General features: G+C 44.1%; 9 protein-coding genes across 16 annotated transcripts in view; 4 read left to right on the forward strand and 5 right to left on the reverse strand.

The window, feature by feature from the left end:
• LOC132446849 (cdc42-interacting protein 4 homolog) overlaps positions 1 to 6,946 on the reverse strand; it is a 16,476-nt gene extending 9,530 nt beyond the window's left edge. For both annotated transcript variants that reach the window (XM_060037399.1, XM_060037390.1), the window contains exons 1-5: positions 6,571 to 6,946; positions 3,267 to 3,382; positions 2,426 to 2,482; positions 1,928 to 2,075; positions 1,420 to 1,482 (exon numbers count right to left, since the gene is read on the reverse strand). In XM_060037399.1, the coding sequence (XP_059893382.1) occupies positions 1,420 to 1,482; positions 1,928 to 2,075; positions 2,426 to 2,482; positions 3,267 to 3,382; positions 6,571 to 6,594 (408 nt within the window). In that variant the 5' untranslated portion in view covers positions 6,595 to 6,946. The remainder of the gene's footprint in view (positions 1 to 1,419; positions 1,483 to 1,927; positions 2,076 to 2,425; positions 2,483 to 3,266; positions 3,383 to 6,570) is intronic.
• Positions 6,947 to 7,099: 153 nt separating this feature from the next.
• On the reverse strand, positions 7,100 to 14,632 carry LOC132446835 (vascular cell adhesion protein 1-like). 4 transcript variants are annotated; one of them, XM_060037360.1, is made up of 8 exons: positions 14,473 to 14,632; positions 11,661 to 11,945; positions 11,230 to 11,493; positions 10,452 to 10,781; positions 9,734 to 10,024; positions 9,268 to 9,540; positions 8,438 to 8,767; positions 7,100 to 8,070 (listed from the first exon to the last, which is right to left on the reverse strand). In XM_060037360.1, the coding sequence occupies exons 1-8, from the start codon at positions 14,525 to 14,527 to the stop codon at positions 7,775 to 7,777; spliced, it is 2,124 nt and encodes a 707-aa protein (XP_059893343.1). In that variant the 5' UTR covers positions 14,528 to 14,632; the 3' UTR covers positions 7,100 to 7,774. The 4 variants fall into 4 exon arrangements, with proteins under 4 accessions (XP_059893343.1, XP_059893334.1, XP_059893359.1 ...); XM_060037351.1 differs by having other exon boundaries at positions 9,268 to 9,531; positions 9,704 to 10,024; XM_060037367.1 differs by lacking the exon at positions 7,100 to 8,070 and having other exon boundaries at positions 8,661 to 8,767; positions 9,206 to 9,531; positions 9,704 to 10,024.
• A 4,358-nt stretch (positions 14,633 to 18,990) lies between these two features.
• angptl6 (angiopoietin-like 6) lies at positions 18,991 to 24,132 on the reverse strand. The gene is made up of 7 exons (XM_060037413.1): positions 23,874 to 24,132; positions 22,578 to 23,081; positions 22,310 to 22,447; positions 21,997 to 22,207; positions 20,649 to 20,842; positions 20,040 to 20,310; positions 18,991 to 19,842 (listed from the first exon to the last, which is right to left on the reverse strand). The coding sequence occupies exons 2-7, from the start codon at positions 23,049 to 23,051 to the stop codon at positions 19,658 to 19,660; spliced, it is 1,473 nt and encodes a 490-aa protein (XP_059893396.1). The 5' UTR covers positions 23,052 to 23,081; positions 23,874 to 24,132; the 3' UTR covers positions 18,991 to 19,657.
• Positions 24,133 to 24,479: 347 nt separating this feature from the next.
• Positions 24,480 to 28,680, forward strand: ppan (peter pan homolog). The gene is made up of 11 exons (XM_060037463.1): positions 24,480 to 24,686; positions 24,945 to 25,115; positions 25,364 to 25,465; positions 25,570 to 25,620; positions 26,106 to 26,276; positions 26,492 to 26,568; positions 26,757 to 26,864; positions 27,087 to 27,289; positions 27,490 to 27,619; positions 27,708 to 27,862; positions 27,960 to 28,680. Exons 1-11 carry the CDS (start codon positions 24,672 to 24,674, stop codon positions 28,418 to 28,420), a joined length of 1,644 nt encoding a protein of 547 aa, XP_059893446.1. The 5' UTR covers positions 24,480 to 24,671; the 3' UTR covers positions 28,421 to 28,680.
• Positions 28,681 to 35,525: 6,845 nt separating this feature from the next.
• On the forward strand, positions 35,526 to 37,619 carry p2ry11 (purinergic receptor P2Y11). The gene is made up of 2 exons (XM_060037488.1): positions 35,526 to 35,856; positions 36,424 to 37,619. The coding sequence occupies exons 1-2, from the start codon at positions 35,818 to 35,820 to the stop codon at positions 37,363 to 37,365; spliced, it is 981 nt and encodes a 326-aa protein (XP_059893471.1). The 5' UTR covers positions 35,526 to 35,817; the 3' UTR covers positions 37,366 to 37,619.
• A 335-nt stretch (positions 37,620 to 37,954) lies between these two features.
• Positions 37,955 to 40,675, forward strand: eif3g (eukaryotic translation initiation factor 3, subunit G). Its single transcript, XM_060037502.1, has 10 exons — positions 37,955 to 38,067; positions 38,152 to 38,198; positions 38,649 to 38,737; positions 38,983 to 39,042; positions 39,145 to 39,249; positions 39,398 to 39,593; positions 39,772 to 39,885; positions 40,137 to 40,273; positions 40,378 to 40,484; positions 40,570 to 40,675. Exons 1-10 carry the CDS (start codon positions 38,045 to 38,047, stop codon positions 40,583 to 40,585), a joined length of 894 nt encoding a protein of 297 aa, XP_059893485.1. The 5' UTR covers positions 37,955 to 38,044; the 3' UTR covers positions 40,586 to 40,675.
• A 627-nt stretch (positions 40,676 to 41,302) lies between these two features.
• On the reverse strand, positions 41,303 to 54,336 carry dnmt1 (DNA (cytosine-5-)-methyltransferase 1). 4 transcript variants are annotated; one of them, XM_060037436.1, is made up of 35 exons: positions 54,085 to 54,282; positions 53,544 to 53,586; positions 53,250 to 53,357; positions 52,918 to 53,158; positions 52,744 to 52,816; positions 52,452 to 52,596; positions 52,333 to 52,373; positions 52,171 to 52,225; positions 51,992 to 52,075; positions 50,360 to 50,469; positions 50,112 to 50,230; positions 49,902 to 49,994; positions 49,658 to 49,809; positions 48,962 to 49,149; positions 48,640 to 48,654; positions 47,870 to 48,050; positions 47,676 to 47,773; positions 47,427 to 47,583; positions 47,186 to 47,301; positions 46,886 to 47,087; positions 46,563 to 46,696; positions 46,268 to 46,447; positions 45,945 to 46,169; positions 45,401 to 45,593; positions 44,900 to 44,990; positions 44,678 to 44,809; positions 43,993 to 44,275; positions 43,542 to 43,683; positions 43,283 to 43,449; positions 42,993 to 43,170; positions 42,542 to 42,737; positions 42,250 to 42,413; positions 41,965 to 42,081; positions 41,687 to 41,780; positions 41,303 to 41,590 (listed from the first exon to the last, which is right to left on the reverse strand). In XM_060037436.1, exons 1-35 carry the CDS (start codon positions 54,129 to 54,131, stop codon positions 41,553 to 41,555), a joined length of 4,602 nt encoding a protein of 1,533 aa, XP_059893419.1. In that variant the 5' UTR covers positions 54,132 to 54,282; the 3' UTR covers positions 41,303 to 41,552. The 4 variants fall into 4 exon arrangements, with proteins under 4 accessions (XP_059893419.1, XP_059893409.1, XP_059893426.1 ...); XM_060037426.1 differs by having other exon boundaries at positions 41,303 to 41,593; XM_060037443.1 differs by lacking the exon at positions 48,640 to 48,654 and having other exon boundaries at positions 41,303 to 41,593; positions 54,085 to 54,336.
• Positions 54,337 to 58,219: 3,883 nt separating this feature from the next.
• s1pr2 (sphingosine-1-phosphate receptor 2) lies at positions 58,220 to 59,892 on the reverse strand. Its single transcript, XM_060037475.1, has one exon. The coding sequence runs from the start codon at positions 59,682 to 59,684 to the stop codon at positions 58,566 to 58,568; it is 1,119 nt and encodes a 372-aa protein (XP_059893458.1). The 5' UTR covers positions 59,685 to 59,892; the 3' UTR covers positions 58,220 to 58,565.
• Positions 59,893 to 64,804: 4,912 nt separating this feature from the next.
• The window catches only part of LOC132474415 (hemicentin-1-like), a 9,470-nt gene continuing 9,073 nt past the window's right edge, over positions 64,805 to 65,201 (forward strand). The window contains exon 1 of the mRNA XM_060075116.1: positions 64,805 to 64,837. Coding sequence (XP_059931099.1) covers positions 64,805 to 64,837 — 33 coding nt within the window. The remainder of the gene's footprint in view (positions 64,838 to 65,201) is intronic.

Below are 65,201 nucleotides of genomic sequence, written 5' to 3' on the forward strand. Positions count from 1 at the left end.
AGACACAAGAACTCCTTCTCATTCAAGAGCAGCTTTTCCATTAATGACATAGAAAAGAAAGATTAGAAAGAAAATAAAACTGAAACCAATTTTGTGAATGCTTCCATATTGTGTTATAATGCAAGCTGCATTGATTATTGCATTGTTCATAGAAAGTCATATTTGTGACAAAAGCTTTCTCTTATGAAATATTAGATAAGTAAATTAATCTGTTGATACCTTTAATGATCATCACAAAAGTGTACTAGAAAGTGATTAGCAAACTGAGTAGCAAACCCAGATGTATATATATATTTTTGAAAATCAGGCATGGAAATGTACCTAAAAAAATTGTTGCATCGAGATGCTTCGATAATGGCTACAGAATCGAATCGTTTGCCCTCATAATCAGAATCGAACCGTGAGGTGCCAAGAGATTCCCACCCCTAATACACGCATGCACGTATGTCACGGGGGGAGACCGGTGATCGTTCAGTTCATGTTCATGTTCAGATGCAGGTCTCAAGTGAATGAATTGTTACCATAGACACTGACGCATGTGGGTACACGTGTACATGCATGCGCGCATTCACGCATGCACGCAACGTGACGGAGGAATCCCATTAAACTGGATGAGAAAGTTAGGGTGGGTTTGATCATATCATTATAGCAATTTTTCGTAGAAAAGGCCCTGAGCTAATATCGTTTTTTGCTCATGCAGGTCCCAAGGGTTGATGGGAGTCAATGCAACAAGACAACTTGGCACTGAACCGGACAGTCAAAATATAATTGTTAGAAATGTTTACCAGTGTTGTTATTTTAAAGAATGTTTCATTTTCAAAAACAGGGTTAGGCTGATGTTATCGATGATGCAAGGATAATCATTTCATTTGCATAAAGATGGAGTGATACTGCAGAGCTAGGCCTACTAGGTTAGTTGATCTTTCCTGCTTTCCCTCTCACGTCTTGTTAGATACATCCAGCAAAATAATAAAAAAAGCTGCTTGTTTAATAGCCTATGTTTTATTGAAATTGCCTATATTCATTGCATAAACTCAAATGGTGGGATAAGCCTATACAGGCTATTTAATTGCTGAAGTAACTAAATAGCCTATTATAGAAAAAATGTTATGCAACCCTAAACAGCTATCAACACCCCATTTCTAACCAAAATTGGCCATTTACAAAAGGTTGCCGACCCCTGCCATAGACACTGACACACGCGACAGAAAAGACCAGTGGCATTCGAAGACCGGCGCATAATCATTCATGTTCATGTTCATGAATCTCACGTGAAGAAACCAAAATAGCATGGCAACATAAGGCCTTCAAATAAATATAGCCATGGTTCACTCTAAGGCGGGGGAGACGAGAGAGGTTTACGAGACGGAGAGAGAGAGAGAGAGGGGGAGGTTTTCTGTCCAATAGGACTCCACTCACACTGTCGAGTTGCTTGTAGGAGACCTCCAAAGTCTGCTGGGCTTTTTTGGCCTCCAACAGATACTGTAGACGGGGTAAAAATAGATGGCAGAGAAAGTAATGACAGGGAGGGGGGAGAAAGGGAAGGAGGGAGGTGGGAGGAAAGAGGAAAACTGGTTAGAGGACCCACCGAGCCTCACTGCAGGAGTGCCGAGGCAGACCCAGCTAAAGTTGGCAGTTTTGAGATAGAGTCAGATAGGCATAAACAATAACAACAAGGCAAGCAGCACAAACAAAAGCAGTGCGTCGCTCAGAGACATTACGTCGGCTCCACGTCAACACGGCGGCATTTGAAAATCTCCCCCGGGACAGGAAAACAGCCCCCACCCTTATAAGGAACTGATTGCAGCTTCCTTCCTGCCTGCCTAAGTCCTTCCTTGGACTTCTAAACAATATGCACCCCCTTTGTCGCTCAATCGTGCTCCTCTCTCTCTCTCTTCCCCCCCCCCCCCCCGGTCCCCAAGCTCACCGTCTTTCGCTCCTGCTTCAGCTCCTGGAGGTATTTGGTGAGCTCGATGCATATGTTCATCATCATGTCCTCCGCCACCAGCTCTCGCTGGCCAGCGTAGTCGTTCATCTCGTTCAGGATCTCCGTAAAGGACTGGAAGCTGGAGACCCTGCAAGGGGGAGGAAGGGCTGATAAGACACACAATGGGGCCAGGACCTTGGAATACCACAACATTGGAAAAGAAGAAGGAAAAGTGAAAAGGCATTGTGTGGGCCATGTGACGTAACGTGTGCATGAGCACATGAGTATTTTACGCTGTGAGGAGAGACTATAGCATCTACATAACATTTGGATCGAAACCAGGGAGATACTGATTCGAGGAAGTGAATCGAAAGTATTATTAAATATACCAGAAAAAGAATCAAATGTGTCCCAATATAATGTTTTCTGACAAGGGGAGACGATCAGAATTCTGGTCAAATGTTTGAGAAAAAAAAACGGAATCCTCATGGGGCTCACCGGCATTCTGTCTCATCTTTACTGCCTCGTTTGGGGTAATATTTCTTTGACAAGTTCCTGCAGAGGAAGAAAAAGAAAAAAGAGGAAATCAATGGATCACTGAACACATTAATTCTTTATTTACACTGAAAGAGGAGAAGGAAGGCACAAACAAGCAGGGGAAGCAGGACAAAATGGATGACGGTTAACCAATCTGGTGCCATGTTGTCATGTTCTATTTGGTGCAAACTCGGCCTGGCCAACAGACAACCGGCCCGGCATGGCTCCGTTAAAACAGCAATTACTCTTCTAGTCTTCCCTGTTTCACTCTCCTTTCCACCACATCCTGTGCTGTCATGTGCCAGTCTGCTCCCACTTCCTCTCCAGCAGAGCTAAACTAAACAGATGTGGGCCGACACGCTGGACTGCTGCTCGGAGAGCAGAAGAGAGAGAGGGAGAGAGGGAGGGGGAAAGATAGGGAGGGAGAGAGAGCTCACAGTGCACAGAGACAGCTCTGCTGCTGGAGAATGAGGCCAGTGTTTCAAGTTTGATTCTGCCCAGAAGTAGTCATATGACCTCACATACATTTCATAAATAGCCCTTTAGTGCATACACATGACAATGTTAAATACACACAAATCGCTGAGCAATAACACAGCCAAAGATAACAATGTATACATTAACGATGAACCGATCAGTAAAATGCATGAATCCAAACACAGCATAGCATTGAAAAGGTACACAAACAAACACACAGTCACACACACACACACACACACACACACAGTCACACACACACACACACACAAGAATGCCTTTGACTCAGCCATTATAGCAGAAGCATGGCAAGAATGAGACTTACCTCAGTTGCTTTGCATAGTTTTGTTCTATCTCAGTCCTCTCCTTCACAAACTTGACATACTTCTCCACCAGGTCCAGTCCAGACAGTGTGTGTTTTTCGATGATGTCATACTGGTCCTAAGAAAAACAACGCAACAATGATAGACTTATCATGAGATGAACATTATCAAAAAGTTGATAGAACCCCACTGGTATTCGGTATAGGACCCTGAACTTAAACATCCTATCACATATTCAACCGATTGCACACATGTAGTGGGTTTTAAGAACTGGGGTTGCATCTTGTGTTGAACAGAACATTTCACAAATACTTTTCTGATCTGAGAGCGAGTAAGCGACAGAGAGCCAGTCTGGGAGGAAGCAGGATCTGCTCCTCTCATAAATGCTGTATTCTCCCCCTGCAGTTATCCAATCTCACATCAACACACAGTCTCCTCATCTCCTTTCGACTTTGTTCCTGGCTAGGATCTCCATGACACCTTCAAGCTCAGACAAGTCCACTGGAGATGATATCTCAAGGCTAGACCAAACCCCAACCGTCCCCTCCCACAACACAGCCTCGGGGACCTCGCTTCCCATCTTGGGGTGTGTGTGTGTGTGTGTGTGTGTGTGTGTGTGTGTGTGTGTGTGTGTGTGTGTGTGTGTGTGTGTGTGTGTGTGTGTGTGTGTGTGTGTGTGTGTGTGTGTGTGTGTGTGTGTGTGTGTGTGTGTGTGTGTGTGTGTTTAAATAATCCTGGTACGTTAGGGCATGTTTTTCTTTTCTTCCAATTTATTTTCAGATCAATACAGATCCATCAGAGCATGATAGAGTGCTCATAATACCAAGTTATTTAACACATTGTACTGAATTAATTTCAATAATGTTTAAGGCTCTTACTTCAGTATGGTTTGTTTGATTAAATCCTTTCCTTAGACCTAGACTACCTGCATAAATTCCATCGATTCATGGGTATTAATGGAATAATTCTGCAATGATTATTCAGTGGTGTATAAAGTACTAGAAAGCCACACTTAAAAAAATATGGTAAAAATACAGAGGTCTTAGTTGAGAGAGGCTCTGATAAGGGTTAAGGGAAAATTTGTAAAAATCATTCTGCGGCTAAAATAAATGAGCCGTTACCATCATGGTTTGATAGTCCTCGGTAGTCATCAACAAACGGCATTTGCTCCTTGGGATGAGCTTTCAAGCTAATATTCACAGTTGTGATTTTCCAGCTTATATTCTATGGGTCTTGATGTGTCTTAACTTGTCTGTCAGATCTGCAGTTGCACACATCAGCAATACGCTAAAAAGTACAAAGGCCTTTTTGAATAATCCAAAAATCCCTTTAGCACAATTTTTTTATTATGTAACCAGTAACAAAGAGTCATATGCAAATGCATTAAAAGTAAAAGTTAAAATAAAATATATGCAGTGAAGTCAAGGGGAAAGTTGCTTCAAATATTAAAACCCCAGTAAAGCACAGAACCAACTTAAGTACCGTTACATTACACCAATGTTATTATGGGGTGTATTTCTTCGCCCTGGCAAAACTGTTATTCTAAGAGGAACAAAACGAAAGGATGGTCACAAAAAAATCCACGTGTTGCATTTTTTATGCAGGCAGTCACTTTGCAAATAAATGCAATATGCCAGAGGTATTTATTTTGATTGAGTCATACATTAACAATTTTGGGCATTGTGGAACTTCATCTTCATAGAGGTGACAAACCGGTCGCACCGGAATGTTTTTGTACTCCCAAATACCTTCTGAAGCTCAGGTATTCACGTCTACATTTCATCTCACCTTCTGCCATACAAGTTCTAGTGACGAAATGATGGCATCCAAACAAGGAAGGGTGGCTGACTCATAATGCCACTATGAGACGCCTTCGAAGAAAAAGATCAGGCATAATGATAATCTAAGAAATAAGAAGTCATTTAATGTACTTTTGAATGTGGTCATTACCATTACACGACTACAAATACAACTAGAATATGATTTCCACAAGCCCTATTGTCGATATCAAACTCAACCCCAGTAGCTCCTGCCTATGTTTTCAAATCAGCCAGAGCTCTAGCATAGCAGTTGGTGTTTGGAGAAGCACTTTTGAAAACATGCAGACACCAACATACTAAACCTCTCAAACTTTCAGTACCGAGTCCCATTTCAGTGTCCCATAGGCAAGACCCACCCAGGCAATACTTAGGCCCAGGTATAGGTTTAGCCCCCTAGCTTTTACTAGCAGGGCTAATGCACATGCGGTTCTTAAAATAGCCTTGGATTAATGTCAAGGCGGGCAGTGGACAGATGCCATAAATCATTCTGTTGAAGGAAGATTCTTCTTAGCTGAACTTTACCACACATTCCACCATCTTAATCTGGTACCTTGAACCATTGAAGCGACAAGAGGACACATTTTGGTGTAACACAAAAGTATAACGCAAAAGTGTGCAGGAGTAACCATATTCTAAAAGGAAACACAAATAGTTGTTCTCCCTTAACCAATTCTTAATGTATACAGACTTAGGGGTTTGCATTTTCTTTTTTTGGTGCATTTAATGAGGGCCAACTAATAAGGATGTGTCCCCTATGCACTGAGCATGGAAAGGGGACAGGGGAAGAGGCCTAGGGGGAGAGCAGTGATCCATTTAAGCTACACAATATGGATTGCGTGCGCGTGCGCGTGTGTGTGTGTGTGTCCAAATCGGACCGTAATGGAAGTAAATATCAATAGACACTAGAGACGTTATTATATGTTGCCTATTAATCACTGGAGTGGATTACACTTAACCCCCATTTTCTGAAAAGATCAATGCATTATCTGAATTGGAATGCATAAATGCTGTGCGGTGACCAGGTATGGCAATTATTCTGCAATGATTTAGGCTCCAACTACAGTGTCAGAAAAACAATGAGAACGAGGTCCACATATGGTTCGTGTTCCTGCAGTTAAAACAAACATTTCAACCTAAACACGTATGGTTCAACAGATGGTTGAGCAATGTTTTCTCCAACCACGCAAAGACGATAAATGGTCACGGACAGACAACAACATTGACTGTTCTGATCATCTAAATCACTGCACCATATCAATGCTAGGGTTTTGCGAGGTAGGGGCACATTTCACATGAACTGAGAATGCTTATTTAAAGGTTTATTAGAAAGTATCATCAAAGCTGCACACTCTGGACTGTTTACGAAAAATAATTGGGGACGTCAAAACATGCCTTCGAATGCCGCGTTAACTTTTACACAAATATTTTTCTCCCAAACAACACTAATTAGTAGGAATGCATAACTATGCCGATGAAGTAAACTCACCCAAAGATCCGTACCCCAGTCCATATTCGTGTACGTCCCAATCCGCCTATCCCTGAATACAAAGAACTTCTCCCAAGTTAACGTTATCCCCACCACTCGGAGGATGGTCTAATCCCGGGATGTTAAACTCCACCAAACACACCCGTTTGTTGTGTCTTTTTATCCAACACTGGTCCGCAACTTGTTATGTAGTTGACCGCGGACTTTCTCTCTGTCTACCGTTGGTCTTGTAAACCGAAATATTTTTTTCAAAGCCAAGAGAAGAAGGATAAACTAGCTTTCATATCCGCGTCACTCCCAAATCCTAATTCTTAAAGGGACAGTTCACGTCCAGCGCATGGAGCACAGTGTCAAGGGGTGTTCTCTGCTGTCTGACTACCGTCGTACGCCTCGGTCACACGCATTTTAACTGCTACGTTTCTCCCTACTTTTTTCATTTGTACATTAGCCATATAAACCCTCCAAATCGACCTGAATGTGGAACATTTCCAAAATACATGTGTGAAATTAATTTAAATTAGGCGTTAACTTCCACAAAAAACGGATATTTTAATCAAATAACAAAATAAAAGCATAGCATAGCTTTCTAGCATATATATATACACAAAAAAATATTATTAACAGTGATTAATTCATCAAATACAAATAAACAAATCAAAAGCAATGAAAGAAATCACATTTTTGCTCGTTCTTTATACAACTGATCATAACTTATCGTTAGTGGCCACTACAACTCGTGCAGAGGGACATCATTATTTCTGGCGCTTATTAAACTATATCTACCATGTTTTTTTGTGCAATAGTAGTAACACAAGATCATGATAATGATAATGACCAGAATAACAACCAGTATCAGATAGTAGGTAACGCCAGTATGATCTGAATGCAAACAAAAGAAAGGAAACAAAGTATGAAATATATATTATTTATATTAATTTAAAATAAAAATGTTGTTCATACATAGGCTACACACACACACGCGCGCGCGCACACACGCACACACACACACACACACACAAACACACACACACACAAACACACACACACACACACACACACACACACACACACACACACACACAAACACACAAACACTCAGATACATGGACGCACACGCACGCACAAACACACACACACACACACACACACACACACACACAGATGCATGGAAGCACACGCAACCGCACATTCCCACACATTTTAATTAATAATGATAGAGGGGTTCAATACCTCGAGGGGTTATCGTCAGTGTAGTTTGCCATGTAGCAGTACCAACTTCATTCGTGGCAACGCAGTTGTAAATTCCACCGTTGGCCGACGTGGCCCTTGTGATGCTAACGGTATGCTGGTGACCCCGTGTGGTTGCCCTCGCATTGATAGCAACTGGGTAATTGCACTTGACTTCAGGAGGCGGGTTACCCTCAGCACTGCAGCCCAAGGACACATTTCCGCCTGTGACCACTTCCACGGAATCTTGCTCATCAGTGAACTTAGGGGCATCTGAAATCGTGTAGAAAGTGAAAGACATCATAAAACGCAACTGACTAACATTATACATTATACTTAATTATATTTTCAATTTGTATTGTCATTATTATTATTATTATTATTATTATTATTATTATTATTATTATTAATATAACATAGCCAACTTATGTTATAACAATATAAGTTATTATATTATTATGTTATAATAATAATAATAAATAAATACATTTTATTAATAAGGCACTTTCGATCAACTTAATGAGCTCAAAGTACTACAATGCACATTTAAAGAAATACAACATAAAAGACGAACTAGATTAATACTATAATTATTATTATTATTATTATTATTATTATTATCATACCATAGCCAACTTACAATGCACAATGACTTGGAAGGCTGTCGATGTGTTAACTTGCTGTGAGGGTCCATCTTGTTTGAGATCCAAGATCGTCAGACATGTGATCACGTCATCACTATAATTTCTAAAAGCGGTGATTTCCCACGGGAACGACACATTTTCAGGCGTCTTTGTGAGATGGTCATCATATGTGTGTGTTTGAATTATTTCCCCCTTCCAGAGCCAGGACACAGTGAGGGCGGCTACAGGAGCCACGTTGAAGACGTCACACTGCAGTGTGTACCTTCTGCCCTCCTGCAGTGGACCACTGTGGTTCTGCACAGAGATGGACACCGTGTCTGGAGTCTCTGTCAAAACAACAATATGGAATTACAAACACGATAACGTTTATCAGAATATCATCATTATTGGAGGTAGAGGACATACGCTCACTGTGCTTTGTATATGTGTGTGTGTGTGTGTGTGTGTGTGTGTGTGTGTGTGTGTGTGTGTGTGTGTGTGTGTGTGTGTGTGTGTGTGTGTGTGTGTGTGTGTGTGTGTGTGTGTGCGTGTGTGCGTGTGTGTGTGTGTGTGTGTGTGTGTGTGTGTGTGTGTGTGTGTGTGATGTGTGTGTCTGTGTTTGTGTTATATCACTGGACATTGGACAATGAATGTCCGGACATCAGATCTAGTATTCAAAGCTTTGAAGGTCAAGCAAAGTTATTCATAAATACACTATTATTATTGTTATTATTATTATTAGTAGCAGTATTAGTATTAGTATTATCATAACATAGCCAACTTACAATGCACAATGACTGGGAAGGCAGAATATTATCATTATTAGAGGTAGAGGACTTAAGCTCACTGTAAAGTGTGATGGGCAGGATTACGGAACACTGTTGATCAGAAAAAGTCCCAAAGCAGAAGGGCTCAAATGTCCAGTGTTCAAATTTTTCCACATTCCAAGTAGCAGACTTATTGTCAGGCATATTCAAATTCCATTTGCCAATCGGAGTCTCCCAGCTAATGATGTCAGGCTCCGCAGACGTTGTGGAAGGCCTACAGATGACTGACAACGAGGCTCCGTATCTCTCCACCACCCTTTTGGGAATAAACTCCAGTGGACATGCTATTGGATGTCAAACATAAACACATGTCATGTGCCCAATTTTACCATTTTAATGTACATTTATTTTCAGAAAATGAAGGTAATAAACTTTTAAATGATATTAAATGCAACAACATTGATAAAGTAATGGAATAAATTGGTATTGTCCAGTGGTGTGAGAGATGTGGCCTACCTGTTGGCTGGTTCATGAATGTTGCGGTAGTTGTTATTGTTGTTGCGGTGGTGGTGGTACTGGTGGAGGTCTTTTTAACCTTCACATTAAAAGTCTGTAAAATTGTCCCATGTCGGTTGGTGGCTGTGCATGAATAGTTTTTGCTTTGGGAAACTCCTATAATAAGGAGAGTGGTCTGATTCTCAGTGGTGCTCAACGTGTCATTGTGTGTGTGCCAGCTGATTGCAGGAGCAGGGTTCCCGCGCGCTGGACATTCAAGTGTCACATTGTCGCCCTCTGTCACATTTCGGATCAAAGGGGTGAACAGGAACTCGGGAGCATCTGTAAGACAGTAAGTGGCTGCTTAGATACCATGTTAACATTGTTAAACATAAATGTTACAGAAAAAATATTCTAACTATACAATTATATAGCGTCACAAATTAAAAAAAAAAATGTAACATTGGATCTGTGTGTGTGCGTGGGCGCGTGTGCGTGCGTGTGCGTGTGTGTGTGTGTGTGTGTGTATGTGTGTCTATGTATGTGTGTGTACGTATATGTGTGTCTGTGTGTGTGTTATATCACTGGACATTGGACAATAATTCTCCAGATTTCTGATCTAGTAATCAAAGGTGAACAACTTTGAAGGTCAAGCGAAGTTATTCATTAATACACTATTATAATTGTTATAATTATGATAATAATAATAATTATTATTATTATTATTACTATTATTATTATTATCATCATCATCAAATAACAAACTTACAATGCACAATGACTTGGAAGGCTGTCGATGTGTTAACTTGCTGTGAGGGTCCATCTTGTTTGAGATCCAAGATCGTCAGACATGTGATCACGACATCACTATAATTTCTAAAAGCGGTGATTTCCCACGGGAACGACACATTTTCAGGCGTCTTTGTGAGATGGTCATCATATGTGTGTGTTCGAATTATTTCCCCCTTCCAGAGCCAGGACACAGTGAGGGCGGCTACAGGAGCCACGTTGAAGACGTCACACTGCAGTGTGTACCTTCTGCCCTCCTGCAGTGGACCACTGTGGTTCTGCACAGAGATGGACACCGTGTCTGGAGTCTCTGTCAAAACAACAATATGGAATTACAAACACGATAACGTTTATCAGAATATCATCATTATTGGAGGTAGAGGACTTACGCTCACTGTGCTTTGTATATGTGTGTGTGTGTGTGTGTGTGTGTGTGTGTGTGTGTGTGTGTGTGTGTGTGTGTGTGTGTGTGTGTGTGTGTGTGTGTGTGTGTGTGTGTGTGTGTGTGTGTCTGATATGTGTGTCTGTGTTTGTGTTATATCACTGGACATTGGACAATGAATGTCCGGACATCAGATCTAGTATTCAAAGCTTTGAAGGTCAAGCAAAGTTATTCATAAATACACTATTATTATTGTTATTATTATTATTAGTAGCAGTATTAGTATTAGTATTATCATAACATAGCCAACTTACAATGCACAATGACTGGGAAGGCAGAATATTATCATTATTAGAGGTAGAGGACTTAAGCTCACTGTAAAGTGTGATGGGCAGGGTCACGGAACACTGATTATCAGAAAAAGTCCCAAAGCAGAAGGGCTCAAATGTCCAGTCTTCAAAATTTTCCACATTCCAAGTAGCAGACTTATTGTCAGGCATATTCAAATTCCATTTGCCAATCGGAGCCTCCCAGCCAATGATGTCAAGCTCCGCAGACGTTGTGGTAGGCCTACAGATGACTGACAACGAGGCTCCGTATCTCTCCACCACCCTTTTGGGAATAAACTCCAGTGGACATGCTATTGGATGTCAAACATAAACACATGTCATGTACCCAATCTTATCAACACCTATTTTTATTTATTTTCACAAAATGAAGCTAATACACTTTTAAATGATACAATGAACATTCATAAAGCAACGAAATGCATTGGTATTGTCCAGTGGTGTGAGAGATGTAGCCTACCTGTTTTTGACTGGTTTGTGAATGTTGCGGATTTATTTTTAACCTTCACATTAAAAGTCTGTAAAATTGTCCCATTTCGGTTGGTGGCTGTGCATGAATAGTTTTTGCTTTGGGAAACTCCTATAATAAGGAGAGTGGTCTGATTCTCAGTGGTGCTCAACGTGTCATTGTTTGTGTGCCAGCTGATTGCAGGAGCAGGGTTCCCGCGTGCTGGACATTCAAGTGTCACATTGTCGCCCTCTGTCACATTTCGGATCAAAGGGGTGAACAGGAACTCAGGAGCATCTGTAAGACAGTAAGTGGCTGCTTAGATACCATGTTAACATCGTTAAAGGTCCCATGGCATGCCACCAGGTGTGGTGTGATCAGCCGGTACAAGCCGTTTTGGAAATCTGCCTTTTATGACATCACAGGTGGGCGTGTCCACCTAGATGTGTGCTGGAAAGATCAGTCTACCAGCCTACCCAGTGGACTGTAGCAAACGTTGCTCATCTATTCGTCACACATCTGTGATGTCATAAGGGGCAGATATTTTTGTGTGCGTGCGTGTGTTTGTCTGTGTGTGTTATATCACTGTCCAGACTTCTGATCGAGTAATCAAAGGTGATCAATTTTGAAGGTCAAGCAAAGTTATTCATTAATACACTATTATTCTTATTCTTATTCATATTCTTATTCTTCTATTATTATTATTATTATTATTATTATTATTATTAATTAAAAAACAATAACTGTAAAAACGAAAAATTGTGACAGGGCTGGTCATCTTTTATCTTTGAAAATGATTTTGCAGATTTCAACAAGACTCGTATTTTTTTTGCCTTTTGCCCTATTGCCCTTTGCCAAATTACCCTGTTGCGTATAATAATATTGCCTTTCGCTTAGATAAGCAATTCTTTGAATATTGCATGTTAGTGGGTAATAAATAGGTTCCCTTCAATATATAATTAAATGTTTAATTAGAAACAATAGGCCCCTTTATGGATTCAGCCAAGATGTGTAGCCTTGGCCATCACGAATCAAAATGGGAACTCGCAAGATCAGGATAGTCTCAAATGGCGAACGAATTCTACAGTAATGCAGGTCTATAAATAAATAAGATACATGATACATTATGAGATCTAATTTAGGTGTTGTGCTACTCTCGTAACAAAAACATCCCTACATAATTGTACGATCTAGGTACATTTTAATAAGAGCCAATTCATTCAATTAGAAAAAGGATAGATACACTATACCAATTTAAAGAGGAACTGAACTGAAATTTGAAGTTTAGTTGATATATCAGATGTATTGTCTGCCTTCTCATTGGTACAATAACTAAAAAGGCTGAACTTGCTAAAAGGGATTAAATTGTATGGTGAGGCAGCTGGGGTAGTCATACATTTCCACAGGCTAGCTTTGAATAGGAAACCAGCCCTTAATACATGGCAGCCTTAAAACTGACTAACCCTCCGATGTCAATCAGCCCCTGTCATGTCATTCTCCACAAGCTTGCACTCCGACCATAAAGTGTATAAACTATTACTCCGACGATATCACAGATCTATGTTTCCATTCCAACCCTGCGCATAGGCTGGATGCGCGCAGGGTTGATGCGCTCCACTTATTTTCGTGGAGAACCAGCGCCTTGAAAAACATCGTTTGTACAGCTCGTTGCGTTTCCGCAATGAGTCCGTCTTTACGGACGCCTCGTTTCCACATACACATGTTTTTCGTATCCGTGCTTCCGTAAATTTACTGAAGGAGTCGCTAGTGTTTTACGTACGGACATGAATTTATTTACGGACAAAAGATGGGGGAGCGTATTATAATGGCCGTTTTTAGGAGACCGGTACTTTGGAACATGGGGATCGACATATACAGAGATAAAAACAAAACCAACCAGGCTTGGAAAGAGATCGGCGAGGAGTTTTGCCTGCCAGGTACTTACATGTTTTGTGAAAAACATAAAAACTTTCATACGGTATCTCCGTAAAACGACGGCGAAAGTTAAATTTTTTGAACGTATATTACGGACATACCGGACAGACATTTTACGGAGGGGAGGAAAAACGGAGGAAAAACGGACATTACGGAGCATCACATAGGAATGAATGGACTTTCGGTCGGAGACGGTTGGATCGCATACGAGAATGTACGTATGTGGAAACGAGGCGTAAACGCATCAAAGGGAATCGGAGGGGGAATGATCGTTTTCGCCTTGTTACTTGGTTGCTATTTATGGAGCGCTCCAGTGTCTCCGCTCGGACGTCCCTTAGAGAGAGCATGGCCACTTCCAAAACTTCTCTCTCGCCGCACAGCATCCGAAATGCCCTATGCATGGTTATGCAAACTAATCCCACCATTAGATGGTCAAGGTTGACCGGGACCTCTCGTCAGCAGACCGATTCAATGGCAATGTCCATGCTCCGGCTGCACCCACACGCACACCAGTCACACCCACACGATCCGAACGTGGAGCTGGAGCCTGAAATTGATCCCTCTCCACCGGGTGGCAGTCGGGCAGTACAGGCATGTCCTTCACATGCTCAAACGCGTAACCAGCCATATTAAAATCACTATTTTCCGCCGTGGAGTGTAGAAGACGTCCACGTGTCTGCAGCAACGACCTATTCCTACCATGCCAATGACGTCATCGGCGCTCTGATACTAAAAGACGCATTTTCTTTTGTTGCTAAAAAAAAGCTATATATTGATTTTTTAAATAATTCTTTCATGACTAACACGTTATCGATGTTGATTATTTCAGTTCAGTTCATCTTTAAAGTGAAACATTAAATTGAATATATTTAATATAGATAACACTCACCACTCTGTGCAGTCATAAGCACCAGAAAGCACCATATCAAGACGTATTGCAACATGTTGCTAATCTTTGTGCCTGTGCGGACAGAATGATAGAGCAACTGTGATATGGCATCTTGGGGTGGAGACTTCCTCAAACTAAAAGAGAGCGGAAATGGTGGTTAACAACATCGGGTGTATGCTCATGCTCAGACGTTTTGCAATAATACTCTATGAAATGAACACTAACATTTTGCTCTTAAGGGATGCGGCTTCGGGTGCACAACTCTTATCGTATGTTTCCAGGGCCGGCGCTCGGCATAGGCGACCAAGGCGGGCGCCTAGGGCGGCAAATGTGTTGGGGGCGCGCCTTAATTAATTAAATAAAATATAAGAAACAAGCGAAATGAGACCAAACATGTTCCCACATGGATGTGAGAAGGGAGGGGCGTTATGTTGGGTGCGCAGTAATAACCAACAAGATCGCGTTACTTTCCAGCCAACTCTTTATAATAATAATAATAATACATTTCATTTAGAGGCGCCTTTCAAGACACCCAAGGTCACCTATCACTTTATCTCCGTTCTTGTAGGCCTATCAACATACATTCTTCTTATCCTCCTCTCGCATCCATCTGCATTACTACGCCACTAGAGGCTGTACAATTCAACTGACATAACTGTATGAGTAACTCAATGCAGTAGTGAACACAACATCTCCCCCTTCCAATAAAGGCGAATTCCTTCATAACAAAACTTAAAATTACTTTTGTAATTGAATTCAAGTTACACCACGCCTAGTAACATTTTCAAATAATAAAATGACAACCGATCAACCATTACAACAGCATTTATCAGTATGCATACCAAACATTTTCATGCATGCATTATTTTCTTTAACAACCAACAAAAGGCATATTTATGCAGCTTCTTTAGTACATGACATAATCTTTAGCCCAGGTAGGCGGTTGCCTAAACCTCTCAGGTCTACTGTCCACATTTGTCACTCGTTGAGGCTTGGTTTGTTCAGTGTCATTGTCCATAGTGTTCATTTCTGGTAGTACAGAAAGATGTGATGTGTTACAGATTCTACCATCATCCAACAGATAGGTGTATGGGCTTTTCTTCCGCACCACAGTTCTTGGCTTTGTGAACTTTAAAAAAATAAATAACGCCGTTAAAATTGGTTTGCGTTAACGCCGTTAATAACGCGTTTAACTGACAGCACTAATTTTAAGGAATGCCTCAAAACCTTTATATTGATTGTATTTATGAAGAATTTCCACTTTTAAATAATTCAACTCCCACATAAACCCCCAATGGGATTTTTCTCTGTGTTGTAGAAGTTAATAAGAATTTAGTAAATAATAAAATATCAAAATCCATAACTTTCACTACTGCCACAATAGTACTACCACAAAGTTGAGCCTTTCGCAGTGGTTGCTCATCGAAATGTTTAACCCTACCCTCTAACCCTACCTTGCTATCAAAACCTGTATGAAATGACTCACAACACCAAACGATGTCCCTGAAACACCCTAGCAAAGCAACCACCCACTACACCCTATCAAACACCTAGATTCCAGTAAGAACAGCATAGAATACCACATACCACAAACGAACAGTGTTTTTCAACCAGTGGTATGCTACCACAGATTTTATTCTTGTTTTCCATTGATGTTTGGTGAATTATTTTAGGGGGGGCATTGCTGACTTTTTTAATCCAGTTTTCCCCATTGGCCATGGCATTCTTGCAGTAATAACTTGTATAAAGGATGTATAAAGGGGTCACTGGCACTCTTTGCTCATTCACTGCATGTGTATTTATCAATCGTCGAAAGATCTTGATGATAGTGGTAAACCTTAAGTCAGAGGATGGAACCCACTGACCTAGAACACCTACAACATGATAGCAACTGAATATAACACCATAGCAACCATAGAAACTGCAGAACACAATTTGAACCGTCCAAAACATAATGTTTAATTACATGTTTAATGTTTCAATACGTTTGATGTTAATAATAAACGGAATCAACTCTTTCTAAATATCTTTAGCCTCATGGGGGTCCGAGTCATATCTTTAGGCCTATGGTTTATCTTGTGTTTAGTTTAAGATATACTTGAGTCAAATAGATAGATGAGGCTGATAGTGATTATGGAATGTGACAAGCACGCTGATTGGCTTCGGATATAGCCAATAAGGCACAGGGAATCAGCAGCGTTAGGAGAGTTGAGTTAGGTTAGATTCAATCAAACTTCCGCCAAAATATGACTCAAGGCTTAGCTAAAGGAGACATATCATGGTGTTTTCCCAACAGGTGAACATAGTATTTGAGTTCCAGAAAACATGTTTTTGAAGCTGTTTGCTGGAAATAGCTTTTAGGAAAAAAAATATCGTCTACCGCTATTCCCCTCTGTTTCAGTCCCTTCAGAATGCGCTGTTTCTGGTGTCTGTAGCGTTGATGCAAATGAGCTGCTGCCCATTGACCAATGAGCTGTCAGACCACAGCAGGAGAAGGGATTGTTGCAGTTTGCTGACTCCTGGAGCTCTATATCTATATAATATAATGTAACATCATAACAATATTATACACGGGTATTTATATAATCAATCTAATATCACGGCCAAAAGCTATGTGCGCCTCGGATTATATTATGAATAATAAATACTGTCTGATGTCTCTGGTACTTCCACAAGTAAAGACTCATAGTTGGGGATATCTCGGCCATGGTTGAGAAGAATTGGGGGGAAGGAGCTTTGGCATTGTCTCTCTGAAGTCCATGAACCGCGACATGGAGAAGAAAAGGATTGTACTCCAGGAGCTGAGCTGCCGGACTGCCTCCGAGCTCCCCGCGCCGGAGCTGCTGGCCTCCGTCGAAGCGGTCCGGTGTAAGTGCCATATTGGCTCGGCTACCAGATCGGCTCGGGGTCCGTCGTCTGCTGATTACGTTACACAATATCATTGGCTGTACGCTTGAATGGGCGTAGGCTACATTGTGATTGGCTGCTAAGGGACAGTTGTGATTGGCTGTTTTGTGTTGTAGCTCTGGCTGTCGTCATAGCAACCACAGCGAGCACATGTGTGAGCGCGAGTAGGTCTGTCTAGTTTCGGTTTGTGTTGCCAGATTGGGCATATTCCCGTTTCAGCCTAACGTGATTCAAAGTAGCCAAATCAGGCTGAAAATGTGCCCAATCTGGCAACACGGACGGCTTATCTCAACAGCCAAGATGATTCCGAGGGATGTTTTGTTTTTAGAAGAAAACTATCCATACAGATAGGTTGGGAATGGTCTATGTTCAAAATGAAAGATCATTACAGGCTCTTTAATTTAAGCCATAAAATACCTTATTGCTGTAGATAGCGTATTGTGTGACGTAATCAGCAGACGACGGACCCCGAGCCGATCTGGTAGCCGAGCCAATCTGGTACTTACACCGGCACAGTCCGGCAGCTCCGGCGGTGTACTCCGGGAGCTGAACTGGCGCCGAAGCTAGGTGGCAGCTCCAGCGGACGAGCAGCTCCGGCGGACGAGCAGCTCCGGCTGGGGTAGCTCGGCGGCAGTCCGGCAGCTCAGCTCCGGGAGTACTATCCCTTTCTACTCCATGTCTCCTCCTCCCGACTTCTCTTCGGCGACCGCTCCGGCGGGTTGAGCTCGGCGCCAGAGAAAGGGATTGCACTCCCAGAGCTTAGCTGCAGGGCTAGCGCCGAGTTCCCCCCCGCCGGAGCTGCTCGTCCGCTGGTCCACAAAATCTTAACGATGCTCTGATTGGAGGGGAGTTGGGAAGTGGGAGGTAATACTCAAATGTGCCCCCTTCCTACGTAGCAGGGGGCGCCGAAGCTGACTCGTTCGTTTGGTAGCTGGAGGCGGTCTGCTTCCAGAAATGCGTATCTCACTCAACAAATCATGTTCAGACTTATTTCAAAGTTTGTATGCGTGTGGGAGCACCATATACCCACAACAACACCCCAAATCCCAGGAAAAGTGCTGTTTTCATAATATTGGATCTCATTAACTTTGCATGGGGCGCTCGCGAAATGCATTGTGGGTCCGTCCGTCCATTTGGCTCCGTGGCCTGCGTCAAAAAGATGAGAACTGTTCAACTTTTCAGGCAGCACCAGATCCGTCGGCCAGTCAGATCACGATTATGCAAATAAACTCCACTTGTTTCCTGGATCCATTTTGCAAAAAAAGCAGGAAGAAGCAGGAAAAATCCGGCCGTTATACACTTTTTAAGAAATGTTGAATAATAGGATTGTTTTCAGTCACCTGTTGTTTGTGTCCTCTTTTGTATTAATATCCACACATCAGCTTTGTAGAGGGAGGCGACTTGATTGGCTGCAGTATGCGTCTACAAAGACTAGTCCCCTAAAAGTCAGACATGGCAAGACCCATTACGTCGTTGCGGACCCTCCTTGCGTCGAACGCAAGGGGGCGACGTGCGTCTCCTAAAAATGTTAACCATGCTTCGAGGAGACTCAGCAGCAGCAAGGACTTTGAATGGTAATTATTCTTCTACTCTATTATATCTTTCTTTAAGTCATTTAAAATCTTATCAGATCTTTATTTACAAAGACATAGTCATGTAACAATTTGGAAACATGAATAACGAAAATTTAACGAGGTATTAGCCATCGTTCCGGGACAATTATATAGTGTACACATATTCCAAATCTATATCATATCAAACATTCTTCATCAATAATTAAACAAATGTATTGTGACACTTTCCACTGAGGGTACAATAAGTACAAATTAACATCAGTTAATGTTGGAGTAAACGTCAACTAATATTAACAAGTAATAATCACATAACTAATGGTCTAGTAAACAATCAATTATTGTTTACTAAGGTAACTTTGTTCATGTTAACCACATATTAATTATATATTTTTTGAATAGGGCTAGGGTTAGGTTTAACTATAACCCTATTAATTAATGTAGCCTATAAATTAATACCTCAACTTGAACACCATTAGTGAAGGATTACTAGTACATTTGTTAACTGTTTAATTAACTGTAAGTCAATTGTTAGCTCATGATTATTACTACATTAACTAATATAAGTAATTAATTATTGTAATTTGTACCCTTATTGAAAAGTGTTCAGAACGTAGCTTAAAAAACAAAAACAAAGCACAAATGAAATAGAAAAAATAACAACCACGTTTAAACACATCTGATTCCAAATAGGACGGTCCTTTCCGTCACGCAGGTTTGATCATCATGGCCACTCGCTTGAGAGAATAGGAGCCTCCATGGAACTCTGCCCAGTAGACCCCGTCCTGGTAGCGGCTGCGATAGTGCCCGCCTCTATACCACACGCCGTTCAAATTGGAGTGGGCACACATATGGTACCACCATCCCCCTTTCTGGAAGTGAGCACAGTTACCTGAGGAGGAAACACAAGAAGGCTATTTAACACTGCCTCTATTTTATATTTTTTATATATATTCTCTATTATTGTGAGGTTATTACTGTTATATGTAATACTGTCTTGGACCCTGGTGGTCAAGGCGTCAGCCAATACGGATCCTTATAATATACAAACAAACAAATGATATCAATGAGTGAAGCCGGTCACTAGACCTGAGAAGCCGTCCTTGTCTCGATCCAGGGTGGTGAAGGCCTTGTTGTTGTGCCAGGAGAGAGAGTCCCCAGCGTTCCCCTGGTATTCTCCTAGACGTAAGCGGTACCAGTCGCTCTCCGGCTCTATATAGAAGCTGTCGTACTCTGCATAGACCTGCCGGCCTTGCCAGTCTTCCAGGGCTACCCGGAGCTTGTAGTGAGTCTGCTTGGTCAGCCAGTAGAGGTGCTCGAGGCCCAGCCAGTACTCTCCATCGAGGTTACCGAAACCTTGCTGCCGACGTGCCCGAACAACAGTTAGGTCTGAGGGATGGTCAGGGCAGCCATTTTCTTTTGTTCATGCAAACTTTGGCTTGCTTTACATTGCATTCAAAGCCATCTATAGTGTTATTAGAATAGAAATGCAAAAATGCATGCAGAATGACAAATGGGTGTTACAATGTCCTTGCATTTATGCAGCATATTGTTGTAATATCACCATATATAGATAACACAATATAGACATGATATCCATATCGGAAAATAATTGGTATCAAATTTTGCTGCGACAGAACAGCACAGTGAATCAAAGCACCAGGCGCAGGCAGCTTAAATCCGAGCTGAGAGACTTACCTTGTACTGCTCCCAGGTCCTGAAGAAGTTCACCGATCCATCCTGTCTCCGCTGGATGACGGTCCAGCCGCCCTGAGCGCTCGTCTGGTCACACCATGCCTGCAGGAGTCGGTTGGCGCCCTGTGGGCGAAGCAGGTAGATGCCGCTGATGGTCTCGCCTGAATCCATGGCGTGCTGGCAGTCCCGCCATGGCCCTACAGGTATGAACACAAAGAGTGGTTTGACCTCTATCGAGGAATGCCCGGACCCGCATATTTGGGGTTTCCAGTTGACAAATGCAAAGCATGTGCTCTGGAAAGCTGTGCTTATTGGAGCCAAATTTCCCCTCCAAAGGAATCAGACAGTGTCTAAACATGTCCTTGATGGCAAGCTGATGGATGCTGCTACTGGGAAAGGAACTGTCTCAGCGATATATAATCAATCATAATCCTCCTGGACAGCACTGACCCCACCAAGTTACAATGGGAATGACACATTGGTTCCCCTCACACTGCGGATCAATGGGACTCAATATTAAAGCATTCAACATCTTGTCCAACTGTGGGAGATATGAAGTTATCCAATTGAAGGTTATAGGGCTTATAATTAACAAAACATGTTGCAAAAAACGACTATACTGTTGCATGCCTTTTTATTTTTCTGCAAAGAAGACAATACTTGGACCGGACTAGTATAACAAACAAACTTAACTGGCTGAAGGATTTCCTGGACATATTATCGATTGAGACTGGGTCCATGGGGCGCCTAGCCCCATGGAACCACCACTAGTTTGAATGACCCTCTATTTGGGAGAGGCCTGTCTAAAGCCCTCTACTCTGTCATTTCCCAAATTCCGAACCCTCAAAGGCTGTCGTTTGTTTGTCTTTGTGTGTGTGTGTGTGTGTGTGTGTGTGTGTGTGTGTGTGTGTGTGTGTGTGTGTGTGTCTGTGTCTGTGTCTGTGTCTGTGTGTGTGTGTGTGTGTGTGTGTGTGTGTGTGTGTGTGTGTGTGTACTGTGTATACATGAGGTTGCTTATACAACTGATAAGACACTGATTGTCTAATGAGGAGAAGCATTCTTTTCATACACTGTGTTTAGGCATTCCCAGGGAGATAACACAGCCAGCCATGGGTCACTGACTCCATTACCTCCATTACCTCCTTATCTACCCTGCTACAACGTGAAGGATGACTTGTTTACATGCTCCTAGTTCAACAAGTTATACTGCAATTTGGGTTAAATGCAAGTGCATAGCAATGGGAAGAAATTGATCATTAGTAATTTTTTACAGGCCTTTGGCTATCATGGGTTGCATTTGAACTTCCAATGGATTCGTAGTGAGAGAGACATGTATTTCACGATGGTTTACCGGGGGTCTTGGTGATTGGGAAACTGATGAAGGGATGGTCTGTGGGAGTGCTGGCTGTGGTCATTGTGGGGACAGTGGCTTTCCCAATCAGCTTGTCTTCCTGCGATGGAGGGCCACTCTGATCTCTTTGAACATCGTTGGACGTTGCACTGGCCTCGGAGCTGATATTGTGGTGTTCTTGGGACCCGAGTCTTTCTGGTTCAGGAGTCACCTACACAAAAATCCAGTTCACCAAATACTTTCTGCAATTCAAAATAAATGTAAAGCCTGTTATGAAACAGGCTTTTGAAAACGGTAAGAAACGTATCCTTACCGGTGAGGCCAGTGTGGTGTTCCTGCACTGGCACTGCTTCTCGAGACGGGCAATGAACTGATTCTGAGAGGTAATCATCGAGGTCAGGGCTCCATACTTCTTCTCCAGCTCTCTGAAATTACTAGAAGCCTGCAGCGCCTTGGTTGCGCCGCCAGCCACAACCCACCAACAACAGAAGCAGCTGGATTACACATACAGAGGAGTCATGTTTCCGATGCTTGACCGCCAACAATCATACCATATATACGTATGTACTGTACATGTGTACCTGTGTAGTAGCATTCAGCAGAAGGCTCTCAACCCGTTTCTGCTCCAACACCTGGTCCTTCTTGTCGATGACTTCATGCAGCAGCTGAGCATAGAGCTGGGTGATCCGGGTGTTCAAACTGTTGCTCTCCGTTCTCAGGGCCCTGACCTCCATGGCCTGGCTCCCTTCCCGCTCCAGCTGGGCCCTGAGCGTCTCGAGGTGCTCCTGCTGCCGGGCCAGCTCCACCCGCAGGGAAGCCACCTCGGAGCGGTTGGTCTCCTGGGCGGTGCTCACGCAGAGCGCTCCCTTCAGCTTCTGCTGCGGGACGATGAAGGTGTACGAGCAGCGGCCACTTTTGGCTTCCGAGGCGTGCGGAGGTCGTTTCTTCACGTTGACGTCGGCGTGAGGGTCCTCCGTCCGTCCAAGGACTTCCGGTAAACCCAGATGAAGCGTGAGGAAAAGCATCACCAGACTCAACGTTAATGTCTTCTCCATGTATGCGTTGGGGTTTGTATGGCCCCCCTCCTGGAGGTAGAGAAGAGAGAAGCTTTTTGTATTGAAGGCACATGAACTGTGAATGAAAACAGAAGGCTTCTGCAACACTTTATAGACTTTCTTAGGGCCGTGCATTGCTATCTGTGTCTTGACTGTACACCAGATGTGCCATTAGAAGGGGGAAAGAGCCAGACATGTGTCTATCCTTCGGGATGGTATTTATTTGCAGTTAAACACTGGTGACAACAGTCAACACCAGCCAGTCAGTGTAAATACTCTGTTCTATGGTCAACAAAAGCTTTCTACGGTCAGCTCCGAATTCCACCTAAACCGACCATAGTCAATACCATAAACTCTTAATATTAAAACACAAATATTTACTTTGTTTACTATAGAAATGCCTGGATTATTTGATACACAAAAATAACCAGTCCTGTCCATTTTGGAGTAAATATTAAAGGTTTTCTGAAGGAAAAAGTGATTCTGTGATATAAAGCAAACTGACTCGTGAGGGCTAGATCCCAGTTAAGCTCCTAGAAAATGCTAAGAAATGTGGGACACAAAAAGATTTTAAAAGACAAAAGACTAAGAGAGAGAGAAAGAAAGTGAGATGATTATGTCTATGCATGTACAAATGTATAGGCATAATAATAATTTGTTTGTACATAATAATACGTGTACAAACCACATGTTTGCTCTGTACAATTTGATAGACAAATCAAATTGTTTATATATAGCCTATACATCCATTCTATTAGCCGAACAATAAAATCCATTTAAAATGTTCAGGAATCTTTTATGAAATAGACAAAGCCAAATTACCTTGCTGAAAACGTCTGCCTTGTGTCCCCTTTGGCTTCGAAACTGTGAAATCCTAGTCTCAATTATGCAGTGAATTAACTAATCCATTTTGAAATGACAGAATCAAAATAAATATGCTAAATATGACGAAGCACAAAGAAATCGATGGGACTAAACAGCTACACCAGAATGGTCACCCCGGCCCTCACTAGAATCTTTACCACAGGGAGTTTTAGGAGAGGACAGCCCTAATTGCAAACTGGACTGATGAGGAAAACCCTTAAAGTGTGTTGGTTTGACCCTCAGTGCAGTCTACTCCCACTACCATTAACCTTCAAACCCCCATCCTCCCCCCCCCACCTCCCCCACAGACACACACCATGCATGCTGACACACAAACAATCACACACACACACAGAAACACACACACAATCACAGACACAAATTAAAGATTGACACAGAATGTGTATATATATATTAGATTGGGTATTATTTATTTTGCTCACTGTTGTTTTATGTATCTATCTATTTTGTAGACAGTGTGTACATGGTTAACCCGGTAACCCCAGACCGCACGGTGGTGCTATATGCACTACTAAACGTTGTTCAAAAACTAGAGTTAAAAAAAAGGAAGAAGAAGAAAGCAGTGACACGCTGGGTAAAGACCATGTGGCGGAGCTGTTCTTCACGTGAATTTGTGGTGGCATCAAATCAAGTAAAATAGTCTTAAAATGATTGCTATTTAGTATAGCAATACAGTATATATTATAGTAGCGTTCGGTTTTTCATCTAGCGTCTGGAGATACATCTCATCCAACAATGTCGAAATCAAAGGTAAGAAAACATGCAGATTAGCAGAGTTTAGCAAAGATACATCAGAGCTAGCTCTATTTAACTCGAGTAGTTTCTCTACGATATCAACGCGATTCTTTATAAAGTAAAAAGGCAATAATTATATCATAACCGGTCGGATTCACCCAACAATATGTTATGGGCTTGTGTTCAGTGCTTGAGTGACGGTTTTCTGAGTAACTGCAAGCACGTGTCGCAGTCAGCCGACTTTGTTATAACATCTGAATCTTGTGCTTTCAGTCCAAAAACCAGAAGAAAAACCGGCTACAGGCCAACCATTTGCAAGAAGAGTCCTTTTCGACTGTTCCCCATTCGTTCGTGTTTCATCGTGGCCTGATCGGCAAAAATGTCAGCCAGCTCGTGCTCGACATGCGGCGAATCATGCAACCCTTCACTGCAGAGGCCATGAAGGTATGAGATGTTATAGGACCATCGATGGCTAGCGAACCATTACAATTTTATCATGTCTATGTATTATGGGAAATGGGTTACGTTTTAAGTTGTTAATACAACCGTGGTTGATTGGCCCGGGCTATGTTGTTGGCCCGAATGGAGTACTTTGTGTTGACGCACCTGAAGAATTTTCGGTTTAGTTTCATTTGGGTATGCACGTTGCCTGTGTTGTATTCATGCTTTATTTATCTGACTTTTACTCCTAGGTCAAGAAAAAGAACGTGCTAAAAGACTTTGTCTCCATAGCTGGACCATTGGGAGTGACCCATTTCATGATTTTCAGCAAGACACCCCACACTCTTAGCATGGTGAGTTTAATAGGGGACTTCTGACTTCATATGTGGCAACTGTTATGCAGATGTTAACCACGATCAGGCCCTATATTAAAACTTTTCTTTCTTTCTTTCTCCAGAGGCTTGCTCGAGTCCCTAGAGGTCCTATGCTTCACTTTAAAGTTATAAAGGTTTGTGGACTGCTAAATATCAAACATTGGACTATGATAGGATGATGCCATTTCCCCAACATGCATCCAGCACTGGCACAGTGACCGTGCGCAATCCACCATGAATTAGAAATTTTGTTTGGCGCCCCAAATGCTATTAATTATATTTAGAAACGTGTATATCATAGGTGGCACCTACTGCGCTCGCATGCTATTTATTATGTTATAGTTTTAACATTGTTTGAGACTTTCTGTTGGGATGCAACAGACCCCTACTAGATTAAGTGTTGACAAATTGCACACATTAACACCGTCGCATCCAATTACACATCGGCACCATGTACGCACATCAGTATAGTTCAGCTCACGCACAACTCGGCAGAGGGGCTTGAAACAAATTTGTGTTTTGACTGAGTGGTGTATTTCAAGGTAAATGCGCTGATATACTCATCCCTATCATTTATCCCTGCTCTCCAATTTGAATTGTTTTTCTTTTTTCCCCCCAGTATGCTCTTGTAAAAGACGTGATCTCGTCTCTGAAGAGACACAGAATGCACGAGCAGCAGTTTACACACCACCCCCTGCTCATCCTAAATAACTTCGGCGTGGAAGGCATGCATGTCAAGCTCATGGCCACCATGTTCCAAAACATGTTCCCCTCCATCAATGTGCACAAGGTATGTCCTGTTTACAAAGCTGGAGTGATGATGGTACATTTGCGCATAACAATATAGAGTTGGGCATTTGTGTATGATGAAAGTTTAGTCTTCTGAGTTATCTGTGAAGATGTATCTAAAGTAAACGCTTACTGACCCCAACTGACTCGACTCCTTGTAAGTGTCTCAAATGGTACTGGGAGCAGACCTAAATTTAGTTGTTGTTTTTTTCCTAGGTAAACCTCAATAGTATAAAGAGGTGTGTTTTGCTGAATTACGATCCAGTGTCCCAAGAGGTTGAGCTCCGTCATTAGTAAGTATTTGCCATTTTAACAGATAAGAAATGTACATTTTGGCTCGAATGATGATGATTTATGACTTGACTGTTAAGTGATGCTTGTCCAAAGTAAACGCACTGAGGAGCTGATAGTGTTGCCCGGGCACTTGTCACCTATCAGGCTACCTACCCTTTAAACTCGTGTGCTTGCTCCTGCTCTGCAGCAGCCTGAAGGTTGTGCCCGTGGGCATGAGCCGAGGAGTGAAGAAGCTGATGCAGGAGAGGTTCCCCAACATGAACAAGTTTGAGGACATCAGTGAGCTTCTGATGAAGTAAGATTATTGTGAAGGTACAATTGTTATTGAAAATATTATTTTTGAATGGCAAGTTTTTTTGGTAATTGATCTTTAAACTGGGGGCGGATTGTCTTGTAGTCGATCAACATTATCTTTGTGCAGGTATAGGCATCGTAGAGCAAGACGCCCAACGGCTCCTTTTTGATGAAGTTTATCCGGGCTCGATCTAACGCTGCACCGCTGTATTGAACTTTTTAGGGGGGCCAACCTTTCAGAGAGCGAGGCCGAGCTCGACGGCGACCACAACATCACGGAGCTACCGCAGGCCTGCGCCGGCCGCGGGAACATGGCGTCACAGCAGAGCGCCGTACGCTTGACGGAGATCGGCCCTCGCATGACCCTGCAGCTCATGAAGATCCAAGAAGGCATGGGAGACGGCGACGTTCTCTATCACGCTGCCAGTGAGTGCACCGCACCCCCCTCCGTTTCCCAGTCCCGTCGTCGGTTCAGATGTGCATGATGAGAACATGAGGATGAATGTCTATGATTTTGTCTCAAGTAAACGCTTACTGATGCATCTGGAACACTGGAACAAGCTTATGTTGGTTGCGGTGCTGTGAACTGTGTTTAATGTGGCCTTTGCGCTCTCCATTGCTTACAGTATTTAAGACGGAGGAAGAGCTCCAGGAGATCCTGAACAGGAAGGAGGCCCAGCTGAAGGAGAAGGACGCACGCCGCAAAAAACAGGCGCAAAATGTTGCCGAGAAACTGGAGAAACGGGAACAGCACAAGTATGAGATCCCGATGCGTTGTTATTTTATCCCCCTCCTGATTTTTCCTGCATATTATTTTGGTTTAACTTTCGTGTTTTTCTGTCAGAAACAAAAGCCTGGAAGGCATTAAAAGGAAGCGGGAAGAGGAGGAAGACAGTGAAGTGGAGGATCCGGGCGTTCAGGGTGATAAAGTCCCTGTGGTGGAGTCTGATGATGAGGCCGAGTACTACAGACAGGCCGTGGGTCAGGAGCCAGAAGAAGGTGAATATTACCTCCATGGATGATTGGAACTCAATCCTGATTATCTGGATGTAGTGACATGTTTATGTTTAACATGCATTCAATTTGTTTCTCGCAGGCATGTTCCCACCCCCCAAGAAGAGGCGTGCACCCAGAGAGCACACGGGGAGCTTCGCAAGGGGGAATAAGTTCCATGGTAAATCGCCGCGGGAGGGTGGACACGGCAGATCCCCCGGGGGAAATGCTCCCGGCAAGCATTTCAGAGACCGGGATTCAAGATCGCCCAAGGACCATGGCCCTCCAAGGCACTTCAAAGATGGCGGTCACCACCAAAAGGGAGGGAAGAAATTTGAGGGTAGCCCCCGGCCTTTTGGACAGAAAAGTGGGTTTGTCGGCAAGTCGTTTGGGGCCAAAAAATCGGGGGATGGAGGGAACAAGTTTCGCGGTAAGGGAGGCGCCACTGGTGGCAAATTTGGACAGAAAAACAAAGCTGGTTTTAAATCCAAGGGTGACGGTGGCAAATCGGGCTTCAAGAAGGGTCCAGGAGCTGGAGCGAAGCAACGGAAAGGCAGAAAATGATATACTTGTAGGACCTGAGATTGTGATTCTTTGGTACAAATGGAGCACCAGGTGGCAGTATGGACACAAACAAGCCCATGCCATTGGAAGTTACATCCATTTGAATTATACTGATTGCTGAAATTCAGCAAAAGCAGAGATTGTCATGTTTTATACTCTATGGTATAAATAAAGAACTGTACATTGAGCATATATGTATCATAATTCCTGAGTTTTTCACAATGTTTGCACGAATAAACTTGTTATTGCCCACAATACAATTGACTTTAAATTATTAAAACTTTCTCTATCAGCCTTCCCGGTCCTTCCACATCAGGATAGTTTTCTTGGCTTCTGCCTCCATTTCTCAAGGGGTCCTGTGATTGCACTCTTCCCTATTCCCTTTCGGCTTCCAGGAGAGGGGTTGGAATGCTGCTATCTGAGCTTATCGCCAACCCCCCCCCAATCTGATATCGTCGCCAGAGGCCTGGTTGTTTGGAGCTAAACTGTTTCTTGCCGGTTATTTTGGTTTTCTTCTTACTGTCCGTCCACACCAGAAGCGAATTGAGCGACCATATCGCCGGAAGTCATTCACTTTCTATGGGCAAGAGCGACCAGAGCGACCAAAGCGACCAACGCTACCAGCGGCCAAAGTTGAGCGACCAGAGCGTCAAAAAGAAGTTGAAAACTTTTTAACTTTATGCAAATGACTATTATTCGCTTCAGCGACCAAACACTGACAGCCAATCGGAATGTAGACGCTCTTCGCTTGCGTGGATCCCAGGGAACATCGGCAGGCACTTTGGTTCCTACCTACCTTTATTCACTCACTGAACAAAATGTCGGCTGAAGTATAATCGCGGCTGTAACTGGGCACCCGGTGTTGTACGAACCCACCCTTTTTCAGTTCAGAGATCGAAACGCCATAGTGGTTTGGATATCAAGTGATGATAAGCGGGAGAATTTATAGGCCACATCTAGAACGCTCGTATTTAAGCGGGAATCATTATAATTTGCTCTACATGCCACCAATCTAACCAACCAATCGCGTGTAGCATGCTTTAAACAAAACCAAAAAAGTATTTGAAATCGTCACATAAACAAACTAATCGACAAGACGAGGGATAAATGACAAGGGATATATCTCTTGTCTTTTATCCCTCTATTCCCCACTATTCACGGAGCCTGAGGTGAATATTTTTTGATTAAATAGTCTAGATAGATAGATAGTCAAGTCTTTATTAATACCAAACGACACAAATCGTCGGGAATCCATTTAGGTGGTTCGTCCCACACAGGACAGTAGCCTACAATACCACACAGAACAAGTCTGACTGGATAATACACACAATACATCACATGAAAACTAGACACGCGTTGATAGATAGATAGACAGAAAGGCCTAGATAGATAGATAGATATGTTCCATTATTTGCCTTGCGGAGCCAACCAGACCTGTGCACGTATGCAAATTAGCCATGTGTCCCAGTGTCTATTTGTTTTGAATGCGACGAATGAGTGCAGATCATGATTTGCAGATCCAGATCAGTGAAACATATTTGAACTACTACAGCACGCAGGGTTTTTTGTTCTCGGTTGTAATTAGCCTACATTTTAGGATTTTTTTTATATTGGGGGGAATCACTGTCCTACTTGTTGTCGAAGCACTTTATCGAACAAGCAAAACCGTCTCGGCAATATGGCCAAGGTGTATGGGAGAGTTCACTATTTGATATGGCTGTCTGTAGGGCCTACTAAACGCATGGCTCCTTTAAATGCGTCTGCATAATTGAATTGTACGTCATGAGCGACTTGAGCGACCAAAGCGAACAGAAAAATTCGCAGCGAAACTTTGTGAGCGACCAGAGCGTCTTTGACGCTTTGGTCGCTCCTGGCGTGGACGTACAGTTACTGTCCGTCCACACCAGAAGCGAATTGAGCGACCAAATCGCCGGAAGTCATTCACTTTCTATGGGCAAGAGCGACCAAAGCGACCAAAGCGACCAACGCTACCAGCGGCCAAAGTTGAGCGACCAGAGCGTCAAAAAGAAGTTGAAAACTTTTTAACTTTATGCAAATGACTATTATTCGCATCAGCGACCAAACACTGACAGCCAATCGGAATGTAGACGCTCTTCGCTTGAGTGGATCCCAGGGAACATCGGCAGGCACTTTGGTTCCTACCTACCTTTATTCACTCACTGAACAAAATGTCGGCTGAAGTATTAATCGCGGCTGTAACTGGGCACCCGGTGTTGTACGAACCCACCCTTTTTCAGTTCAGAGATCGAAACGCCATAGTGGTTTGGATATCAAGTGATGATAAGCGGGAGAATTTATAGGCTACATCTAGAACGTTCGTATTTAAGCGGGAATCATTATAATTTACTCTACATGCCACCAATCTAACCAACCAATCGCGTGTAGCATGCTTTAAACAAAACCGTCACATAAACAAACTAATCGACAAGACGAGGGATAAATGACAAGGGATATATCTCTTGTCTTTTATCCCTCTGTTCCCCACTATTCACGGAGCCTGAGGTGAATAATTTTTAATTAAATAGTCTAGATAGATAGATAGTCAAGTCTTTATTAATACCAAACGACACAAATCGTCGGGAATCCATTTAGGTGGTTCGTTCCACACAGGACAGTAGCCTACAAGACCACACAGAACAAGTCTGACTGGACATACACACAATACATCACATTAAAACTAGACACGCGTTGATAGATAGATAGACAGAAAGACCTAGATAGATAGATATGTTCCATTATTTGCCTTGCGGAGCCAACCAGTCCTGTGCACGTATGCAAATTAGCCATGTGCGCTAACGTCTATTTGTTTTGAATGCGACGAATGAGTGCAGATCATGATTTGCAGATCCAGATCAGTGAAACATATTTCAACTACTACAGCACGCAGGGTTTTTTGTTCTCGGTTGTAATTAGCCTACATTTTAGGATTTTTATATTGGGGGGAATCACTGTCCTACTTGTTGTCGAAGCACTTTATCGAACAAGCAAAACCGTCTCGGCAATATGGCCAAGGTGTATGGGAGAGTTCAATATTTGATATGGCTGTCTGTAGGGCCTACTAAACGCATACGGCTCCTTTAAATGCGTCTGCATAATTGAATTGTACGTCATGAGCGACTTGAGCGACCAAAGCGAACAGAAATATTCGCAGCGAAAATTCGCAGCGACCAAAGCGTCTTCGACGCTTTGGTCGCTCCTGGTGTGGACGTACAGTTACTGTCCGTCCACACCAGAAGCGAATTGAGCGACCAAATCGCCGGAAGTCATTCACTTTCTATGGGCAAGAGCGACCAAAGCGACCAAAGCGACCAACGCTACCAGCGGCCAAAGTTGAGCGACCAGAGCGTCAAAAAGAAGTTGAAAACTTTTTAACTTTATGCAAATGACTATTATTCGCTTCAGCGACCAAACACTGACAGCCAATCGGAATGTAGACGCTCTTCGCTTGCGTGGATCCCAGGGAACATCGGCAGGCACTTTGGTTCCTACCTACCTTTATTCACTCACTGAACAAAATGTCGGCTGAAGTATTAATCGCGGCTGTAACTGGGCACCCGGTGTTGTACGAACCCACCCTTTTTCAGTTCAGAGATCGAAACGCCATAGTGGTTTGGATATCAAGTGATGATAAGCGGGAGAATTTATAGGCCACATCTAGAACGCTCGTATTTAAGCGGGAATCATTATAATTTGCTCTACATGCCACCAATCTAACCAACCAATCGCGTGTAGCATGCTTTAAACAAAACCGTCACATAAACAAACTAATCGACAAGACGAGGGATAAATGACAAGGGATATATCTCTTGTCTTTTATCCCTCTATTCCCCACTATTCACGGAGCCTGAGGTGAATAATTTTTAATTAAATAGTCTAGATAGATAGATAGTCAAGTCTTTATTAATACCAAACGACACAAATCGTCGGGAATCCATTTAGGTGGTTCGTCCCACACAGGACAGTAGCCTACAAGACCACACAGAACAAGTCTGACTGGACATACACACAATACATCACATTAAAACTAGACACGCGTTGATAGATAGATAGACAGAAAGTCCTAGATAGATAGATATGTTCCATTATTTGCCTTGCGGAGCCAACCAGTCCTGTGCACGTATGCAAATTAGCCATGTGCGCTAACGTCTATTTGTTTTGAATGCGACGAATGAGTGCAGATCATGATTTGCAGATCCAGATCAGTGAAACATATTTCAACTACTACAAGACGCAGGGTTTTTTGTTCTCGGTTGTAATTAGCCTACATTTTAGGATTTTTATATTGGGGGGAATCACTGTCCTACTTGTTGTCGAAGCACTTTATCGAACAAGCAAAACCGTCTCGGCAATATGGCCAAGGTGTATGGGAGAGTTCAATATTTGATATGGCTGTCTGTAGGGCCTACTAAACGCATACGGCTCCTTTAAATGCGTCTGCATAATTGAATTGTACGTCATGAGCGACTTGAGCGACCAAAGCGAACAGAAAAATTCGCAGCGAAAATTGGACGTACAGTTATAATAATGCCGCTTTTCCACTGCATGGTACCAGCTCGACACGACTCGACACGACTCGACTCAGCTCGCATTTTTTGCGTTTCCACCGCGGTACCATGGTATCTGGTACCTGAAGTGGCTGCTTTTTCTAGTACCTACTCGCTCTAGGTTCCAAGCGAGCTGAGCCGATGCTAAAAGGTGACGTCGGCAGACGGCCGGCGACTGATTGGCCAGAGAGTGTGACGAAGTCACGAGAGCGACATGGCAACCATGCTGGTAACATCCATAGCAGCGCCGCAGCCAACATGTTCCACTTCTCCAACTTCTTCAACATGCCAGCTAATAATAGTAATGTGATCGATGTCCTCCATTGTTGTTATGTGGGTTCTGTCCATGTGTGGGTTGCGTATGTGTTGTTTGCGTCGCGTACACAAATACGTCACGGCCCTTTCGCGCAGCCGACCCCGCCCACGTCCAGGAGGTACTATTTGCGGTGGAAAAGTATGGCAAGCCGAGTGTGCCACAATTCGACTTCAATTAAACGCGTTCTGAAACGCCAGCACGCGTGCCCAGAACGCGTTTTGGTTTTCCAGAACGCGTTCCGGCGTTTCAGCGCGCGCGCCCAGAACGCGTTCCGGCGTTTCAGCGCGCGCGCCCAGCGTTTCAGCGCGCGCGCCCAGAACGCGTTCTGGCATTTCAGCGCGCGCGCCAAGAACGCGTTCCGGCATTTCTGCGCGCGCGCTCAGAACGCATATTAGCATATTAACAGCACGCGTGCTGTTAATATGCTAATGCGCTCCTCCCCTCAATTTTCTCAGCCAATAGATTTGAGCCGTTTTCACCTAATCATATGAAGGACCACAGCCTCCTTAGCAAGTACAGCCGGCTCTGCTCTTTCTAGAGTGCATCTGTGTTGGCATTTGTACGTGGTGACCCCCTCCACATTGTCCCCTCTCAATGGAGACTGGTAGCATATGTCATTTAGTCCTCCTGTAATCCACCACAATTTCTCTTGGAGGTGTTCAGTTGCAGGTGTGATGACCCAGGCGGGTCTTTGACCCGGCCCCTGCTGTGTGTATGCCTGTGTTTCTCTCACTCCTAATCAGGAGATTGTCGGCAGGTGCTGGTTGGACCGGGACCGCAGTGTATAGAGCCTGCCCAGACAGGCTTCTCCCTCCTCCCGGCATTTGATTTCTGCTGTTTGTTTGTAACACATGGACTGATGTTCACTTAATAACAATATAGTAATAACATACTAACTAACTAATATAAATATATGATTAATATATTCCTCACCATGACCTGACGTGTAGACACTGTGAAAAAGAAATAGGAAAAAAGGTGACCAAAACGTTTCACTAAATTAAAGGCTATGAGTGAGTTTGTAGGTGAGTTACAAATGTATCAAGAGTAGAGGCCAGTTTAATGTGAAAAGGGATGGTTAAATGGTAAATGTTGTGAATATTTTGGGGGCAATTTTGGCTGCAATATTTTCTACATTTATATAGGCTATACACCAACTATTTATGTAATGTGACAGGAGCGGGATGGAAGTCTTCCTAAAGGGCTTGGTCTGTTGGGTACCAATACCTACCAGTTGGTTACCAATAGTATCAGTTGTAGTAGTATCTATCTCCTCACCTCCCTATATTATATATATATAGTTTTTTCTATCTGTCTCATTCCAACTGATGAAGTGAATTATACCTCGTCTTATAGGCTACTACCACGTACAGGCTAAAACCTGCAACTGCATGTTAATACTTCAGACGGACTTATTTACTTCTAATGGAATTTTAACTCTAACTTCTGAACTCTTTTATTGTTTTTATTGTACTCAGAAGACGAATAAGCTGACTCATGTAATGCTGTAATAAATAAATGTAATAAACGATACGCTATAAATAAAAGTATTTTTTAATTATGTTATCATAGTTGCCACGGCACTTACCATACACAATGTTCGGTCAAGTAGCTTAGATAGTGTATAGTCAAAGTGTATGTACTTGTAGTGTTCACCACCTCCACATTAACCACCTAATTTGAAACATCTTAACATCTTTCGACTTTAAGAACGACACAACAGAAAAGATTCGCGAAAGAAGAGCTCTGGTCTCGACTGATGTTGTCTGTGTGTTTGCCCTAGCATATGATTAGGTGAAAACGGCTCAAATCTATTGGCTGAGAAAATTGAGGGGAGGAGCGCATTAGCATATTAACAGCACGCGTGCTGTTAATATGCTAATATGCGTTCTGAGCGCGCGCGCAGAAATGCCGGAACGCGTTCTTGGCGCGCACGCTGAAATGCCAGAACGCGTTCTGGGCGCACGCGCTGAAACGCCGGAACGCGTTCTGGGCGCGCGCGCTGAAACGCCGGAACGCGTTCTGGAAAACCAAAACGCGTTCTTGGTACGCGTGCTGGCGTTTCAGAACGCGTTTAATTGAAGTCGAATTGTGGCACACTCGGCTTGCCATAGAAAAGCACCCGTGTTGCTACCGTGTCGAGTCGTGTCGTGTCGAGTCGTGTCGAGTCGAGCTACATGTGCGGTGGAAAAGCGGCAGACTGTTTTACTTCCCCAAACTCAAATCTTCAGTATAGAAGGGAAGTTGTTGTGTGGCTGGGCGGTCACTAAGGAGATTGCTTGTTTGTGTCGGGTCTATTTTTATTATAAAATAAAACGCACCCTCCTCTGTACATACCCTTGATAAGTTTGAACGGATTCGACTATAGGTAGTGGAGACATAAGTAAAACCTTGTTCGCACTTCGCAGATTTTAAATTGCCAAAGAGGTGGGGCACTCTGCTGGCTTGCTGCCACACGAACGTGTCTCTGGATTGTTCTGAAATAGTGCACATTCTTATAGATTTACAAGTTTCACATGTATCAAGAGTCTCCTGACCAGCGCCGAGGTCAACTAGTAAGTTTTTTTGTTTAATTCTAATATTTATGCTTCTGATTTGGATGTTGATCTAGGCCTATAGAATACGAAATGCACTAATATCTGAGGATAAATCTTTGTTTTGTAGGTTGTGTTGAGATTGAGCTCGAACAAAGTTAGGTTATTGTCAGGTTTGTCTCTAAAATAAGAGTAGGGATTACACTGTGTACGCAGAAATGATCAAGTAAAAATAGTAAAAACTAAATATAACTCATGAATGTGCGGTTCTGACTACATTACCCTTTGATCTACCAGGGACCTATCTGGATAAGACCTATCCTAGCAGGTGAAGCCCCTGGGCATGTTTATGTTTACTATACCAATGCTGATTAATCAGAATATCGTCTTAAATTACGGCCATATATGGACATGCATGTTATGTGTTCCTCCCTCCCCCTGTTGTTCTGTTTTATCTTTGTGGTTTGAGCACTTATGGGCTATATGTAATGTGTCTTGTAATTTGACCCATTATACAACAACGCAATGCTTGTCGACTTGAGGGTCAGAAAATCGAATTCAACATATTAATATGATTTTTGTTTACAGATTATGTCTGTACCTGGAGCGCCACTGGCCAACAGCAGGAACCCTTGTGTGAAATTTCAACTGGCTCTGCTGCCCTCCGTGTACGCCATTGAGTTGTGCGTGGCATTGGCCGGCAACTTGTTTGCTATTTGGCTTTTACTGTCCAGAGAGAGAAAAAACTGGCACACAGGTGTTGTCCTCTCCTGCAACCTGGCCGTCAGTGACCTGCTCTATGTCCTCACCCTGCCTCTCCTCATAGACTACTACAGGCTGGACAAACACTGGAACTTCGGAAATGTGATGTGTAAAATAGAAAGATTCATGTTTGCCTGCAACCTGTACGTGAGCATCTTCTTCATCATGGGCATCAGTGTGAACCGCTGTGTTGCTCTCGCCTACCCCTTTTTCACCCGGAGTCAAGTCACTCCGACACGCGCCAAGGCTGCGAGTGCGATCATCTGGCTTGTGGTTGCATCCTTTTCCTCCCCGGTGTTAAAATTTGCCTCTACGTGTCCTGCCGGGGGATCGAACAACACGACTGAGTGCGTCGCCTACTGCAGTAGCGACCATGGGGATCAGCGCTCTCACTTCTATTACGTTGTGTGGCTTGGCGTGCTCGGTTGCTTTGTTCCATTCTTGGTGACTTTCGCGTCGTACTGTGTGGTTATTTGGGTGGTCTGGAAAAACACAAACATATCTCGACTGGATAAACAGAAGATAGCCCTGATGGTGATATCTGTCGTTGTGCTGTACGCGTTATCCTTTGTGCCCTACCATGTCTTTCAGAGCTACAATCTCTATCTGAAGATATTCTATCCTGGTAGGATTTACTGCTGGGTGTATGATGCGTACCAAGTGTCAAAAGTGCTGGCTGCTCTGAACATGTGCCTGCATCCTCTACTGTACATGGCTGTGTTCGATAGCATTAGAGTCGTGTTCTGTGGGAAGAACCAAGATGAGTGAACTATCGAATGAACTTTCTGACTGCACTGTGTGTGTGTGTGTGTGTGTGTGTGTGTGTGTGTGTGTGTGTGTGTGTGTGTGTGTGTGTGTGTGTGTGTGTGTGTGTGTGTGTGTGTGTGTGTGTGTGTGTGTTGATCTGGGTGTGTGTACATTTAATTTCTTACTATGTGAATGTCGAATGTAAAAATGGTGTTGTTAAAACCCTTTTTTATCACTGAACGGTATATGTTACATAATAAAATGTTGTTGAGGAATTCTTCTTTCTTTATCACTCTCTCCAAAAGTACTGAACCACAAATATGAAAGAACATGAAATTGTGAACATTGTAGTTAAACCGTCAAACTAGAAAATACGTATAATGGACATTATATTGTGTATTAAATCATAGAGTATGAATATTAATTAATCTAGAATTTATGTGTTGTCCTCGTGTCACATAACTGCCTATATCTCCGTAAATGATCTACAGTTTTTTAATCTCCTATTTTAATATTTTACTTAATTTCGTTATTTTTCTAATGATATTTTACTAATTGTCACTTGCATCTTTCATGGGCGAAATCTTAAATCCGTAGTTTAATTGTGCGCACAGCAGGTTAACCCGGAAGCGACCAATCTCGCGGCAAGGATCACGTTGCTCCGGTCTTTGCATTTTGGGAGGATTTGCTAACCCTCAGGATGCCGTCGATAGAATTCGACGAGTAAGTATTTACCTTTAATGTGGGCTATTATCACTTCCATATTCAATGTTGCTAAACACAATCCGTCCTTCTCCTCATTTACAGTTCCAAGCCCAGCTGGGCCGACCAGGTCGAGGAGGAAGGAGATGAGGGTAAAGAATACTAGCTAGATGGCTAACCCTAGCTAGCTACCGGAGCGCGTTTAGTTTTTTTTTTTAGTTTGGATCGCTTATTTCCACGTGGTAGTACGGAGTTAATTTAATAAATGTTGCAATTTTTGGATGATGCTCAAGCAAGTCCCTGTAGTACTCATGTCTAACCAAACATGACGTGACAAATGTCTTTCAATAAGTGTTTGTACCATATGCTGCTGTCCTGAAGTGCTTAGCTCTACACTTAGCATTGACTATGCATATCCGTTCGTTAGCGTCCATATTCTGTCCATTGTGGTCAAGGAAGTTGAAAATAACCATGGCCAATAATGACCATTGCAGCCATGGTTTAGAATTGAGCATGTATATAGTTAACACGTAAAACATGTTTGTATTTGTGCTTTGTCTTTTGATCATGTCAATTAACTCAATGTTGTCATGTTTTCACAGGGACACTGCCACCCATCAAAGAAATTATCAAAGGAAATATTAAGACTATTACAGAATACAAAATAGATGAAGATGGGAAGAAGTCAAAGGTAATTTTTTGAGTGAAATCTGACTGGGTGCATTTCTTTTCCTCCAAATTTGAGGTGACAAATGGTTACTAAATGTTGTGTAATAGATTAAATATAACTGTATAAAGAAGTCAAATAATACAATTGATCACTTAATTTTGTTTAAACAGAATTCACAATGTTGTGCTAATGTTATTTTGACAGGTTTAACATAATATTAACTTAATCCTTTAGTAAATGTGCTTTATTCCCTAAATGTATTCTAGATTATTCGGACCTTCAAGATCGAGACAAGGAAAGCCTCTAAAGCTGTTGCCAGAAGAAAAGTATGATTTTTGAATATCATGATTTGGTTTTATATTGCAGACAACGCAAGGCACGTTTTACTTTAAATGAGCTAATTACATTGTTTTTTCCATTCATTCCAGAACTGGAAGAAATTTGGAACCTCTGAATATGATGCACTTGGCCCTAATGTTGCTACCACCACGGTCAGCGACGATGTCTTCATGACTTTCCTATCCAGCAAGGAGGTAACCATCCGTTCGGTTTCTATGCCGTCTTGTATTTGTTCATATGAACCCTAAACCCAAGCATTGTAAGTGCCTCCAATTTGGTGGTTTGTCTTTATTTTGATTACACCTGCCAGTCTGTAAACAACTGCTCTCTCCCATATTCTAGGACTTGAATGCCACAGACCAGGATGAGGATCCCATGAACAAGTTGAAGGGGCAGAAGATAGTGTCATGTCGTATCTGCAAAGGCGACCATTGGACGACCCGTTGTCCCTACAAGGACACCCTGGGGCCAATGCAGAAAGAATTGGCCGACCAGCTCGGGCTCTCGACTGGTGACAAGGATAAGCCTGCTGGCTCTGGTACAGTCATCCTAGTGTTTTCACTTTAGGCAACACACAGGCCTTCACAGGCGGACCATATTTCCAAGATTTGCATCGCATCTTCTTTAGCATCACCTGCCAGCCTTTGCTGTTCTCGCATATATTGTTTAAGCCTTCTTGATCATTTCGTGTTATGATTTTTCTCTCCCCCCATCAGCTGAACCAGAGCCTGCCCAGCCAGCTCAGAGCAAGACTGGCAAATATGTGCCCCCCAGCCTGAGGGACGGAAGCACGCGGAGGGGAGAGTCCATGCAGCCCAACCGCCGAGGAAGTACTCTGGCTTATCGTTCCAACCACTTTTTTTCTACTTTATTCATTATTTTACGAGTTTGACAGTAGACTTCTTGCTAATTGTGTTAAAACCATTAAAAAATAATTAATTGTGGTCCCATTTGAATTGAACATTATTAACTATTATCAAATTAATACAAATAATGTATTTTCATAGATCAATATTTTTGTTCATGTCTAATATAAAATGACTCTGGTTCCTAATGTGTTCTTGTTTATTGTCCTGAACAGCCGATGACAATGCCACCATCCGTGTCACCAATCTGTCTGAGGACACCCGGGAGACCGACCTGCAAGAGCTCTTCAGGCCCTTCGGCTCCATCTCCAGGATCTACCTGGCCAAGGACAAGAACACTGGGCAGTCCAAGGTACACACTTATTCCGACCCCCTTTTATATTTAGGTTTTGTAGTCTAAAAATTGAATCTATAAATCGTGCGTGTGTGATACATCTGTCGTTCTTCTGTTCGTAGGGCTTTGCTTTCATCAGTTTCCATCGCCGTGAGGATGCAGCCAGGGCCATCGCAGGAGTGTCCGGATTTGGATACGATCATCTTATTCTCAACGTTGAATGGGCAAAGTAAGTGATGCTGGTGATCAATCAGTAATAATGCAGTGTTTGACTAGTTTGTGATTGCAACTTAAATAACTGTTTTTCTTTGCAGGCCATCCAACAACTGAAGAAAACTATCTGAATAATTCCAGGAAAATGCCAGATATTATTATCCATGTATTAAAATATGGCTGATAAAAATAAAATCTTAAATGTCACCTTGTCTTTCAATTTATGTCCAAGGCTAGTTATAATAGTTGTGAAAAGGTAAATGAAATAATTTCTCTTGAACCTGACCTGTTTTGGAAAAGGGCTTAAGTTAGTGCCATTTTGTCCCTGTGCCGTCAAAGGGCTCCACTATCATTTTGAATGATCAAATATTGGAGATGCCTAGGCATACAAGTCCATATTAAATGTTTTAAAGGTATTTTCACTCCTTAAGTCGCTGGACTGGAGAGCTTAAACCAATTTACTGTTAGAATATCTTTGTTTACCCTTTGCTGGTCTGGCAGCATGGAGTGGAGTAAAAACCTGTGAACTCAGTTAATTGAGCAGAGGACAGGTGTCACTTGACAATGGGCCACCTAACTAGATGTTTCAGATTACTCCCTTTTGGTGGATAGTGGGATGCCGCACCGGTATCATGTCTCCAATATCGGGGCTATCCCTAGATTTATCGGCAATGAACGCACTGAGACGAGTACATGAGATACCTTGACTAATGTAGTCCACTACACGTCCATGGTACATAACCGCAGTACCAAGAATTAAAATTATCAGCGACACCCGTCGCATCAATGCTGCATGAATGGGTACAACTAAAATCAGGTGATGTGAAAACAAAATCCATTTATAAGCGCTTTATTTGAAATGTTACAACATATAAAAACTACATACAATTTATTCAACATCATGTGAATGCCTTTCAATACACAGTTAAAACCACATTAGAAACTTGAGGATTTCATGGAATGAAACTGCACAGAATGTCCGAAGTAGCCAGTTAGTGACACGGCTCGAAGCCAGACGAAAGATTAAAAACGATAACCGAGCGCTCTGGCGTCACGATCGAAGGAATGGACTTCACCGGGGAAATTAATCGATAACCTCCATCTTCTCTTGTTTCACGTTCTCTGCTGCAAAGTAAGGAATACCGTTAGTGTTCCGATGAACAATGGGTTATTTTGGGGTGATAATTTAATAAGACGGGGGAATAAATAGGCCTTCACCTTGCACGCCCTCCTCTTTAATCCGCTCCAAGATGCACTTTTTGATCTCCAAACCGATGGCTCTGGAAAGGGGTGGAGGCACGGCGTTTCCCACCTGAGAGGATGAGATATGGCCGTCATAAATGCACTAGTTTAAGATTACAATGTCCGACACCAAGGCCCTACTGCTCTGACATTTTCCAAATGATTAAGAGCAAAAAAATAATAATAGTCAAGCGGTGCTCATAAACCTCATGTCAAGATAAACTGCCTGCTGAAGTGTCTCCAGCTGGTCGTACCTGTCTGTGTTTGTCCAGAATGTTGCCAAAGAAGCGGTAGGTATCGGGGAATCCTTGAGAGCGCGCACACTCCCTCACGCTGACCACTCTGTGCTGCTCTGGATGGAGCACTCGGCCCTGGGGATTCAAAAGAAGAATCAGTTCACCTCTGCCAAGAGCAAAAAGGGTCCACCTTCAGCACCAAAAGGGGGAGCACTTCTTTCGTTTTACCTCAAGTTGTTGTGAATCTACGACCAGCATTACATTTTCTGTAAAACGAACAATAAGACTTCTCGCTCAACACACCTGTTTGCCCATGGGCTCGGGGTTGGTCACCGTGGTGCTGAAGAAGCCGTCCCACTCCAGCCTGCCGTACAGCCCGGCCCAGTGGTTGTGGCGGTTGCCAGTGTGGGGCAGGCACCAGGGAATCAGAGTGCTGAACTGCCTGTCGGCTGGGTCACATGGCGTACCTACGCACAGAGCACGCACACACGTTCATGACGAACGGAACGGCACCATGAAAAACAGGCATGCATGTTACCCATCGCACAAGGGAGCGATTAGAAATGGCCCTCAGGTCATTCAAACCAACACGCACCTCCGGAACACGTGCAAACGCCTCGGAGCGCGCCGGTGCTGCTGCGCCCGTTCTTCTTGTCGGGGTGCGTGTAGCGGAGCTTCTTAGTCAAGGTGCCGTCCTTCAGCCGGACCTCCATGTTGGGCAGATCCCTCCAGTCAGAACCAGGAGCAAGCGGGATGTGCCTCATGCGGCCCTCCACCAGGGCACTCATGTCCTGAACGAGAGAAACGCATCGATTGGTCCATGCCCTTTCCTTCATTTTAGTGGACACGTTCAAAGCAGACAGGAGATTATTTGTGCGTCTTTCACAAATGATTAGATTAACCGTCATGTGTCATTAGGGAGCGAACCAAAGAAGCATCCAGCTTGGAGTTACAAGCTGGAAGATTCACACCTCAACCGCACTCTAGAGTACAGATATACCTTAAAAAAAAAAACATTTAGTTCGAATAAAATACAAAGCCCTTACCTTGCAGATGTGATCTCTGAGGATGGGTTGGTACTGCGTTCCCCGGATCTGCCTCTGGAACCAGGACTGGGGCTCCCCGTTGTAAGAGATCTCCAGGGAAGCGTGTCCGTTGCGGATCTCCGGCAGGTCCGACATGGCGTCCCGGACGGTGATGGTTCTGTAGATTCCTCCATTGCCCCTGAAGCAGGAACGCAGTCATCGGGATTAGAACCAGACACAAGCCGACCCAAACATTCCCCCTCAACAACCATGGCCTGACGATGGGGGTGGGGGGGGGGGGGGGGGGTTACCGTGTGACGTTGCTGAAGTACTTCTTCTCGTCCACCACCACGTTCAGGGAGCACGCCCGGGGAGCGAACACGTGCAGGGGCTCCGGGTACCGGGGCAGCTTCTCCCCCGGGGCGGCCGCCAAGATGATGGCCCTGCGGCGCGTCTGGGCCACACCGTACTGACCGGCCTGAACACCCAAGCACACACACACTTTTAGTGTCAGCTCCAGCTTCACACGGGGACAAACCTGAATGCTGAAGTGGCAAGTGGGACACCGACCTGAAGGACCCCGAAGGTACACTGGTAGCCCATGCGCACCAGGCAGCGCAGGGTCAGCTTCAGCACCATGGAGCTTTTGAAGGACACAAAGTTCCTCACGTTCTCCAGGAGGAAGAACTTGGGTCTGTAGTAGTCGCAGTAACTGGGAAAAAAAGGAGGCGATACGTTAGTCAGAAAGTTATGCAAGCTTTTACACTGATTAACCAGTCAAACCTGAAAATGTAAGTATATGCAATAGTATAATTAATAGTTTATTAAGAATAAATGTCCCGAAAACAGCCGCATAAATATAGTCACTTGTGTTGACACCACTATGAAGGAGGCTTTTGCGATGGTTGATCCCGTTTGTCCCCACCGGGATGACGTTAAACGCATCGGTCAGCACTAATCGTTTTAAGTGTTTGCTACACCACCCAGCTCTATTGAAAGACAGCGTGGCGGCTCCACGTACCTCAGGTAGGAGACCACCAGGGAGTTCTTGAACTTGGAGTAGGTGCGCGAGTTGAAGCGGTTCATGCCACTGAAGCCTTGGCACGGCGGGCCTCCGCACAGCATCTCCACGTCGCCCTTCTGCGGCAGCTTCTGGCCCAGGGAGTTGGTCTTCTCCCCGGACATGACCAGCTTCAGCAGCACGTTGCAGTCCTCCGTGAACACCGTGGTGCCGGGGTTGTTCAGCCTGAAGGCCTGAGCGGCCGGCTCCCACATCTCGATGGCCCACAGGGTCTCCGAGATGTCTGGGTGAGAAATTAATTGTTAGGAAGGAGATGCTGTGGATATATAGTATCCACTACCACCACTTTCCACACAGCCTTCAAATGGTCATTCCTGCTGTTTAGCTTCATCGGAAACTTCAGCTTATCCAAAACGCTGTTCTCAATTCCATTCAAAAAGCTTCATGGCACGAACACCGTTACTAATGCATTAATCTTTGTTTTCTTTCCCTAAGAGTTTTCTACTTTGTTAATGCATAATAATTAAAAAATATTTTAATTATTAACCCTAACCCTTTTTTTTTTTTTTTTTATACATTGGTATTCAAGGCGGGGCCCTATTGTTGTTAGGGTGGCTGCCTTAACCATACAGTGCTGGGGGAAACACTGGGAATACATTGTCCAACATGATAAAGAGGCACTCACCAGCCTGATGGAAGCCCTCAGAGAGCCCACCACAGCCAGAGAACACATCCAGCGTGCGGTACTTGGGCACTTTGGGCACTTGTGGTTCCTGGACGTCCTCCTGCGGCGCAGAGGACTTTCCTTTGCCTTTCCCTGAAAAGACAGCATGGATCAATAATCCCATCCATGCCTGGGCCAAGTAAATCATACAAGGGGACTCTCCGTACAAGTCAAGCGTTTTACCTTTTCCTTTGCCCTTTCCTTTACCCTTCTGGACAGCAGACCGGGCGTGGTTGGGTGGGTCCTCAAAGCCCTTTGTTTTTGCATTGTAAGCCTGTGTGTGATACAGGTTATTAGCACAACTTATCGTTTGTGTTACCGTTGATCTAATGCACCCATGTCCTTGTTAACAACAATCTGCAAAGTGTAAACAAATGTGGATGTCTTTACATACAAACTAAGTAAGCTAGATACCAAGTCATAGTTAAGCTTCCCCTGCCCTTCCACTTGGAAGTCAAAAAGAAAAGGCGTCACTGCAAATGTTGTGGTGTCTCAAGTTTCACATCCCTGTCGAGCACTTGGTATTGCGACTGCCCTAACCAAGCTGTGCTTCAAGTCGTACTACGATGCAGTGATGCATAAAAAAGCTTAAGGTTTAGGGTCCAGCATCATGACCTGATACATCCGTCAGCATGGTTTAAATAGCCAGCATGTTTACGCGTTGAATCTTTAAGAGTAAGTCACCTCAAGGAAGTAGAAGCGGTCGGGGCCACCACTGGAGAAGTCCTGCACGGACTCATTCAGGTCCTCCGCATATTCCACTTGACAGCGGCCCAGCACCTCGGCCATGCCGACGGTGCCCTCCTCCTCGCTCCAGTACAGCTGGTTAATATCCGTGTGGTAGCTGGCCTTCACGCCTTTGTGAGTGTTCTCGGGCCTGACAAAGGAAGGGTTGAACACATAATTAAAATAAACATTTCCTCATTGTGGACCAACTAATTCAGGGTAGTGGATACGTCTTTTTGATGATAATCCACCTTTAATGCAGAGTACTAAATTATTTTAGACCGTTCTATAAGCCGCAAGAAACGAGATGCATGCTCAAGGCGTTGTACTAGGCAATTAGTCTTGACTGCATACTTGTCAGGAACAATTAAACGGATCATAAACTAAAATCTAGATAGGAGGTGGAAGAAACACCAGGCACAGTTTACTTGTGATCACTTCCCTCTAGAGGTCAGCAATGAACACGAAGCACTATTTTGGTGAGGCGGTTCAAACGCATTACCTGTATAACTTGTAGATCCTCAGTTTGACCTCAGACATGTCCGGCTTCCCGTTGCTGCGCCTGTGACAGAAGATCTCCTTGATGCGGCCGATGCGGAAGGGCTTGGGTGCGTCCAGGTTAGAGCCCTTGATGTAATCCGAGGACTTCCTGTAGTACTCCGGATACAGGTCTTCATCAACATCCTCCTTCCTGTGAGATTTCTTGACCGGACTAGCCGCCTTAACGCTGAGAGACAAGCAGAGGAAGACAAAACGTTTAACCCCGCCTGCAAAAACAAAGACTGTACTAAACGGGTGCATTGTGCGAGTTAAAGGGCAGCCTACCTGAAGTTAAAAGCGTCAGGGGGAAGGTATACACTGTCCCCCACTCTGTACTGAGCACCTTTGAAGAGGGCCACGGCATAGACAACCTTGGAGTCGTGGTCCTGGGAACCCAGGGGCTCGGCCACGCGAGGGGTCTCCTGCTCCTCCTTCTCGTTGGTCCTGGCACAGCTCATGCAGTGCCTACGAGACAAACGCGTGTTCCCATCGGGTTAGACTGCAACCGAGCCAACCGCTAAGCTAGCGCGCACCGAAGGGAGCTGGAAGAGGTGACAGGAAAGCCGTTGCTGGTGCTTACTTGTGTTTCGAGTCGTCCAAGGGGACGAAGGCCGGCGGCGTTTCGAAGCGAGCGCACTCCGGCTCGTACCAGAACTGGTAGAAGAAACTCTTGCCGTCGTCCTCGATCACTTTTATCTCATCGTCCATTCCACCCTACACGGTAAACGACACATTTAGGCATATACACACACCCATCTCAGTAGCGTCATACAGGGGGCAATTCCATTTTAATACAACAATATCTGAAAAAATGTCAAAGTAAAAACACGTCAAGGCCGAACCACCCCATCTGATTTACAACATTTCTCTTTTGGAAAAGAGGTTAAGCCAGTCTTGCCGTACCTCCATGGCCCAGTTGTCGGTGGGGGCCTTGTACATGACGTTGACTTTGCTCTCCACGTAGTTGAGCTGCATGTCTTCACAGTCGTCCACCAGCATCAGCTCCAGTGGGTCGGAGGACTCTCCCAGCACGGTGGCCGTCCCCCGAAGGAACCAGTGTGCGTGGAACATCTTGCCGCTGCCGTCCTCCCACATGGAGGTGATCCTGGGAAAGGCGTAGCCGGTTTTAGTTCGGTTTCACCTGTGGCCTCCATGATTTCAATCTCACTTTAAAAGATTGCCTTCCGGGAAATGCAAGCAGACCTGGCCAGGTAGAGGGCAGTAGTCGGATCCTCTGAAGAAACCGAGACGCAGTCTCCCACCTCCAGGAGCTCTTCGTTCACCTTCACCTTCTTGTAGTACCGCCTCTTTCCCTCGGTCTGAAATACAAACAGGTAGAATCATTACAAAGCCCTCTAAACCCCTGAAGGGACCATTTATGAAAATTAATCCATGGAAAATTGTAAACTCAAGGGCTAACTATGGGCCATTCTGGCAGGTTTACCTCGACAACCTCTCCCACCCACGAGAGCTTGACCGAGGCCTGCTTCTTCTTCTTTGCTATGGGGACCTTCTTGCTGCTCTTCTTTATCTCCACAATTATATCTTCCTCTTCGATGTTCTCATCGTCCTCCGCCTCCTTTACTGCGAGGTTCGGACACCTTAGCATAGAGGGAGCAAGATTACATTCATAGAACGGGCTGGATCTCTCGACCCAGGGGTTTAAAGAAACCAACGTCAACAGTATTCTCACCTCCTCTGTCGACAGGCCTGCTTGCTTCTGCCACTTCCGCCAAACTTGATCATGTCCTTGCATGCGACGCATTTGCCACAGTCTGAAGACTGGCAGACCTAATGATAGCAGAAGGTGCACAGAATTAGGGGAAATTCTCTTCCCCTTTCAGCGTTGCCCTACACAGGGCATTGCGGGACCCGTATGTTACATACTTCACAGACACCACAGCGTTGCCTCTTGATGCCGCCATCCTTGTCTATCTGATCAATCTGGTCGGAGAAGAAGGTGTCAAAGATGGTGTAGACCAGCTTGGTGGTGGTTGCCTTGGTGGGTCCCTTGAGGTCCTTTTCGATCTTGGTTGGGTGGCGTATGGCCTGTCTTCTGGCGGCTCTCCTGTAAAGGCAACATAGTGTTTTGGAGGAACAGCCAGTTGGGTGTGATGGCAGTAAACCGGGGATGCATGAGTCAAGATTTCCTCAAGACTTTGGCCCTGGTGAAGGAGCCGATGAACAAGCCATGCAACACAACGATCAAGCAAATGGCTATGATGCAAGAGAGTTAGTCTTGATAAACGGATGGTATACAAGCACACGTTCAGGAAAAACACGGGTAAAGGCTGCCTCAAGTGAAGGCTGTCCAGCATTCTGCCTACGTGAGCGAAGCTCCACGAAGGCAGAGGGGATTTCGCTTTTTAGAATGTGCCACAATTACATGAAACGGCATGATAAAAAAATGTTTCTTTAATACTTGAAATGCCCATTGAGGCGAAATTTGCATTTTATTAACTTGGAAAAACATCCTTGCAGAAATGTTTTACTCTAGTTGAATTCAACCCCCCGCACCCCAAAAAAAAGAAAAGATTGTGCCATTTTTATTTTAGAGATTGATTGCAATAGCATTTTTCCAACAATTGTGAAGGACAAACATTTGAATAAATTACACCACGCATGTGGGTGAAGCAGTCAGAGCTAGGCCTACCTACCAGTACAGCAGCATGCTGCATTAGGAATGTTAAGAGGAGTGTTAGACGTTGGGAGAAATAAGAGGTGCAAGGAGCAGGAATATGTGGCCACAAGCAAAACAAAAATAAAAACAGGGGGCAAATGTTAAATCCCAAAGCATTCATCTGGCATAAGGACTTGGAGGACTAAAAACATTTTCTGCAATATTAAAAGTACTGTAATTTAACAAAACATACACAAATTTGAAGGAATTAAAGTGACTATCTAAAAAAAAGGCAAAAAATATATAAATTCGGTCCGAAATATAATAGGTCAATACTAAAAAGGAGTGTTTGGACGCACCTCTTTCCCAGGGTGACTCCGGCCAGTTTGATGAGGTCCCTCATGCAGGGGGTGACTATGATAGGCTGCTCGTCCTGGTCTCCGGCCTCGTCGTAGCTCTCCACCTGCTCCACCACAAACTGGGCGTGGCGCAGCAGCGTGTCCTCTGTGAAGCGGTTGAAGTTGAGCCCTGCGGGAGGCACTGTGGTCTGCAGGGGCAGGAGGGATAACAGTTGTCAGATTAACAGCGAGACTTTCTGGATCACTGCCATGACATCAGTGACCGCCATGACATCAGTGGCCGCCATGACCGGCCTGTTTTGAAGGGGGTGACTAAGGTGGAGCATATGCAAAAACACAGGACAGCATTCTTATTACCTGGGAAGAATTCTCTTTCCAGATACAAATGGGGAATCTTTTATTTATATCTTTTTAATGCTGAATCTCAGTGGCTTGTCGATCTGCACATTTGAGCGGTCGGTTTTATTTTGAGAGATTTAAAAAGAAATGATTCTTGATCATAGACTAACGTGAGGGGGGGCTGTTCAATTCCCACACTCAATGTTCCAGAGTTTGCTAGTTTCTTGCATTAAATCTCAGATAATTGTGCAGCCCATTGTATGCCCGCTAAAGCTTTATATAGTCGTGTGGCAAACATGGGATGTCACGGCCCCCCATGCCCATCAATTCATTTTTTTTTTTTTACAGTCTGCTCACCTCGATTTTGTTGAGGAGGTCCTCATAAGAGACGTCAGGGTTCTTCTGTAGGAACTCCACCACTATCTTACTCATGTAAATCTTCTCCTGCATGAGTGCAAAGATGGACGAGTACTCTTCACTGGGCTGCATCAAGATGTAATCGGCAAAGGCTGCAAATCGAAAACATAGGTGACTTAATATAAATAAATAAAATAGTCAATGAGGACCAGACTGGTGTGGACTGAAAACAAGCAATATGTACCTGTAGTGAAGCCAATCAAAGCCTTCTCTCCACCATCAAACCCTGTGATCCACCAAGCATTGATGGGCCCAAGCTTCTTAGCAGGAACTCCCCCTGTAGATTTAAAGTAGCCACTTGCTTAATATATTGACTGGGTATGATTTGGAAAAGATGATTAAAAAAATTATAACATCAACATTGCTGTTTTTCAATAGGCAAGACATGCAGTACCGTCCAAGCAAGGGTTGTCATCGTAGATGGGCTTAACCACACAACTGAAGTAGAGCTCCACGTTCTTCTCTATCAGACCAGCGTCAAAAGGGCAAAGATGGCCCTTCTTGTCGTACACGCTGCAGGACAAAACAAGTCATATTTTAACTGCAGCACAAGAGGTAGCATGGGTCTGGGAATCTTTTTATTAACCAACGGTCAGAAGTTGGTGTCCAGGTACGCAAGTAGACGTGCAAGCATCGCTGCACCTGAAGTTGGTGATTTTGTGTTGTGGGAGGTCCTCGTAGCTCTCAAATCCATCCTCGTTTGAGTCAAACAGTGACAGGCGCTCATCTGTAAGCATCTCTGGCTCATCCAGCTGCAGAAGAAAAAAAAGCTGTCTTAATTGTGACAGTCTACTGGTGGTCATGACTAAAATGTAGCATAATCTCATTAGTCAGACCCATTGTCGACTGATCGGCAAATCAGAATCTCTTTTATTAACAGCTTAATAACGATTCCCAATTTGGGACTTAAGTGTTTTAATCGCTTGGTAATAATTAGTTGCTTATCAGTTTCACACAGCCGTCTACAGGCGAGGCGCAGTGAAAAAAGCACCGCCTCTGCCAGACCATTCCCCTCATCACAATATGACAACGTGCGTGTTCATGTCAGCATCTGCTTTCAAGTAAGAAAATATAGGCTACGATTATCGATTACCCTGACATACAATTATGAATGCCAACAGTACCCGGTCTCTGGAGACGGAAAACACCATCATGTGATTATGCACGCATTCACATAGGATCATGACAAAAGCGCATGAATGAAGAGAATATCGGAGCACTTGACCAAAAATGCATGTGAATTAGGGATGGGCAAAATGATTCTTTTCCGGGAACTAGTTCTTTCAGTTCAGTATAACGATTCGTTTATTTGATTTGTTTGTTTTGATTCGTTCGTTACGTCAGATTACATCTTAAAAAAAAAAATATTATACATATTTTTTTTAATTGGTCGTGGGCGGATAGGACCGTCAAGACCGCAGTCCGCCGTTTGGAGATGCCTGCTATATAGTATGTCGAACGTCCCACCAATATTTATACCACTTGCTTACTCTCTATTTCATTCATGGTTTTACATTTATAATTTTATTTTACTTTACATTTAATTCTTCATTGTTCAGGCATTACAGAACTTGCATGGTCATAAATAAAAAATACGAACTGCAGTTTAATTTCTTTGTTTGTTCTTAAATTGACGTAGAATGGAGCAAAGACTCCTGGGATTGGGAAATGCGTTTATCCAATAAACAGATGGAGGTCAAGTCTATTTTCGAAAAAATGTAGGGGGATATATGAGTCGAATGGTATGACCCAAGATACGTCAGACAGAGAAAGCACGCATATTCGACGGTACCGCCTTGTCATTGGTTTACCCAGGTGCCATTCCAACACCATTGCTACCTCTCATTGGCTGAATCTTTGAGAAAGTTGTAGACTCAATGGAAGTCGCGGGGAGACGGAGCTCTGTTCGTTTGTATATTTTATTTACGTGACCATATGTTTGGTTTATGTTAAAAAAAAAATAATCAAAGAACCAGTTCTTCTTGTTTTGGGGAACCAGTTCTTGTCGTTCACGTTCGGGATTCGTTCGTTGTAACGAATCAGTCGCGACCGACACACATCCCTAATGTGAATGATTCGTTTTAGCATTTAGAACATGTAGGGCACCATTCAATTTAGCAGAACAGAGAGAAAGCACGACAGAGTACTGCCGGAGAAAATCATTGTCAACGGCGCAATGGTATGATACAGACAGCTGCCATTGACAGTTTGATTTTTATGTTGTTTTTTTTATCTGGATTTTCTTGGCAATATCAAAACTATAACTAATCCTACCGCAGTGTCAGGATCCCCCTGAAAGTACTTGAGGTCCGAGTCATCCAAGTACTGCCTGCAGTCTGGACATTTTGGAGGTGGGGTCTGGAAAAAAGTTGGGACATTTTCTTTCAGATGCTGAGGGAAAACGCAAGTAGTAGAACTTGATAAGATCAAGCCACACCAGAACAAGGCCGTACCTTTGCAGCAGTGACTGGTGTATTCTTTACTTCACTTGTAGCCTTCTCAGGAACACTGCAGAGAAAAATGGTAAAACAGTTTTCCAATTTAGTTAAAAACTGTTTTTAATTGGACAATATTTGTTCAATTGAACATCATGCATCAACACGAGCGAAACCTACCTTTCATCAGAATCCACTTTCAGACGCTTCTCTTCCCGGGACTACAAGAAATATCAACATTAGAATGTGCAATTTGTGGCAACTCAGGCTTCTATTAAATGCTGCATGGAACCACTTACCTCTGTTCCATCTTCCTCCTCCTCCTCCTCTTCTTCTTTCTTGGCATCTTTCTCTCCATTCTGCTCACTTTGCCCATTCTGTTCCTTCTGCCCGTTCTGTGCAATTGAGTCTTCTCCATTTACCTCATCAGACTTCCTCTTTTGTCTGTATAAAAGATTCACAGCGACAGTTAATGCAAGACAAATCACTCTGTCCCACCCAGTGGCACGGGACCATAGAGCCCCTTGTAGCCGCCATTTGACATGTGTTCCAAATCACAAAGTACAACAAAGCATTAAAGGGGATACTCACACTTTCGAGAACATGGACATGATGGTCGGCTGTTTTCCACTGTTCCTTGTGACCCGGGCGCTTGCAGGCGATTCTACAGTCACAGGGAGGGCCATGATTAGGTCATTCAAATACGATTCTATACATTGAGGTTGCTACCGACAGTCTGAATGTGTGACCGCTGTCCCTACTTACTCTTTGAATCAGAGTCCGACTTGCTCTTTCGGCCATTCTTTCCTTTAGCAGCGGTGGGGGACTTCAGAGGTGCCGCCTCTTCCTGGGTGTCCATGGTTACCTCTGCGTCCTCCTCCCCTTTGTGGGAGCCGTTTGTGGCCAGACCGTTAGTCTTCCCACTCTGCCCATTCACACCCTCGCCATTTGTGGACTGGGACAGCTCCCGTACCAATAAGGCCTTGACTTTGGAAAGGTAGCCCTCCTAAAATAAGGGGGGGGGAGCATGCAGAACAATGAGCGATGTAGAAGAAACTGTTGCAATGAGGATTTTGAGTAAATAAAGGAGAACGGACCACGGAGATCTCTGAACTTTTCATCTTCTCTTTCAGGCTACTGAGCTGGTCTTGAGCGTCATCATGCAGGAATTCCTGGACCAGCTTGAGCTTCTCCTTCACACGGTCCTGAGTGGAGAGGGTAAGGCTTGTCAGAAACACAGCACTAAAAACAAACTTGCTTTCATTAGCACCACAAATACAAATATAAACTCGGATTCTGCAGGATTAAGAATGTATCGCTTCATAACACTGTAATATGTGATCAATCATCCTAAAAACGTAAATGTCTAAACGACCTGGTTCACAACTTACCTCATCTGAAAACCCATCGTCCTCCTTCTCCAATACCTGCAGCCTTAATATGAAACACCGAATACGGGTTACATTTAGTAAATAGTTCAATAAAGATCGAAATAAAGTAGTATTAACAGAAGGAGACACAAATGGAAACATAAAAACAGTGCCCGGCATCGCTGTTGTTATTCAGTCAGCTCAATGACAGTGAGCGAGCTGCACTCTGGACAACAACACTTCCTGAGTGGCGCCAAATCCAACACGTTGTTCTGCCCACACACGCTAAATCGCAAACAAACCCACATAAATGGATTAATGAATGATTAAATACTATGCGTCATCCGTCCTCAAAAAGGTTATTAAATCGATGACGCTAACGTTAGCGGAAACTTTTAAGGCACAAGTGCGTCATTGTTCAGCGATGCAGTAACATAAGTTATACAGCCAGGAGTACGATTAACGCAACATGAACACAAATTAGTGAAGCATTTGTCAGCTTGCCTTTTGCAACAAACTGAACGCATGCTACATTGCATGATTAGCATCCTGCTTACTATACCTTTTCCTGACATCCTCGGGCAGAGACAATGAGGTCTTGGTTGGCATTGTGAATAACTATCTAAAAGTCCGAATAAAATGACTAAAATGCCTTAAAAATGGTAAAACAATGTTAAAAAGAAATACTGGTGACAACAGTACGCAAGCAGAGAATGCCAAGTGGCTTCCAATGGATGCTATATGCAGTTCGGGCGCGCGGGCCGTCTTTTCGCGCGAAACCCGGGTATTTTGGAATCTACCAGTGCAGGGATGAAGGGGGGAGTCCAGCAGAGACTGCGATACATAATGTGTAAAATTTCATTCCGCACTACGTTAACAATATCTTTAAAACATTATTAACAACTATTTAAATTGATTGTTGAGAATGTATTGCAATCTTACGTTTTATAAACGTTCCTGGAGGGATAACTAAAATATAATATACCCCAGTGTTTGCAACAAGTGCGCTAGTCAAGTGAATAAGCGGAAGAAATCAAATTGAACAACAAAGTGCCATCGTCGTCATTGGTCAATGGCTTATAATCAACCTCTGCATGAAGTAATTATTAATAATGGCTTGCTCGCTATCCTTTCAATGCTAGTGATCAAGCGCAGGAAATCCAATGTATATCGTTGTCTTTTTACTAGATATATATGATTAATGTCTCACATTGTGACTACATAAAGGAAATCTGTAGGCGTTGGTTTCTGGTCTTTGTGGGGATTCTGTGTAGGTTGGCCAATCATTAAAAATGCAACACATGTCAATTTACAATCGGCCATTATCTTTTATACATTTTGCGTTTGAGTAACCGTCTTTGTAAATAATGTATTTGATTACTTGATACTTGAACGTTTACGAATCATTAGCCATGGTGATGAGTAACCTATGACGTTTCTCAAATGTCTTTGTTTTTGTTTTGTTTGAATGCAGTTAACAGTTTCGGACAAAAGGTGGCACTGTTTAGTTAAAAATAGACCTTAAGGGCCATCCTGCAAATCGTTTTTCGGCCACTACGATGTGGCATGAGGCTGCATATATACTACAGCCTCATGTATTTGTGTAGCCTAAATGTTTTAGCTATACCATACATATCTAAGACACCTTGATCCAGAAAGAAGTACCATGTAATTTCCTATCTGAAATCATAACTAATACTTCCGTTTTTAATCTTCAGAAAACTTTTGCTTGCATGTAAAAAACATGAATTATTTGCAAGCGTAGGCCTTTATATGGTTTAATGTATTGCTGAATCAATTCCCAAGTATAGCTTTCGGCACTTCCGCCCATCTGCGTAAGAGTGTGATTTCTCTGGTAAAGTGTTTTTATTTTTTAGCACATTTCTGGAACACATTAAAAGTGATCCCTCCGCTTTGAAGAGCTTTTGTGTACACAGCTTGGCCTGCAGGTTTGTGAGTGTGTGATGTCATATCCTGCAAGGCACTGGAAAGTCTTGGCAGCCATCCCAACGGCACAGCCTCCTGGGGCTTATTCAGCCAGCGTTTCCCACCCAGGAATCCTGGACGTCTGACAACAACCAGCACCAACTCTCCCAAGACTACACTCTTGTCAGCCTCTCCCCTCTCCCACTCACCCCCTTAAAGCCAGAAATCCTTCCCAGGGCCTTTTTTTCCTTCTGCATGCGCCTCCCAGCCAAATTACAAATAGCCATTCCTTTTTATACTATAAACCAGATTCAACCTGAACGCCCTGTAAAGAAATTTCCATTACACTACCCGATTTCATCCTTCAAATAGATTTTTATTAGGAAAGCGAGCCGTGATTAATGGTTGCTGTATAGCGCACAGCAGCGTTTCTGGAGTTTCGTGTTGAAACAAGTGCCTTCGTGACCTTGTCAGAGCATGTTTGGATTAAACGCAGCGATTTTGATTGAACAGGTAGACATCTCAGGACGTGCAGATTGTTCAGAGCTAAGCGCTTAAGCTCAAGAACCGTGCACAACCGTCAATCATCTGAGAAGAACTCCCCACACACACAAGCATGATTATTTCAGTATTTCGTTTATTTTGTATAAAAAAAAGGGGAATACAATGAACGCAATGTTTATGTACCTCTATTAGTGTTTACGATTGTACCATTTTCACTCAGGCAGCGTGCTACAGGAAATGCAAGGCTATTGCACACAGAACATTCAGTACTACACACTTCATACATATTTAACATTTTACACACACACACACACACATACTGTACACACATACACACACACAAACACTACATACAGAATGTACATACATACATGACAGAGTTATGTATATCCTTTTGAAATATAGAGTTAGGCAACAAAATGAAGTGAAGGTTAAGCAGATTAAAACACGTCTCAAAATACCCGGGGGGAAGAGAAACGGAGGTGTGGGTGTTGCCGCGGAGGTAGGGGGGAGGGGTGAAGGGGGGATGCTGCTGAGGCTGCCAAAGTGCTTTTACGCTAGATCTACATGGCTTTCCTGAAGTTCAAAAACCTGGTGAAATAATTAAGTAAAACCGTCTGTGTCTAGCTAATTGCAGGGAAGCGTGAGTGTCTAACAGGAAGACACGTTAGGAGGCCAGAACAGGAACCGGACTGCGGAGAGAAAAAACACATAAAAACAGGACTTCCTATGGGTCAAGAGGAAATCGTTGCGTTGTCGTAGGATGAAGCTGAACTTCCCGTGAGGGCTTAATCCCTCTCACCCCGAATACAATCACGCGCACACACATCACCGCTGAAACTGGATCCGGTGCACCCTTCAGCAGGGGATGTGCGTTTTTTTTTTTAATGTATTTTTTCTACGGTAAGCTGAGACGCGTTTACGCACGACAGATCCGATTTCGTCCCCTGGTAATGCGAGATGCGTATGACCACCAATAACGGAGAACATATGTGTGTGTCTGTCTGTGTGTGTTTTTTTCTCGATTTAAGACTTCACATTGAGAGTGAGCAAGCCTGGTCATCACACCCGGAAGCAACATCACCCGCAGATGAATGCTAACAGCGACGATGAATAATAATAATAATAATAATACAAATACAAATAATAATACTGTCATTAGAAGAGCGCACGCTCCTTTGAACACTTCAAACTTTACATTCGGCCGCATATGCCTAAGAGGAAGACGCTATGGAAGGGAGAGGCAGGGCAGGGGAGGGAGGGAGTGCACTGCTACACTGCTACGACTTGTCAAGACAACAATCCCATTAGACTTTGTGTGTGACAGCTGTTTCAGAGCTGAAATCAGTGCCAACTCACTCCAGGAAGTGTGTTTTGTGATTGAGCCTTCCTCTGAGGAAATTGTTCAGATACTACAGACAACGGTGAAAGCGCGCGCGGTGAGGGGGGGGGGGGGGGGGGGGACTGAATGCAACGGATAAATGGGAGTGGTCGGTTGGCTAGTTGGGGGGGGGGGTGGTTTTGTACATGAAGGAGTCGGTACTTGGATATATACCATTCATACATATGAGCGCTTACAAACGAGTACAAAGGGAAATCATGCAGTACATGGAAGCAGAATACTTGGCGTCTGTATTGGTAAATTAAGTGGTTCTATAAAGGTTACATAGAGGTTATACATTGCCCGGGGGGGGGGACGCCATAAGGGGTGTTGTGTCCTGGATTGTCTGGAGTGCAGGGTTTCAAAGGGAGTGGATCACTGCTGCCTCCGTGCTCATGAGCAGTATCGTGTAGGGCCATACCATACGTAACGTACGTCTATGAGGGCGTAGGAATGTTCATAAGTCTCGGGGAAAAAAAGGCAAAAATGTAACTCATAGGGGAAAGGTTGATATTGCCTACAAATTTACAAAGTGCAACATTGCACGCTTTACATCAGTGCAGACGTAGACACAAGTCTCACCACAACTCAATCTAATTTAGATGGCATTTGCCATACATATATTTGGTATTCGATGGGGCATTTCCATACATGACAGGGGGGGGGGGGGGGTCTTTTTATTTAAAGAGCTCAAAGGCTTGTATGTAAAGGTCTGTAGATATTGTCTGTAATTAGTACCCACGTTTTTTTCACATTTTTTTTTCAAAAGTCTCCCCAGGAGTTCATAATGTCACGTCTCTTCCCAAGCCATTTGTGCCTGCTGGTCACGGCTTCAGTTTGCATGGAACACGTTAGAAACACGGATTGTAAAATACATACAATTCACTTTGGAGTTGAAATGCGAGAGAAAGTCAGTCAGAACGTTTTTTTCTTTTTCTTTTTTTACAGTTTTAAACAAGGGCCTCGGCTGTTGGGGTCTCGGCGCCCTCCAGGATCGCTTCCTCATCCAGGTCGCGCCGACGTCGGCAGCGGTGCACGTGTCTCGCTCGCCCCTCGCTCTCTCTTCCCCAATCGTCCACAGAGAGCCGGCCGACATCCTGTCCCCTCTTATTTTCCTCTTTGTACGTGCACGAGAAGTGGAAGCGGTGCTTTTAACAAACGCCAGAGCGACACACATCACACGCACACACACACACACACACACACACACGCGCGCGCGCGCGCGCGGCCCGTCAAACGCAGGTGGTGCACGTCTGCATGATGGGCGTGGTCTGCTGGTGTTCGTGTTTGTTGGTGCAGTGCTCCAGGGAGCTGGAGCTCTTCAGGGGCACCAGGCACCGGTCGGCGGGCTGCCCGCTCCGCAGGAGCACCCAGCAGCACAGCACGCGCAGGAACTCCTTGCGCATGTCCTTGCTGCGCAGCGTGTAGATGACGGGGTTCATCGCCGAGTTGAGCGTGGCCAGGGCGAAGAACTTGTCGGCGTACTCGAGGACGGGGCACCTCCTCATGGAGCAGAAGGAGTCCATCATGAGGATGGTGAAGGCGGGCAGCCAGCACACGATGAACACGCCCAGCACGATGGTGACCGTCTTCAGCAGCGCGTACGCCGGCGAGTTGGTGGCCTCCTGGTGGCTGGAGCGCACAATCAGGTAGATGCGCACGTACAGGATGACGATGGACAGCAGGATCACGCTGAGGATGGTCATGGCGAAGCAGATGTAGCGCCGCGTGTAGAGGGGCAGCACGGCCGAGCACTCGTCGAGGGCGTTGATGCAGTTCCAGCCCAGGATGGGCAGGCCCCCCAGCAGGATGGCGGTGAACCAGCACGCGCCGATCAGCATGAACATGCGGCACGTCTTGTTGGAGCCGTACACCTTCACCTCCGTGATGGCCACGTAGCGCTCGATGGCGATGGCCAGGAGGCTGAAGACGGAGGCGGCCAGGGCGATGAAGGTGGTGCCCTCGCGGATGAACCACTGCACGGGCAGCAGCTCGAAGGTGCGCGGCCCCGACAGGCAGATGTTGGCGATGTAGGCGGAGCCGGCCAGCAGGTCGGAGAAGGCCAGGTTGCCGATGAAGAAGAACATGGCGGAGTGGAACTTCTTGTTGCGGAAGACGGCGATGAGCACCAGCATGTTCTCCAGGATGATGATGCTGCACAGCACCACGATGACGATGTTGAGCGTGCTCAGCTCCTTCTTCTGGTGCTGCCGCCGCACCAGGTCCTCCTGGCTGATGTTCTTGGCGGCGCGGTAGTAGAACTGGATGAGGGTGGAGTTGTAGTACTGCTGGTACCGGCTCTTCATGGCGACAGGGAGGCAGAGCACGGCGGCTTCACTGCTAAGTGTCATTCAATCCGTCGGGAGGAAGGGTTAGGGCGAGAGGGCGGCTGTAGGGGCTGGAGATGGTCCGGGCCCGGGGAGGAGCACCCCGACGTTGCTCAGGGGGCTGAGACGGGGATGAGGCCACAGGCGGGGAGGAAGTCTGGGCTGTCCTGCTGTCACATCTCATGAGCCCTGAATGGGTCACCTGCAGAGAGAGAGAGAGAGAGAGAGAGAGAGAGAGAGAGAGAGAGAGAGAGAGAGAGAGAGAGAGAGAGAGAGAGAGAGAGAGAGAGAGAGAGAGAGAGAGAGAGAGAGAGAGAGAGAGAGATTGTCTGGGTTACTGATAAGGACAATTGTGTTAGCGGGAAAGTGTGCTCCCTTAGCAGGAAGGGTGGACCAATGAGCTTGACTTATGGAAGTATTTGTCTTTCAAAGATAAAAACTGAAATATAATAACATTCTGTTGCTCAGCCGAGGGCATTCTTCTCGGAAACCACTCTGCGAGGTCAAAGTTGTGTCATGTTTTTTTCATTATGACAATGGTTCAGAATAACACAATTGTTTCGCTGTAAAGTCATCTGTTTAATCATGTCCATTTGACCTGACGTGATCTGATTTATTCCGATCAAAACCATGTCCTTTACAGCCTTAAATAGGCCTAATGATAAAAGGTTTTATGATAACACATTATATACTTTTGATTTAAATAAATCCAGAATTCCCCAGAAGTTTGGAGACTTTTAAGAAATACAATTAAACAGTTTTGTTGCACACACTCAAATCTGTGTGAACCACTCAAAGAAATTATCTGCGTGCGATGGCTACATCTCTGAGTAAACTCCCACACACTGAGAAAGTTGTGGCTAGCCGCTGTCTAATAGGAACCGGGTAATACCCATAATGTTACTTAAAGGAGTCAAAAGTCCTCACCGCACCAACAAAACAAAACAAAAACCATACATTAAATGGAAGAACCCCCAAACAAATGTGGTATCAAGTATTATTTACCCTTCTTTGATATTTCTTGGGCCCATTATTAAACAATTTAAATAAGTTCTGTGATCAAAAATCACAGGAAACAAAGTTGGACTAAATGTTCGCACCTAAAACCTGCAACAAAAACGACTGTGGGTTTACCGTTTTAATTTGTGTCAGGTTGAATCAAACAGAGGGACAAAAGGCCCTGTCAGACTGACTGCTTGTGCTCAGCCGGGGAGAGCTCATGGTCTGACACGGAGGGACACATTCCACCCTGCCTGTACAGCGGTGGACTGTCAACACATGGCATTGCTGCGTAGTGCACCCCCGTTCCACTCCAGTGAACTACCTCTCTGACTCTCTGGGCTCCTGGGCGGCCACACGGGCCTCTCTATCATGGGCCCGTTCTCTACGGCTAGTGACGCGCACACAAAGCCAGGGAGAAATTAAGCTTATGTAGAACAAGCGTTTAGGACACGAAAAGTGTGAATCTTTTGAATTGTAGTTTAAAACTTCATATCAAAAACCAATACAACCAAAAGGAAATTAAAATAAGTTTCCCTAAATATTGACATCCATCATTTGCATTCATTGATAATGAAGTTAGTTTTTAAGAGTAGGAATTTTAAATCCTTTTCTTTGAACACATGTTTTTTTCAAATGTGCATAGATAATTTACAAACAAATATAAGTATTATCAGAAACCATACTTGAAATTAATCGACGTAAACATCTGGAATTTCAGCATGGGAAGAAATGCAAGATGGCTTATTTTTCAGGTTCTTTTTTTTCAAATAAAGGAGAGCAAGGTTTGGATCTGGAAATCACATTACAGTTTCAATTGTACCTTAAACCAGTTTAAGGTAATGTGATCGTCTTGGGTGCCAGCTACAGCTGAAACACTATGCTGATGCTTCCAAGCTCTCTCTCTCTCTCTCTCTCTCTCTCTCTGTCCTCCATCTCTCTCCTCTCCCTCTCTCTCTCTCTCTCTCTCTCTCTCTCCTCTCTCTCTCTCTCTCTCTCTCTCTCTCTCTCTCTCTCTCTCTCCCTCTCTCTCCTCTCTCTCTCTCTCTCTCCATATATTCCTTTACTGGAACCAACCAACAGCTGGGTCTTTGAGCTTCTCGCCTCAGATCAATATCATCGCTGTAAAATAAATAAAACAGCTGCAGACGGAACAACAGGTAGAGGAAAAAAAACAGAAAGAGTTAGATCGGAAGAGCAGAGCGAGAGAGTGAGAGAGAAAGAGAGAAGAGAGAGAGAGAGAGAGAGAGAGAGAGAGAGAGAGAGAGAGAGAGAGAGCGTGATCAACGGCGCGGAACGGCATCTGGACACAAAGGCAGCAGTCGTCAGCAGGAGACTAGTTTGTCATGTACTTGCACAAGTGCACGCACACACACACACACACACACACACACACACACACACACACACACACACCACACACACACACACACACACACACACACACACACACACACACACACACACACACACACACACACACACACACACACACAGAACTGAAAGAGCGCAAAATCCCCCTTGACTTCACGTAACGCAAATCAATACCGGGCATTTGAAGATATCTCCACTCTTTTTATTATGGATTTCAGGGTGTTTTCCACAATATGTGTCATGCATGGATTTTTTTTTTAACAAACCTCACCGGCTACCAAGGAACAGTTCCTTTTTGATCAACTTTTGTCAGGAAATATTGAAATAATAAAAAATAATTGTACTTGTGGTAACATTTTACAAGAAGGCTAACTTAATCACCCATTATTGCGTAATTAACATCAACGACAGATAATTAAGAGTTAATTCACATAACTTTTATAGCTCATGTACCATTAATAGCACTGCTTATTAATGGTACATGAATCTATCTTTTTACTGATTTAACTACTGCTTATTAATGGTACATGAATCTATCTTATTACTGAATTAACTACTGCTTATTAATGGTACATGAATCTATCTTATTGTAAAGGGTGACCTCCAGCCCCCCTTTTTACTTAGTTTGACTTTCTAAATATAAAGTTCATTGCATAAATAGTACAAACAGTACCATTTATAAGGGAACATATCTCCTGACATGTTTTCAGTCTAATAGGGAACTAAGAACGGGCTTGGTCTGAAGGGTATTGCCTTCAAGCAATGCTCTGAAAAGCAGAGAAATTCAATAGCCGTAATGCAACCAGATCATATTTTCACTGGATTCACAATCGATCATTGGCTCTTCTGGGCTGATGTATCCGAAAGTCTCTCCTCCCGCTCGCCATTTCATGGCCATTAAAAGATGCAAATATGAAGGCCTTGAGGCATTGCATGTTCAAGATCATTTTATTAGATTAAAAAAAAAAAAATCACTCGCATCCTGCAATAATGTTTAGATAATGGAAGAACTGATAAAAAACAGCTCTGAAAATCTACTGCTCAGCGTCTGGAAGATACACAGATTTGTATTTAGTTTGGGGGGGGGGGGTCTGAGATGATATCAAGAAACCCTCTGTGTGTTTGTGTGCGTGTGCGTGCGTGCGTGCGTGCGTGCGTGCGTGCGTGCGTGCGTGTGTGTGTGTGTGTGTGTGTGTGTGTGTGTGCATGCGTGTTCCAAGGGCTCCTTCAGGAGTCCTTGCCATTTGTCGTCAAGGGATTTATTCTAAAGTGTTCGAAAACCTGACAGGCTGGTTCAGCCTAGCTTAGCTTAGTTTAGCCCTGCCTGTACTTGGTGTTGTTCTGCAAAAACCTAGACGTGGCTCCAAGTTCACCGGCTGTAACCCAGACAGTTCCTGTTCGGGTTCAACACCCCTCACCAACCCCTCATCCTTACCGCAGCCACAAACAAAGGCTGACAAACTCATCATCGTCCTACTCCGGATCCTCAAATTGCCGCCGTCAAACGTCAACACAATGCAACACAATCCGAGCCTCACTCCATTGGATAGAGCCATGTTGACAAATGACTCTTTATTGACCCTGATGGGACGGCAGGGACAACAGTGTGGTCTTGTCCTTTTATCACTCACACCCAAGACGGGGCGGTAAAAACGTTTTCTTTGAAAGTCCTGAATTCAAAATGTTAAGACCCGTTTGTGCCGTATTATTCGGAGTACAATGGTGTTTGATTCCTGAACAACAATCCACCACCAAGCCCTACTTTTTAACTAAAGCAGAAACCAACGGGGTCAGGCCTTTGAGATAAGTGAGCGAAAGATATTTTGAAAACTTCTCTTTGGTGGTTTCTTCACTTCTTTTTCAATATGAGACATGCAGTTAGTCATTGTGAATCTGAGTCAACAGAAGCAGCCTGTTCTGCACTTTTATTCTGCAACAGGAATCAGGGTTCCTGACAACATGTATTCCGTGTCACACAGGACGTTTGTACATACATGGTATATGAGATAAACTGTGTTTGCTGTTGCACTACATGTTTACATAATGAGTTGATGATTCTGAACGTTTACGCCTTACTGTGTCCTAATCTCTCTCTCTCTCTCTCTCTTCTCTCCTCTCTCTCTCTCTCTCTCTCTCTCTCTCTCTCTCTCTCTCTCTCTCTCTCTCTCTCTCTCTCTCTCTCTCTCTCTCTCTCTCTCTCTCTCTCTCTCTCATTCTCTCTCTCTCTCTCTCTCTCTCTCTTCTCCTCTCTCTCTCCTCTCTCTCTCTCTCTCTCTCTCTCTCTCTCTCCATCATTGTGAATGACGGCCACACAAAGGCCCCAGGTGGTGTTTGGGTTCCCAGGAACACCTGATAAGCCCCAATTAGCAAAGGCAACTCCTCACCAATAACCTTGAACCACGCCACCCATTACGACACCTGCTGCCAGTCACGCACTGCCGACTGAACCCTGGAGTCCACTTTCTCCTGGGTGAAACCACGGCGATTGGACAACAAAGCAACTACACCCTGACATGCACAAGGACATGCATTTACACTCCCCCCCCCCCCCCCTGCCAAACAAAACACACACATCCGACACACACAAACCACACACGCACATATCAGGTCCAACACACTTAAATACATACCATATCATGCCATTCCTCGTAAATGTTTTTGTTTCTGATAGATTATCCTGTCTACACGGACAGTTTACATTGGCCTCTTATCTGGTATCTGGGGCGGTGCATTAGGCTAGGCTACCTGGGTGTAGCACTCATCACCTTAGCATGGATGAGCGGGTCCTCCTGGCGCTTAATGTAGTACGGAGCGGTCCCGCTCCCTGTCTCCCAGACTATCTCTTCTTCTCGGGTTCACGCGTTCACTCCATTAAAGCCACTGGCATTGACAAGCGCAAACTCCAGCCGGCGAACTGTCCATTAGCGCTTGAGAGCATTGACCGTAGCCAGACTGCTCAGAGTGAGCAACGAATGCACATGCGGTAGTCCCACATATAAGACCCCGATGAGGGAGACTTTGACCACTGGAGGCCCTGGATATTGTGAATGTTTACCATCAACCACTTCCTGTGAAAAAATATCACCATTCTATACAGATTATATAAAATCGATGTCAAATATCTGATTCTCCACTCTATCGTCAATCTTGCTGTTCAATAACTGTGCT

This window comes from Gadus macrocephalus, chromosome 2 (genome assembly GCF_031168955.1).
Source record: "Gadus macrocephalus chromosome 2, ASM3116895v1".
Taxonomy (NCBI): domain Eukaryota; kingdom Metazoa; phylum Chordata; class Actinopteri; order Gadiformes; family Gadidae; genus Gadus; species Gadus macrocephalus.

Excerpts from the sequence above, each read along its gene's own strand:
- LOC132446835 (XM_060037351.1), bottom strand. The coding sequence starts at position 14,527 with ATGTTGCAATACGTCTTGATATGGTGCTTTCTGGTGCTTATGACTGCA. Across the intron at positions 9,532-9,703 it reads ATTCATGAACCAGCCAACAG|CATGTCCACTGGAGTTTATT; the intron begins GTAGGCCACATC and ends GACATCCAATAG. Across the intron at positions 8,768-9,267 it reads CCTGCCCATCACACTTTACA|AGACTCCAGACACGGTGTCC; the intron begins GTGAGCTTAAGT and ends TTGTTTTGACAG.
- angptl6 (XM_060037413.1), bottom strand. The coding sequence starts at position 23,051 with ATGGAGAAGACATTAACGTTGAGTCTGGTGATGCTTTTCCTCACGCTT. Across the intron at positions 22,208-22,309 it reads ACACCACACTGGCCTCACCG|GTGACTCCTGAACCAGAAAG; the intron begins GTAAGGATACGT and ends ATTTTTGTGTAG. Across the intron at positions 19,843-20,039 it reads AGACAAGGACGGCTTCTCAG|GTAACTGTGCTCACTTCCAG; the intron begins GTCTAGTGACCG and ends TTTCCTCCTCAG.
- ppan (XM_060037463.1), top strand. Across the intron at positions 27,290-27,489 it reads CGTTCTCTATCACGCTGCCA|TATTTAAGACGGAGGAAGAG; the intron begins GTGAGTGCACCG and ends CATTGCTTACAG. Across the intron at positions 27,620-27,707 it reads GAGAAACGGGAACAGCACAA|AAACAAAAGCCTGGAAGGCA; the intron begins GTATGAGATCCC and ends TTTTTCTGTCAG.
- p2ry11 (XM_060037488.1), top strand. The coding sequence starts at position 35,818 with ATGTATCAAGAGTCTCCTGACCAGCGCCGAGGTCAACTA. Across the intron at positions 35,857-36,423 it reads ACCAGCGCCGAGGTCAACTA|ATTATGTCTGTACCTGGAGC; the intron begins GTAAGTTTTTTT and ends TTTTGTTTACAG.
- eif3g (XM_060037502.1), top strand. The coding sequence starts at position 38,045 with ATGCCGTCGATAGAATTCGACGA. Across the intron at positions 39,594-39,771 it reads GGATAAGCCTGCTGGCTCTG|CTGAACCAGAGCCTGCCCAG; the intron begins GTACAGTCATCC and ends TCCCCCCATCAG. Across the intron at positions 40,274-40,377 it reads AGAACACTGGGCAGTCCAAG|GGCTTTGCTTTCATCAGTTT; the intron begins GTACACACTTAT and ends TTCTGTTCGTAG.
- dnmt1 (XM_060037426.1), bottom strand. The coding sequence starts at position 54,131 with ATGCCAACCAAGACCTCATTGTCTCTGCCCGAGGATGTCAGGAAAAG. Across the intron at positions 52,597-52,743 it reads ATGTCCATGTTCTCGAAAGT|ACAAAAGAGGAAGTCTGATG; the intron begins GTGAGTATCCCC and ends TCTTTTATACAG. Across the intron at positions 46,697-46,885 it reads CCGACAACTGGGCCATGGAG|GGTGGAATGGACGATGAGAT; the intron begins GTACGGCAAGAC and ends TTTACCGTGTAG.
- s1pr2 (XM_060037475.1), bottom strand. The coding sequence starts at position 59,684 with ATGACACTTAGCAGTGAAGCCGCCGTGCTCTGCCTCCCTGTCGCCATG.